The sequence below is a fragment of the Rutidosis leptorrhynchoides genome, chromosome 6 (genome assembly GCF_046630445.1).
Source record: "Rutidosis leptorrhynchoides isolate AG116_Rl617_1_P2 chromosome 6, CSIRO_AGI_Rlap_v1, whole genome shotgun sequence".
Lineage (NCBI taxonomy): Eukaryota > Viridiplantae > Streptophyta > Magnoliopsida > Asterales > Asteraceae > Rutidosis > Rutidosis leptorrhynchoides.
Genome location: NC_092338.1, coordinates 290,018,444 through 290,090,532, shown reverse-complemented (window position 1 = coordinate 290,090,532; position 72,089 = coordinate 290,018,444). Strand labels below are relative to the sequence as shown.

General features: G+C 33.6%; 1 protein-coding gene across 11 annotated transcripts; it reads right to left on the bottom strand.

The window, feature by feature from the left end:
• Positions 1 to 38,768: 38,768 nt before the first annotated feature.
• On the bottom strand, positions 38,769 to 41,770 carry LOC139852974 (ATP-citrate synthase beta chain protein 2-like). 11 transcript variants are annotated; one of them, XM_071842330.1, is made up of 7 exons: positions 41,303 to 41,770; positions 40,267 to 40,531; positions 39,906 to 40,002; positions 39,706 to 39,783; positions 39,485 to 39,623; positions 39,145 to 39,296; positions 38,772 to 39,005 (listed from the first exon to the last, which is right to left on the bottom strand). In XM_071842330.1, exons 5-7 carry the CDS (start codon positions 39,575 to 39,577, stop codon positions 38,951 to 38,953), a joined length of 300 nt encoding a protein of 99 aa, XP_071698431.1. In that variant the 5' UTR covers positions 39,578 to 39,623; positions 39,706 to 39,783; positions 39,906 to 40,002; positions 40,267 to 40,531; positions 41,303 to 41,770; the 3' UTR covers positions 38,772 to 38,950. The 11 variants fall into 11 exon arrangements, with proteins under 11 accessions (XP_071698433.1, XP_071698434.1, XP_071698432.1 ...); XM_071842329.1 differs by having other exon boundaries at positions 39,706 to 40,002; positions 40,267 to 40,344; positions 40,477 to 40,531; XM_071842332.1 differs by having other exon boundaries at positions 38,769 to 39,005; positions 39,485 to 39,582; positions 39,906 to 40,531.
• Positions 41,771 to 72,089: the final 30,319 nt, after the last annotated feature.

The window sequence follows — 72,089 nt, the reverse complement described above, 5'->3', positions numbered from 1 at the left end:
TGTACAAGTAATTCCCTAATTGGCCCGGCCAATTCTACAGCTTCTAAGGGTCCCCATTCTATGACCCTCGATACCTCAACAACCTTAGAATGAAGAGTATGCAAACCCCTTTGATATTTTGGATAATCTATCCAAAGTCTGTCAAATCTCGGGTTCGGGTGCAACTCTTCCAAGTGCATATCAGAAAAGGTCATGACTGGATGAGGTATATCCTGCTTGTAGTAGTTATCCACCTCCTGTTGTTCCGCATTCTCAGCAGGAGCATTGCGAGCTTGGGATGAAGATTCACCCCTTTCAGTCTGCAAAACACATCAAACACAATTTTTGTGCATCCAAATATGCATTAGTGTCAGCAAAATCATCAATCAAAAAAATTACAATGACATAATCAATTTATATCAAACTTACGCTTATTTTCATATTTTCATCAAATCTATACTTTTTCAAATAAGCATATACGAAAATGTTCGCCAAGTTCATAAGCATTCAACTCAAATAACATGTCAAAATAATCATTACTAGCAATTAAACAAGTTTCAAATGGCATTGTCTTTCAAAAATCAAGTTCATGAATTTTAGACTTGAAAAAGTCCACTTTAATTCTCAAAATCATGTTTAGGCTCAAAGTTTGGATCATTTAACTACCTAGACATGTTACACTACTTAATTTAGCAACAATTCATGACAAAAATCGGCCATAACCTGTTTATATCAAAAATCCCCAAATTTGCTCAAGAACACAAACCCTATATTACTCAAAATTTTAAGTTTAAGGCTTCTAATCATGTTAAATAGCATCAATCTAGGTTATACAAGCATAATACATAAACAATTTAAGCCTAATTACACTAAAAAGCATCAAAATCAAATTGGGGAGAAAAATTGCTCAAGAACACCAAATTTTCGGATTAAATGGTGTTTAGGTGTAGAAATTTACCGTTTTTCTTGAGTAATTCCTTGATAGCATCCTTCTCAACATGATTTTAATAAAAGATTTGATGATTAACGGTTAAAAATTGTGATTTTGGGGGTTTTTTTCGTGTATTTTCGGGTTTTTTCGCTGTTCTTCGCAGTATTTTTGGGTGGGGGAGTGAACTGATCTGTTTTTTACGTTTTATTTTTTTCTGGGTTTTGGTCCCTCAGCGACTCGCGGTGTTTGGACCCTTCAAACTCCGCGAGTCGCGGAGTTTGGTTTTTTTTTTTTTTTTTATAATCTTTAACTTATAAAACAATTAAGTAATTAATTTTAAAATTTTGTTTCCCTTGTTATTTAGGACGAGGTCGTTTCGGATCGATGTCCTAGTCCGTCCCTCGATAAAATTTTAAAATTTGTCTTTTTGTAGCGATTGTTTTAAAAGCTAAGATTTTTGGGTTTTTTAATGTTTTTGGCATACTTTAAATCAATAAGATTAAAAATAATGATAATAAAAGTTCTCGTCCCTCCCTCGGGTAAAGCAATTTCAGTTCAAAGACCTAGTCTTCAACTTACGACGAATTTTAAAAATCATATTTTTAACTTAATGAGATAAAGTAAATTTTTATTTTTAAATTCACACAATTTAAATATAAAATTCAAAATTAATATTAAAAATTCACACTAAACTTAAAATTTGAAATGCATAAAATTAAAAATTCATATTTTTTTTTAAATAAAAAAATTCACATCAAACTTAATTTAAAAATTCATATTATAAATTCACACCAAACTTATATTAATTTTTCAAATATTTACAATTTTAAAAATATTGTTTTTACAAAGTTTACAATATTAATTTAAGATTTAAATATTAATTTTAAAAACATGGTAAAAATAAAATTAAAAATCTTTTTGGCTTTTTATCCCACTTTAATCAATCAAATATTATCAAAAATATGCGCCCCTCTTTTCGGTAAAGTAATTTCGGTTCCAAGACCTAATTTAACTCATGACGAATTTTTGAAATATTTTGTGTTGATTGATTAAAGATATTTATACCTTAAGAATAAACGTTAAATTTCGCAGTGATGTAATAAATTTTTGAATGATATCAATAATTTCGGTCGCCAAACCTAATTTTATTCAATACCAATTTAATACTTTATAGCGAACAAATTAGCGTTTTTTATCAAAAGGTTAAAAATAAAATAAAAATAAAATAAAAACTGTACAGACTTACCTGTGAAATAGATTTCTTAGTTATATGATCTATCCCATTCATAAGATAGTCGGTTTAATTGGTTTTCCATGGCTACATAGGCGTAACCTCGAGCATTCAGTGTCTTTTCTTCTAAACATATGAACGGTCCGTCTCTACATAAAGTAACAAATTCGGTATTTGAATAGGTTTGATTATTTGAACATTTACCTCCATGTGACCATTTTCCGCATTTGTGACATCTTTCTAGGTGTCGTGCTCTTCTTTTCGCTGCGGATTTTGATTTTCCTTTACCAAATTGTAACTTATTATCTTCGCATCTGGATTCTTTTCTAACTCCGTCCATTCTTTCTCTGATTACTGATACTAGTTCACTCGGTAGTATGTCATTATTACGTTTAGTGATCAAAGCGTGTAGCATTAGACCATGGTTTAGTTCACAGGCAGTCTTCATTTTGTAAAAACCTAAAAAAAAATAAAAATTCAGAATGGGGGGAGAAGACTAGTTCTTTAGGGTCTGCTAGGGAAAGACCATTCGGGTTCCATTTTCGAGAACTACACGAAAACAGACAATCTAACTCTAACAGAAATACATAAACCCCTTGATTTTCCCCACACTTAGTCAGCTGTGGTGTCGAAATTGTGATTAACATTATTTTCAATTGAATCATCAACAACTTGTATATCTTTGACTTTTACTTCAATCCATTTGTTGATTTCCTCCGTAACTTTCACAAATTCAACTAACATTGCCTTTTCTTTTGGCGATAAATTGGATATTAATCAGTTATATAACTTAAAGTTTCCTTTAATCTTAGCATCGTGAATTCGTTTATAAAGTTTCTTCGTTGAACTGTTAAAAATGGATTCATCTAATTTCGTATCATCAACGGCATTCTTTGTGATTGGATCATCATTAAGTGTTTCTTCATCTTCCCCACACTTATGCGTTTTTATTGGTCTTACAGTTTTAGTTTGTGGAGATCTAAACTTTCGGTTCACAAAGGTGATCGATGTATCACCATCCCTAAGTGTTATTCTACATTCTCTTACATCAATGAATGCCTCGGTAGTTGCTAAAAATGGGCGACCTAGAATTAGAGGAATATCAAGGTTTTCCTCCATATTAATCACTATGAAGTTTGCAACAAAGGTCAAACTTCCCACGTTAACAAGTAAATTATTTGCTATTCCAACCGGGTGTTTAATGGTTTGGTCAAATGATTGAACACCTATTTTGGTTGGTTTTAATTTACCCATGCCTAATCTTTTGTATAAGGAAAGAGGCATAATATTTGCACTTGCTCCTAAATCTGCGAGTCCATTATATACAGCACCATCATTAAGTAAGCAAGAAATGATAAATTCACCCGGGTCTCCTGCTTTAGTAAGTCGAGTTGGTTTGTAAACCTTTTTCGGGTGTTCTTTCCTTGGTTCTTTCATTTCTATTTGAATTTCTTGTTCACATTTTTCTTCGTTTCTTGGAATGGGAGGTTTGTATAGGAATTCTTCTTCATCACTCAAATTTGAATCCTCCCTATATTCCAGTTTTGATTTTTCATATGTTGTTGATAACATATTTATGTTTTCATTTTGAAGGTTTTCTTGGGTGGTGAAATTATGATTAACTTCATTGTCAACTTCCATCGGACCATGTATGTAATGTTTAACTCTGTGACCATTAACTTTAAATTCAATCCCATTTAAATTTATCAATTCTATCATTCTGTATGGGAAAACTCTTTTGACTATGAATGGTCCAGACCATCTTGATTTCAATTTTCCAGGAAATAGCTTGAATCGTGAATTGAAAAGAAGAACTCTGTCTCCTTCTTTAAATTCTTTTGAACTTCTGATTCTTTTATCATGCCATTTCTTCGTTCTTTCTTTATAGATTAACGTATTTTCGTATGCTTCATGTCTTAATTCTTCTAATTCGTTTAGTTGACTTAATCGTAGACGTCTAGCTTCATGTAAATCAAGATTACATGTTTTCAAAGCCCAAAATGCTTTGTGTTCAATTTCTACTGGAAGATGACATGCTTTTCCATAAACAAGTCTAAAAGGTGTGGTTCCAATTGGAGTTTTGTAGGCTGTTCTAAAAGCCCAGAGTGCATCCTCCAATTTAATGGACCATTCCTTCGGATTTGATCCTACGGTTTTCTCTAGAATACGTTTTAAAGCTCGGTTGGTATTTTCAACTTGTCCACTTGTTTGTGGATGATATGCGGTGGAGATTTTATGAGTTACTCCATATCATTTAAGAACTTTCTCAAGTTGATTATTACAGAAATGAGTACCCCGATCACTTATTAAAGCTTTCGGTGTTCCAAACCTTGCAAAAAGATGTTTTAAAAAGTTGACTACAACTCGTGCATCGTTAGTTGGGAGAGCTTGTGCTTCCGCCCATTTAGATACATAATCAATGGCTACGAGTATATATAGATTATTATGAGATTTTGGAAATGGACCCATAAAGTCAATACCCCAAATGTCAAATACTTCACATACTTGGATGACATTTTGTGGCATTTCATCATGTTGACTTATTTTTCCGGCCCTTTGACAAGCATCACAGGATTTGCAAAGAAGGTGTGCGTCTTTGTAAATTATAGGCCAATAGAATCCAGCATCATAAACTTTTCTTGCTGTTAGTTGAGGCCCATAATGCCCTCCTGTTGGTCCTGTGTGACAATGGTTTAATATTTTACTGGCTTCATCTCCAAATACACATCGGCGTATTATTCCATCTGGACAACTTTTAAACAGATGTGGATCTTCCCAAAAATAGTGTTTTATATTACTGAAGAATTTCTTTCGTCTTTGGTACGATAATCCTTTTTCAAGGAATCCACAAACTAGGTAGTTTGCATAGTCTGCAAACCATGGGATTTCTTTATAATCTATCTTCAATAGATATTCATCAGGAAAGTTGTCTTGTATGGCCGATTCATTTAAAACTTCTAACTCAGGATTTTCAAGACGAGAAAGATGATCAGCGGCGAGATTTTCTGCTCCTCTTTTATCTCGGATTTCAATATCAAACTCTTGTAAGAGTAAGATCCAACGGATTAATCTTGGTTTAGCATCTTGTTTTGAAAATAAGTATCTAAGAGCAGAATGGTCGGTATAGACCACCGTTTTTGCTAGAACGAGATATGATCGAAATTTGTCAAAAGCAAAGACAATAGCAAGGAGTTCTTTTTCAGTAGTTGTATAGTTCGTTTTTGCTCCTTGTAACGTCTTACTAGCATAATATATAGGTTGAAATCGTTTTTCAATCCTTTGTCCTAAAACGGCTCCCATTGCAAAATCACTTGCATCGCACATTAGTTCAAATGGTAGATTCCAATTTGGTGTTATCATGATCGGCGCATTAGTAAGTTTTTCTTTAAGAATATTAAAAGATTTGATACACTCATCTGAAAAGATGAATGGAGCATCCTTTTCTAGGAGTTTATTCATAGGAGTGGCAATTTTAGAAAAATCTTTTATGAAACGTCGGTAAAAACCGGCATGCCCTAGAAAACTCCTAACTCCTCTAACATTGGTGGGATGTGGAAGTTTAGCAATTACATCTACTTTAGCTCTATCCACTTCAATTCCTTCTTTTGAAATTTTATGTCCAAGAACGATGCCTTCTTTAACCATGAAATGGCATTTCTCCCAATTAAGTACTAGATTTGATTGTTCGCATCTAATAAGCATTCGTTCAAGATTAACTAGACATGATTCAAATGTATCACCGAAGACTGAAAAGTCATCCATGAAAACTTCCATGCATTCTTCTATCATGTCATGAAAAATCGCCATCATACACCTTTGAAAGGTTGCAGGGGCGTTACAAAGTCCAAATGGCATGCGTTTGTAAGTAAAAGTACCATAAGGGCACGTGAATGTGGTTTTCTCTTGATCTTCGGGTGCTATTGGAATTTGAAAATATCCGGAAAATCCATCTAGAAAACAATAATAACTATTTTCAGTTAATCTTTCCAATATTTGATCTATGAAAGGTAAGGGAAAGTGATCTTTTCTGGTGGCGTCATTTAATTTTCTATAATCAATACACACACGCCATCCTGTTACAGTCCTAGTAGGAATAAGCTCATTTTTCTCATTTGTAATGACAGTCATGCCACCCTTCTTAGGCACGCATTGAACTGGGCTTACCCATGGACTATCAGAGATTGGATAAATTAGACCTGCGTCTAGCAGTTTAATAATCTCTTTCTTAACTACATCTTGCATATTAGGATTTAGTCTTCGTTGGCGTTGCACATACGTTTTATGACCTTCTTCCATAAGGATTTTATGTGTGCAATACGAAGGACTTATTCCTTTAATATCATGAATCTTCCATGCAATGGCTGGTTTATGAGCTTTCAACACAGAAATGAGTTGTGATTTCTCATTTTCAGTAAGAGAAGACGATATTATTACAGGTAATTCAGATTCACCATGTAAATAAGCGTATTCCAAATATTTTGGAAGTGGCTTTAACTCTAATTTCGGAGGTTCTTCTATCGATGATTTGTATCGATATCTGTCTTCTTCTTTTAGCATTTGGATTTCTTCTGTTGTTGGTTCATATCCATTAGCTATAAGTGTAGCTAACATTTCAGCTTCATCAATTGGTTCATTACCTTCTCCTAAAGAACATTCTCCTGTTCCTTGTAATTCTGGAAATTCTTCTAATAATTCTGCATGTGCATCTATAGTTTGAATATAATAACATGTATCATCTGCAGATTGTGGTTGTTGCATTGCTCTATCAACTGAAAAGGTAACACTCTCATCCTCTATACTTAGGGTCAATTTCTTACCGAACACGTCTATCATTGCTTTAGCCGTGTTTAAGAATGGTCTTCCTAATATGAGAGGAACTTGAGAATCTTCTTCCATGTCCAGAACAACAAAATCTACTGGAAATACTAAAGTACCAACTTTAACTAGCATGTTCTCCATTATCCCTCTAGGATATTTTATTGATCTATCGGCTAGTTGTATGCTTATTCTGGTTGGTTTCAATTCTCCAAGGTCTAGTTTAGTGTATAGTGAATACGGCATTAGATTTATACTAGCACCTAAGTCTGCCAATGCTTCTATTCAACTAAGACTACCCAGAAAACATGGAATTGTGAAACTTCCTGGATCAGATAGTTTTTCTGGTATCTTATTCAACAGTACTGCTGAACAATTAGCATTCATAGTAACAGCCGAGAGTTCTTCCATTTTCTTTCTATTTGAAATTAGATCTTTCAAGAATTTAGCATATCTAGGCATTCCTGAAATCACATCAATGAAAGGAAGATTTACATTTATCTGTTTAAACATATCCAAGAATTTGGATTGCTCGGCTTCAAGTTTCTCTTTCTTCATTTTACTCGGGTAAGGAAGTGGTGGTTGGTATGGTTTAACATAAGGTTTATCCTTAACTGTGTTATCTTCATTAACCTTTTCAACTACCGGTTCTTTTTCCTTATCTTGATCAGGTTGTGGTTCTTGTGGAGTAGGAATAGCTTCATCAGAAGTTACAGGTATTTTCGGTGGTTTAAGTGTTGTACCACTTCTTGTGGTAATAGCTTTAGCTGTTTCATTCCGGGGGTTAGCATTTGTATCACTAGGTAGACTTCCCGGTTTTCTTTCACCTATTAACCTTGCTAGGTTACTTAATTCTTGTTCTAGATTTTGAATAGAAGCTTGTTGATTTCTAAATGCTTGAGCATTTTGTTCATTGGTTTGTTTCTGAGATGTGAAAAACTGCGTTTGAGTTTCAACTAGCTTCGTCATCATATCTTCTAAATTCGGCTTTTTATCATCGGTTTGTTGTGGTGGCTTGTTTTGAAAATTAGGTCTTTGCTGATTGTAAGTATTATTGGATACTTGTTGATTGCTAGGACCTTGTTGGTTGTTGTATGGAATATTTCGGTTATAATTCTGGTTTTGATTGTAAATTGGTCTTGGCGGTTGATAATTATTCTGATAATTATTTCCAGGCCTTTGGTTTATGTATGAAATATTCTCTCTTTGTTCCATTGTTAATTCAATACTGAGACAATCTTTTGTCAAATGTGGTCCTCCACACTGCTCACAACTAATTCGTATTGAGTGAATATCTTTAGTCATCTTTTCCATTCGTCTCTCCACAGCATCTATCTTTGCGGAAATGGAATCTAAGTCATGGCTAGAATCGGCTCTAGCTGCTTTAGATGATCTAACGATATCTTTTTCTTGGTGCCACTCATATGAGTGGGAAGCAGTGTTATCAATAATTTTGTAAGCATCAGTTTCGGTTTTCTTCATAATAGAACCACCAGCTGCTATATCTATGTCTTTCCTTGTAGTGATGTCGCATCCTTGGTAGAATATTTGTACTATTTGACAGGTGTCTAAACCATGTTGTGGACATCCTCTTAATAACTTTCCATATCTTGTCCACGCCTCATATAGAGTTTCATTCGGTTTCTGTGTGAACGTAACAATTTCTGCTTAAAGTCTTACGGCTTTAGATGCCGGAAAGAATTGTTTAAGAAATTTGTCAACTAAAACATCCCATGTATCAATCGCCCCTTCAGGTAACGATTCCAACCAATCTTTGGCTTCTCCCTTTAAAGTCCAGGGAAATAACATGAGATATATCTGTTCATCCTCCACTTCTCGGATTTTAAATAGTGTGCAGATTCTATTAAAGGTACGTAGATGTTCATTTGGATCTTCCTTCGGCGCACCACTAAATTGGCATTGATTAGTCACCATGTGTAGAATTTGTCCTTTGATTTCATAATCTGGCGCATTAATGTCCGGATGAGTAATTGCGTGACCTTGGCTAGTGCGTTTAGCTCTCATTCGGTCTTCCATACTTAAAGGTTCCAGATTCTTCATAATTGAATTTGTTGAATCGGAATCACTAGAGGATTCTGATTTAATGGTTCGTTCCTCAACAATCTCTATTTGAATGATTAGTGGTTCCGGAGGAAAGTTTAATGGTTCAGGATCTACGAACCGTTCCTGAATATTCTCCGGATTCTCAATTGTAAGGTCGGGTTCAAAAAATGGATTATCAGAAATTTGAACTGAAGTACTTGGTCGACTGGATGACGATTCTAAAGAAAAATCAACGGCGGTTATATTTGCTAAATATCTTGATCTAGTTACAGGTGGTGATCGTCTTGCTCGGTGCATTCACTGAATATCCTATTAGTTTTAAAAGGAAAGAAAAATTATAATAAGTTATCCAATTAATAGACTTTTCTGATTTTGCCCACGTTTCGAATAGCCAAAAGATGCAGCAGAGGGGCAGGATTCGTTTGGTCTCAATATAATTGAGGACTGTTTGGCTCTAATAACCCGGTCCACGTACAAATCCAACTATTACTACGAACCAGAAAATTTTGATGTCTATCAATTTAACCACTTAAAATAAATTTTCGTAATTTTAAGAAATTAAGATAAGAAGTAGAATAAAAATCTATGTCCTAAAACTAGAATAGCGAGAAATAAGAAAGAAAAAGAGTTCGTCGGAAAAGGTCGAAAAAGAAAAATGGTTGAAAAATAAAAGGTGACGGAAAAATAAAAGAAACTTATAAAACTTAAAAATACTTGACTAACCTAACCTTATTACTACAACTAACTTAAAATTATAATCGCTAATTGAGATTATTAATTGGAATGATAATTGATACATAGGTAAAAGTCGTCTAAAAATATTAAAGCTTACAAGTAAAACTATATCCCAAATGGAAATAACTTAAAAAGAAACTAAAACTTAAAAAGGCGTCGCAAAATTCTAAAGTACCTAAATCTTAGTCTAAAGAAAAAGCACTTAAGGAATTCTACGGCAAAGCCTAAAAATCTAGAAGTAGAAATAACTATGGCAAAAACTAAGTTTAAAACTAAATATGAGCTAACAATACAAATATTACGCTAAAACAATTAAAAAGGGATAAAATATAAAAATATACAAAAAGTTGTAAAAATTACAATTTTTATAAAAATATTATTTTTATATTATTTATTTTATAAAACTATTAATTTTATAATTTAATTAAACTAATTTACTAAATAAAACAAATTAAATAAAAAGTAAAACTTAAAATAAAACTAATTATAATAATAATAATAATTAGGGTTAAATAATAATAATAATAATTAATTACCCGTAATTAATGCAGAATTAGGGTTCTGTCGCGTGTCAGGTACCCTCCGCGAGTTGCGGTATTCAAGGCATCAAACCCCGCGAGTCGCGGGGTTCCAGTTTTCAACTGACAGGTTATTTAAATTCAACGCGTTTTTCTTTATTTATTTTTTTTTTATTTTCTGTTTTTAATTTTTCTGTTTAAAAAAAAAATATGTGTATAATAAAAACTTATATTTAAAACTTAAATAAATAGAATTACTTTATAATTTTATAAATAAAAATCTTAAAACTAGATTTATATATATATTTTTTTTGTTTATATGTTTTTAAATAAAAACAAAATACTTAAATAAAACTTATATAAAAATAAAGAAACTTTATAAAACTTAAATATTTAACAAAATCTTAAAAATACATAATTTTTTTTTTATATTAGCGTTGTGCTTCCGGCTTTTAAGAGACTCCCCGGCAGCGGCGCCAAAAATAACTTGATGTGCAGCGGGGTAGTATATAAAATAGCTATTAAATTTTTGAGGAAAATACTATTAAATACGATACAATTTTACACAAGATATTTATTTATTTATAGAATGGATATACTTAAACCTTGCTACAACACTTATAGGCAGTGTACCTAATCGTACAGTAGTGTAGTTTTTAGTAAGTCCGGTTCGTTCCACAGGGAATCTTTTTTAAACAAAGCTCAACGCTATATTGGTTTACTTTTATAAAAGTACAAATATATATATAAATAATATTATTATTATAAAGGGGGTTTTTATCGTTTAATGACCGGTTTGTCGATTTTAAAACTTTAGTCGCAGTTAAAACCAAATAAATACAAGACTTTAAATTAAAGCATAAAGTAAATAACGATAATGAAATTGCGAATAATAAAATAAACTTGCGATAATTAAAAAGTACGATAATTAAAAGTGCAATTAAATACAATAACAATAAAAATGCGATAATTAGAAGTGCAATTAAATATAAAATAAAGAAAATTAAATATGAAATAAAATAATTATGCTTAATTAAACTTCCGTAATCATGATGTTTGACGTGTTGATTTTAGTTTTATGCCCATGGGTTAATTGTCCTTTGTCCTGGATTATTTAATATGTCCATACGGATTTGTCCATAATATTCCATCAGTCATAAATATAAAGAGCGAAAGCCTTCGTCAAATTATTCTTATTCCCGAAGTCAAATATTCCAACTAATTGGGGATTCGAATAGTAACAAGGTTTTAATACTTTGTTTAATGAATAGACCAGGTTATCGACTGCGTGTAAACCAAGGTTTTACTACTTTGTTAACAATTACACCAATTACCCTTGAATGTAATTCACCCCTGTTTCAACAAGTCTATTAACTATTAATCCAGTTTCGTATCCGGTAAAATGAATAATTATTGGTATTTATAGATATCCCGCCCACCGTACCCAGTCAAGCGTATGTGGTTATATATAAATACGTCGAATTATAAGTTTATATATTAAATTAACAAGGTATTGTTTAGTTAATATAAAACCCATTAATAGCCCATAGTCTAATTTCCACAAGTGTCGTTCTTTTGTCCAAACCCCAATTATGGTACAAAGCCCAATTACCCAATTTTAGTAATTAACCCAACATCATGATTACTTCGGATTAAATAAGCATAATAATAACTTAGCTACGAGACATTAATGTAAAAAGGTTGAACATAACTTACAATGATTAAAAATAGCGTAGCATTACACGGACAGAATTTCGACTTACACCCTTACAACATTCGCTAACATACCCTTATTATTAGGATTAAAATTAAAATTAAAATTAAAATTAAAATATAAATATAAATATATACGATATAGATAGAGAGATGGATATATTTGGTGATTTTTGCGATCAGAATTCGTTTGCTTTTATAGGGATTTTCGACTTTTGGGGCTCCGCGACTCGCGGCATTTTTGCCTTCAAACTCCGCAAGTCGCGGAGTTTGAAATTACAGCTCAGTCCCTTTTGGAGTCTTTCTTGCCGACGGTTTATAATATATATATAATATATATATAATTAATATAATTAATTATATATTATATTATATTTATATACATAGTTAACTTGTAATTTTTAGTCTGTTGCGTCGAGCGTTGAGAGTTGACTCTGGTCCCGGTTCCGGATTTTCGAACGTCCTTGCGTACAATTTTATATTTTGTACTTTGCGTTTTGAATCTTGTACTCTTGTAATTTCGAGACATTTCTTATCAATAATTGGAACCTCTTTGATTGTCTTTTGTACTTTTGAGCTTTTTGGTCGTTTGCGTCTTCAATTCGTCGAATCTGTCTTTTGTCTTCACCTTTTATTATTTAAACGAATATCACTTTTAAATAGAACAATTGCAACTAAAAGCTTGTCTTTCTTGAGGAATAATGCTATGAAATATATGTTCGTTTTTAGCATTATCAGACTCTTAGACGGCAGAAGACTATTAGATAATGATACTGTTGCTACCGATGTGATGGAAGGATGGTTTTGTTGATTGAACAATTCTTTTGCTTAGCGAGATGTATGATACTGCAAGTTGAGCGTATTTTGACATTGAGGAACATATGTTGCGATTTCCTATGCTTGCTAGATATGGGGTAATGTTAGTAGATTATATTTGAATATTTGATGGACAATGTTTAAATAACTATGATTGGACATATGGTGTGATTGATTAATTATTAAGTAGCTTATTTGCCGAAGCGTTTGAGGAGACTCGTTGGACTTAAGTTAGTGGATGGAACAAGTAATATTTTTTTCCATTTCGAGTGACTCAGAATGAATGTGTGATTTAGGATAATATACTTGTGTCTGGCCAACAGAACTGTATTATGGTGAGTCATACAAAATTTCTGGGAAGCTGAAGGAAAAATTTGGTGACCTATGCTATATTGGATTGTGATATGATTGGACAAAAGACGAATAATCTGAAATATTGACTTGAATTATGGACAATTTTGTGGACATAGACACATGATTTAGACTGATAACTAATTCTATTGCCTGAGCATGGAATAATTGTGAAATGTTGACTGTGTTAGAAGTTGAATTTGATGACAGATTGTGAAAATTCGATACAGAATGACTTAGAAACTTGAAATTTAACTTGGATAATTGGATTGACAGCGAAGATTTGTGGATTCAAGTTGTTGACCAGTGGATATGGTGGTAATTTGTATTGTATCGGACGTGAGTAAAAGTTAGAAATTTCATATGCGTGCAATTGTTTGAAGAATGACGATGGGTATTGGAAGGATGATTTTCTATTTTACGTTGATTATTGTGAAAGACTTAGTTGAGTTTACGGTTTTTGTTGACCGTAGTTGACCCGATTCCGAGGATGGAATCTCTTTAAGGGGGTAGATTTGTACCATCTTGTTACCGGGCCTAGTTGAAATGACCCTTTTGACCTTGGGTGTGTTTGTATGTTAATATAATAATTATATATTTATAATTATTTGGTTGTTTAGTTGAGACCAATTTCTGACAAGGGTCACAGAACATGTTCGTTTGTTTAATTTAGACTCCATTAGGGTAGTCAAATTAAGCACGAAAGATATCAGATAACTGGTAAATACTCGTGTGTGATGGGGTATGTTATTTAAGCCACATATATAAGCTTGTGACCAGCTCACTTTTTCCATTTTCTGGAAATTTCTCAAACACTCCGTACCTAAACTCACTCTCACACTTGAAACCCTAATTGTCTTAATCTTGTTTTTGGATTTGAAATTGTGTTACAAAGCTTGTTCTTACTGTTTTTGTGACTATCTCAAGGTAACAATCAATGATTTCAGTCTCAAATTGATGGATTTGTATGGTTTTAAGTTAGGTTTTTGTCAAAGTGGGTTTTATGTCAAATTGGTTGATTTTAATGTTGTTTGATGTGTAAGATTTGTGGGTTTAAGTCCCTAAATGTTTTCCTAACATGTTGTGTGTAGATTTTCGGTCAAAAACATGTCTGGAAACGAGATTGAGCGATTTTGGTTCGAAAACCCATCATTTATGCTGCTGCTGCTCGATGAACACAACCGTACGGTTGCAGCTTGCAATCGCACGAGTACATTGTGCAACCGTATGGGTGCATGTACAATCGTACGGATCAAGTGGTGTTGGTGCAACCGGGCAGGGAGTGTGCAACCGTACGGATGCAAGTGCAACCGTACGGATGGACTTGCAATCGTACGGATGCATGTGTAACCGTACGGATGCAGATCAGTGTTACATTGTTGTGTAATTTGGCTGTTTTCTAGCCGTTATGCTACCCGCGTGACTTATGATAATCAGGATGTAAATTCTGAAAATGCATAAGTGTTAGGTGGACTTTTAGTGACACTTTTGTTACTAATTTGCTGTATTGTGCTGTTTTGTGCTAACGGACAGAAACTAACTTGATTTGCCTTATGTTCAGGTGATAAGGATTAGGAAGAAGCTCAGTGATAGATTATCTGAGCTAGTTGCTGGTATTTGGTGAGTGGAATTATCTCATGGTGTAGTATTGTGATGACCCGGAAATTTCTGACCAAATTTAAACTTAATCTTTAACGTTTCCGACACGATAAGCAAAGTCTGTAAAACTGAATCTCAAAATTCTTGAACTATTCAAATGCCCTTCGATTGTTCCCAACGATTCACGAACAACTATGTGTAAATAGAAATGTATATATATATATACATATTAAACTAAAAACGTTAACGATATGTTAAATGTATAAATGTCTCACGTTAATCTTATTTGTTTCAAACATACGAAAACGTTGCTCGATATTAAAGAATTTGATTATTAAAATAACCTTGATTGAACAACTTGCAACGTATATTTAGAACGTGTTTAAGTATATTGAATATACATTTATGAATATATAGCTTCAGGTTATTTGAAAACAATAATAACATTCGGTTATTGATTCAATTGATATTTAGTTATGTTAATTAGAACGTTTGAGAAATAAACGATGACACATAAATGAATTACATAAATTTAAGTTTAAATGTGTAAACAATATGCGATATAACAATTTCAAATGATTTTAAAATGTATTTTAATAAATAGCGAGACAATGATTTATAGAAGTAAATGACCAAAATACTCGAAAGTTTAAGATACACTTTGAGTGATATAATTTAGGGATAATTTAAGGCTATATTTTGACAAAGGTATGTGTCCCAAAATGTAAATTACAAGTTTTCTCAGCGTGCGAAGGGACACTCGAAAAACCGGAACCGGGACATAAGTCGCGTAATGACGTACGACTTATCGGAACAAAAATTACAAATTAACTATGCACGAGAATATAATATAATATATAATTAATTAATTTAAATTATATATTATATATATTATATTATAATATGTCGACAAACTAGAAGTTAAAAGGTTTGTGGGCTGGATCTTCAGGCCATGCGATCGCATGGCCATTCCTCTTCAGACCCATGCGATCGCATGGGATGGCTGGACAGGAATGCCTATAAAGCTCGATCAGTTTTTCGGATGAATTCAATCATAAATCTATCTCTCAATCTCTCTGTCTCTTTATTATTATTGTAAACTATTATTTACGGTGATTGTCTATATGTAGAAATCATCAGATGTCGAAAACCTTTGATTTAAATATTCATTTATGGTGTGCCTTTTCAAAAGAATGCAATGTTTACAAAACATATCATATAGAGGTCAAATACCTCGCAATGAAATCAATGAATAACGTGTTCGTCCATATGGATTTGGAGCGATCGTCACAGTTTGTGATGACCCGGAAAATTTTGACTTATTCTGAACCAAATTCTCGATATGGTTTAATATTTCTGACACGATAAGCAAAGTCTGTTAAGCTGAATCTCAAAACTTTTGAACTATTCAATTACCCTTCGATTGTTCTCAACGATTCGCGAACAATTATATGTAAATAGATACATATACTATAACTTGAAAACGTAACAAAGTGTTGAGTATACGGTACTGTGCATTAAACTTGTTGGTTTGAATATCTGATTGATTTATTTAACTACTGAGTTAAAAGATTATGCCAATCGATTGAATTAAAAGATATTTATTGAGTCCCTTAAGAATTATAATATTATTACGAGTTTCTGTTGTGAGTTCCACGTTGATTTGGGAAATCATTCATGTTTAACGGTATTCGGAATAAATGGTAAAGTGTTTGTTTAAATAACGTAATTTGAACACATACAATAATAAGGAATATTAACTGTTAGAATTAGATATATGAATAAATTGCGATATGTATTTTAAAACGTGTTTATAAATATTAAGAATAGATATTAACTTGGTTATGAAACGTTTCATAAATACTATTATATTAATAAATAACGAGACAATGATTTATAGAAGTAAATGACCAAAACACTCGAAAGATTAAGATATACTTTGAGTGGTATAGTTTATTGATAATTTAAGACTATATTTTGACAAAGGTACGAGTCACGAAACGTAAAGTGATAGTTTTCTAAGCATATGAAAATGCGTTCGAGAAACCGGAACCGGGGCATAAGTTGAGTGACAACGTACGAGACATCGGAACGAAAATTTCAAGTCAACTATGCACGAGAATATAATATAATATATAATTAATTAATTTAAATTATATATATTATATTTAATTATGTCGACAAGCAAAACAACAAAAAATTATGAGCTGGATTTTGGGGTCATGCGATCGCATGAGAAATAGGCATAAAACCCATGCGATCGCATGGGGTGCTTTTTCAGAAAAGGTTCTATAAATTGCACGATTTCAATGTTGTTTTTCTCACACTCTTAAAATTACTCTTTAAGTATTTATTTATATTATTTATATTATTATTATTATTATTATTATTATTATTATTATTATTAAGATTAAAATTATTATTAATCTTATTATTATTAGTATTATTAATTAGTATTATACATAAAATACTACGACGAGGTTATGAGTGTGTCACCTTCAAAATGGGTTTTCAAGCGAGATAGAGCTAAGAAAATTATGGGTAATGTTTGGGGGTATATTTATGAATCAAACCTAATGTTTATCATCTCCGTTACGTCTACGTACTTTTCTGAAATATTGAATCACAATATTGATACGTAAGCATTTATATTTTATCTTTTATATACTAATAGTGTATCCATGTCTAGTGCTCGAGTATATATATTTATACAAGCTTGTATGCTAAATTTCGTCGTTAAACAGTTTATATTGAATCACGAATTAAATACATATATTACTGGTAAAAGGTATATGATATACATGTTTTTGGAAAGCTGGCGAAAAATCAATAACTTTTCATTTAGATATCGCGTAATTTCGATGAACGAGTCAAAAGTTATGGTCAACTGAATTATAATTGACGTTAATTGGAATTGCTTTTGAATCTGCAATTAGTATTTAAACAACTTGTTTGTAAGATTGATAAATTGGATTTTTGAATATTATCAACCGAGTAAATGAATCCTTAAATAAGGTACGTCTCGTTTTGTTGAACTATTGTCAAAATTGACTTTTTGAAACGACTTTGGATAACTTTTGTATGTCGATCTCGAGCATTAGGATTGTGATACACTATGACCTGACCTAGCTTGATAAACATTTATTTACCAACATATGTTCTCTAGGTTGAGATCTACGGTTATTTGGTAATCCGAGTTTCGGTCACATTTTGGTGAGCGACTTTATATGCTAATAAAGTGAGTTTCATTTGCTACCTTTTTAAATGCTTTTGCACTATATATTTTTGGGCTGAGAATACATGCACTTTATTTTAAACGCAATGGATACAAGTACATACAAAATTCTACACTGAGTTTGAACCGAAAATCCCTTAGCTTTGGTAACTAGTAACTGCCGGTTATAAGAACTGGTGGGCGTGAATAGTTGTATATGGATCCATAAGGCTTGACATTCCCGTCTGTTCCAGGTATAGAAACCCTAGCCTGAACTATAAAATAGACGTATGCTATTTGAGTTTAATACACGTTGGTTTACGTGTATTGTACATGTTGGTTGCATGTATGTTAAAACAGGGGTACTTATTATATATACGTTAAAGTTTAGTTACCAGGGTGCTCAATCTTGTAGAATATTTTGATAAACGTTTCTGGATGAAACAACTGAAATCTTGTGTTCCACCTTTATATACAGATTATGCGCAACATTAAAACTATGAACTCACCAACCTTTGTGTTGACACTTGTTAGCATGTTTATTCTCAGGTTCCCTAGAAGTCTTCCGCTGTTTGCTTATATATTAGACAAGCTATGTGCATGGAGTCTTACATGGCATATTTTTCAAAGAAACGTTGCATTCACCAAATCATCACCATGTATCTTATTTTGACTGCATTGTCAACGGAAGTACTATTGTAAACTATTATTTACGGTGATTGTCTATATGTAGAAATCATCAAATGTCGAAAACCTTTGATTTAAATATTCATTTATGTTGTGCCTTTTCAAAAGAATGCAATGTTTACAAAACGTATCATATAGAGGTCAAATACCTCGCAATGAAATTGATGAATGATGTGTTCGTCCATATGAATTTGGAGCGATCGTCACAGTTAGTATCAGAGCGTTGGTCCTAGCGAACCTGGTCTTGCATGAATGTGTCTAACTGATAGTTGTTAAGATGCATTAGTAAGTCTGGACTTCGACCGTGTCTGCATGTTAAAAGTTTTACTTATCATTTCTTGTCGAAAATTACATGCTTATCATTCTTAAGTCTAGACACGTTTTACTGCATTGATTGCATGAATAGTGTATAGACAAAATTCATATCTTAGCGTATCTGTTACTGTAAACTTTTCCTGACATCTTCCAAAAATTTCTCCGTGATTTATGGAATTTGGTATTATATATACATATGTAAATTATGTATTGAAGAATACCAAACTAAATTCTATAATTTAATTCATATCAAAAATCATCTCCCTAATTATACAAGATGGATCCCGTATCTAGTTCAAATTCCTTAAACTCTGACAGCTATTCCGATATGGATATTCACCTGAATTCCGAAGACAGTGTAACCGGAATAGATCAACCAATTAGCCATCATCTATTCTAGATGAATTGGGGATGGGTTCGTAGCCTACTTAATTATTGGAGACAAGAAAAAGTCGATCCCTTTCATCCACCACATTGCCCTCTTGGCGAAGAACCTGAAGCACTTACCGGCGAACCTGTTCGTAATACCATTTTCTCTCTCATCTCCAGAATATCTCATCATGATCATATACTCTCTTAAATTCTGGATCTTATTCATCCGCTCGTCCGAACCGCCAATCATCCCGGTGTAGTAGAAGAAGTCAACGAGCTTCGCGCTCGGGTAGTGGCTTTGGAGAATATGGTGCAAAGGTTACAAGCACCAGCAGAATCTCTGGCATCAACAGTACCACCGACAACAACACCAACAGTACCATTACCACCACCAACAACATCCGCACCGCAAGCCTCAACATCACAATATGTACCTTGAACATCAACGTCATACGCATCGTAGTTACCAAGAAATACCAAGAACAATAATCGATGAAGTATTAACTTATTTCCCCTGAAGAAATTTTATTTATATTTAATAAATATGAATTTTGAAATCAAAATAAATCTTTTCGTACTAAGCTATTACGTGTAAATCTTAACTGGTAGGTACTACTCGGTTAGTTCATATTACTAATATGCAATGATGTACATCCTTCCTTAACAACTTAACCATTGTTAACTACAATCTCTATTTCAAGTTAATGAATTCCATTTCATAATAAACCAAGTGTATTATTCAATTACATAATTGATTTTACATTTTCATTTTCGATGTACTCGAAACTTTCCAGAAAACATCATCTGTGCCTTGTAAGGTTCACAAAGATTCCACAAGCATCAACATCCTTCACCGAGAAATAAGAATAAATAATGAAGTATCGATTACAATAGCGAAATACTCCGCAAAGATTATGTAATCTTTAATGTTTTAGAGATTAATCATTTCTAAGTCAAGTCGAAAATCAAATGAGCTTAATATGATATTAACTCATTAAATCTGTATTAGATTTGAAAAAAAATATACATACATATATTTTCATAAAGACGGTAATAAAAATTCTTTTGTACAAAGTATTAATTGTGAAATCTTTAACGGGTAGGTACTACTCGAGAAATATTTAAGTTCACAATTAATATGTTACACTGTACATTCTTCAATTTTGATTCAAAAATCATTAACTATACTCACTATCTTCACAATGATACACAATAATTTCATACAAATTCAATCACATATTCTGATATCGACGGATCAGAATCCAAGCCATAACTCTGAACCGGTGACATCATTCTTAGATCTCTACATCCTTCAAAGCTATACTTTGACTTCAAAACTATGCAAGATCCTTTAGCATTGTTTTTACCAAAAATAACCTTGCAATTCCTTTTCAAAGTATCCAGTATTATCAACCATTCAACCAATCAACGACGACCTTTCAGACTTGTAATTTTGGCATATATGTTTTCGTTACTGGGGAACCTTTCATGTTCCACCACATTAGCAGTAAATCTACCAACAACTTCATTGATCTTTGACCTTCTGAAAAATCCTTATACTCATAGAAACCCTATCATGTACTCATCCACGTCTTGAAACAGTAATTGCCATACCAACTACCGGGAATTAGCAATCAGTATTTCGAATTTCGCAGCAATTCTACGTCAATAGTTATATATACATATAATTTCTATCTTCTAGACTTACATACTTTGAATGTGAAGTTTCTGAAAAACATCCCAAACTATGAACTAGTTCTCTGAAATTGGAACAATGCTGATGAAGCAGCAAAAACTGTAAACGACCTTAACAGTCAAAAGTTTAATGATAAAGAATAGTATGGTGGTAAAGATGAGAAAAAGAGAAGGTTTGGAACTGGAAAACGGATTGAGCAAAGTATGAAGGAGGCTGTGGATAAATCACAAAGACTGAACCTGCCTTCAAAGAATCCAAATGATTCGGTGTCTGCTGAAATCCTTAGTAATTACCTTGCTCTTTACTCTAAAACCTTTGCGGACAATATTCTTCATCATCATCATTATCTTAAATATTCTAAGATATAATCATATCTTTCATTATAAATATCCTCGATATTTCTGAAGATATTTTCATAACCATTCTTATTTGAAATCATTCATCTCTTCGCGCTATCTGTGTTATAACATAAAAGAAACTATTTTAGTTTCTAACATCTGAAAAATTTGAAAAAAATTAATGTTTTGAAGTAGTGTTGGGAACTGAAGCATGAATTAGTATAATATAATGACACTTGATCAACGTGATTATATTACAGTAAGTCATGCTGAGTTTTTAATGGAACGTGATAAGGGTTCACAGATTCCACCCTCTTCATGTGCCATGTTACACGACTCTTACATTCTAATCTCTAAACATATCAAGAAAATATTTTTCTTGATGATTTGGTCTTTTCCAGATATTCTGGTAATTTGACAAATCAAGATCGTGCCATTACAATTTCTTTCTTAGAATGTTAGTATTGTTTATCTAAAATTTCATACCTACTAATTCTGAACCATTATTCGCTTGACTTAAAGTCGGGAAGAGAAAACGAAAGCATGAAGCTCCGAAATATAAAGGAGAATATAAGCCTGATAACAACCCCGAAATTTACAAACCGTGTATATCAATGTGTATAGCAATATAAAGACACGGGAGAATGAAAAACACTATAACCCTAAGGTAATGGTAGAAGAAAATAACTTCCTCTGGTGGTAGATGAAAAAGAAGAATGACAAATATGAAAGTTAGGAGTATATCAAGAATCAGAACTGGATGAAGCATTTCACAATTTGTTAGAAGTATGAAATAAGGAAGAAGATTATAGAAGTGGTGAAAATAAATGAAACAGAAGTGGTCAATTTATAGCGAAATATCAGACATAGCAACCGAGATAGATTACGCATTCAATCAAAGGAAATCTTAATTTCCTTAATTACCGAAGAATCAAATTTTATTACGAAGATTTCTCCAAATTCCTTGAATTCCGGAAATCAACCGTGACTATGTCACCAGTTAAGGTGAACATGTATTTACTCATCTTCAATCTTTTATGACAACTTCTCTCATACGCTTCGAGTAATTGTATTGTTCTATCTATATTATTCAACGGTGATAAAACTTTATTTATCGACTCATATTCATCATGAAAACATTTATATTGTTAGCCATGACGACCTCACTCAAATTTCAGGACGAAATTTCTTTAACGGGTAGGTACTGTGATGACCCGGAAAATTTCGACTTATTCTGAACCAAATTCTCGATATGGTTTAATATTTCTGACACGATAAGTAAAGTCTGTTAAGCTGAATCTCAAAACTTTTGAACTATTCAATTAACCTTCGATTGTTCTCAACGATTCGCGAACAATTATATGTAAATAGATACATATACTATAACTTGAAAACGTAACAAAGTGTTGAGTATACGGTACTGTGCATTAAACTTGTTGGTTTGAATATCTGATTGATTTATTTAACTACTGAATTAAAAGATTATGCCAATCGATTGAATTAAAAGATATTTATTGAGTCCCTTAAGAATTATAATATTATTACGAGTTTCTGTTGTGAGTTCCACGTTGATTTGGGAAATCATTCATGTTTAACGGTATTCGGAATAAATGGTAAAGTGTTTGTTTAAATAACGTAATTTGAACACATACAATAATAAGGAATATTAACTGTTAGAATTAGATATATGAATAAATTGCAATATGTATTTTAAAACGTGTTTATAAATATTAAGAATAGATATTAACTTGGTTATGAAACGTTTGATAAATACTATTATATTAATAAATAACGAGACAATGATTTATAGAAGTAATTGACCAAAACACTCGAAAGATTAAGATATACTTTGAGTGGTATAGTTTATTGATAATTTAAGACTATATTTTGACAAAGGTACGAGTCACGAAACGTAAAGTGATAGTTTTCTAAGCATATGAAAATGCGTTCGAGAAACCGGAACCGGGGCATAAGTCGAGTGACAACGTACGAGACATCGGAATGAAAATTTCAAGTCAACTATGCACGAGAATATAATATAATATATAATTAATTAATTTAAATTATATATATTTTATATATTATATTTAATTATGTCGACAAGCAAAACAACAAAAAATTGTGAGCTGGATTTTGGGGTCATGCGATCGCATGAGAAATAGGCATAAAACCCATGCGATCGCATGGGGTGCTTTTTCAGAAAAGGTTCTATAAATTGCACGATTTCAATGTTGTTTTTCTCACACTCTTAAAATTACTCTGTAAGTATTTATTTATATTATTTATATTATTATTATTATTATTATTATTATTATTAAGATTAAAATTATTATTAATCTTATTATTATTAGTATTATTAATTAGTATTATACATAAAATACTACGACGAGGTTATGAGCGTGTCACCTTCAAAATGGGTTTTCGAGCGGGATAGAGCTAAGGAAATTATGGGTAATGTTCGGGGGTATATTTATGAATCAAACCTAATGTTTATCATCTCCGTTACGTCTACATACTTTTCTAAAATATTGAATTACAATATCGATACGTAAGCATTTATATTTTATCTTTTATATACTAATAGTGTATTCATGTCTAGTGCTCGAGTATATATATTTATACAAGCTTGTATGCTAAATTTCGTCATTAAATAGTTTATAATGAATCAGGAATTAAATACATATATTACCGGTAAAAGGTATATGATATACATGTTTTTGGAAAGCTGGCGAAAAATCAATAACTTTTCATTTAGAAATCGCGTAATTTCGATGAACGAGTCAAAAGTTATGGTCAACTGAATTATAATTGACGTTAATTGGAATTGCTTTTGAATCTGCAATTAGTATTTAAACAACTTGTTTATAAGATTGATAAATTGGATTTTTGAATATTATCAACCGAGTAAATGAATCCTTAAATAAGGTACGTCTCGTTTTGTTGAACTATTGTCAAAATTGACTTTTTGAAACGACTTTGGATAACTTTTGTATGTCGATCTCGAGCATTAGGATTGTTATACACTATGACCTAACCTAGCTTGATAAACAATTATTGACCAACATATGTTCTCTAGGTTGAGATCTACGATTATTTGGTAATCCGAGTTTCGGTCACATTTTGGTGAGCGACTTATATGCTGATAAAGTGAGTTTCATTTGCTCCCTTTTTAAATGCTTTTGCACTATATATTTTTGGGCTGAGAATACATGCACTTTATTTTAAACGCAATGGATACAAGTACATACAAAATTCTACACTGAGTTTGAACCGAAAATCCCTTAGCTTTGGTAACTAGTAACTGCCGGTTATAAGAACTGGTGGGCGCGAATAGTTGTATATGGATCCATAGGGCTTGACATTCCCGTCTGTTCCAGGTATAGAAACCCTAGCCTGAACTATAAAACAGACGTATGCTATTTGAGTTTAATACACGTTGGTTTGCATGTATTGTACATGTTGGTTGCATGTATGTTAAAACAGGGGTACTTATTATATATACGTTAAAGTTTAGTTACCAGGGTGCTCAATCTTGTAGAATATTTTGATAAACGTTTCTGGATGAAACAACTGAAATCTTGTGTTCCACCTTTATATACAGATTATGCGCAAGATTAAAACTATGAACTCACCAACCTTTGTGTTGACACCTGTTAGCATGTTTATTCTCAGGTTCCCTAGAAGTCTTCCGCTGTTTGCTTATATGTTAGACAAGCTATGTGCATGGAGTCTTACATGGCATATTTTTCAAAGAAACGTTGCATTCACCAAATCATCACCATGTATCTTATTTTGACTGCATTGTCAACGGAAGTACTATTGTAAAATATTATTTACGGTGATTGTCTATATATAGAAATCATCAAATGTCGAAAACCTTTGATTTAAATATTCATTTATGGTGTGCCTTTTCAAAAGAATGCAATGTTTACAAAACGTATCATATAGAGGTCAAATACCTCGCAATGAAATAGATGAATGATGTGTTCGTCCGTATGAATTTGGAGCGATCGTCACACAGTTGGTATCAGAGCGTTGGTCCTAGTGAACCACGTCTTGCATTAGTGTGTCTAACTGATAGTTGTTAGGATGCATTCGTAAGTTTGGACTTCGACTGTGTCTGCATGTCAAAAGTTTTGCTTATCATTTCTTGTCGGAAATTACATGCTTATCATTCTTGGTCTAGACATGTTTTACTGCATTGATTGCATGAATAGTGTATAGACAAAATTCATATCTTAGCGTATCTGTTACTGTAAACTTTACCTGACAGTTTTCGAAAGATCCTCCGTAATTTGCGAATCCCTTATACTATATATAGGTATTCTATGTAATTAGAATATCGTCCGATATCCAAAAATCATTTCATATCCAAAAATCCTTTATTCAAACCGTGTAAGATGAATTCTGCATCTAGTTCAAATTCCTCAGATTCTGACAGCTATTTTGATATGGATTTCCACTCGAGCTCCGAAAGCAGTGTGACCAGAATGGATCAACCAATTAGCCATCATCTATTCTGGATGAATTGGGGATGGGTTCGTAATCTACTTAATCATTGGAGATAAGAAGAAGGTGATCCCTTCCATCCATCACATTTACCTCTTGGCGAAGAACCTGAAGCACTTACCGGCGAACCTGTTCGTAATACCATTTTCTCTCTCATTTCTAGAGTGTCTCGTCACGATTACATACTATCCCATATTCTAAATCTTATTTATCCGATCGTCCGAACTGTGATGACCCGGGAATTTCTGACCAAATTTAAACTTAATCTTTATTTAATTTTGACACAATAAGCAAAATCTGTAAAGACGAAGTCTCAAAAACTTTGAACAGTGTTCATATATACATTTGACCCTTGACTATTCCCGAAGATTCACGAACATTGGTTTGTAGACAAAAATGTATATATATGTATTTTGTAAATATAAATATATGTATATATGTATAATATGTTGAATTAACAAGATACACTATAATCAACTGGAATTAAGAATGTAAAATAATAAATAAAAATAATTAAGTTACTATTAAAATGAAAATATATAAATATATATAATTTATAATTATTTACAATATATAAATATTAAATAAATGTTATCACATAATATAATATTGTATATTAAATGTAATCACAAGTATAGTTGTTATATTATTACATTCAATATTTATAATATTATTAAAACTTATTACATTTGAGTTGTTATATTTACTAATAAAATTGTTAACATTGTTAACATCATCATTATTATTATAACTAGAAATAAAATTTCAATTTTTAAATATTATGATTAACATTAGTAATATTATTAGATATAAATATTATATTGAATACTAAAAATAATTAATATTATCATTAATGAGATTACTATTATCATTGTTATAATTACTATTATAGTTTTTATTATTTATTATTAATATTAATATTATTATTATTATTAATATAATTATTGTTAATATTATTAATATTGTCATTAGTATTTTTTAATATTATTATTACTAGTATTCTTATTAAAAATTAATAATATTAATAGAGGTTATTAATAGATTTACATTATAAATTTATATTACAGGATTTAATATAATAGATAAATAAATAAATGATATATATACGTAAGCATTACTACATATATATATAAAAACTGATTTTATAACGCGTGTAAATTAATCCCTATCACTATCTGAGCAATTCCTTTAAGCAGTCAAATTTCAAATTCAGTTTAGGGTCGTTCTCCACCTGTTTATGATTGAGTAATTCGTACAAATTAGAAACTTTATCAAATGAATGGATCCAAAATTAGTTTGAAGTCATTATCATTATTATTATTTTTATTCGTTAGTTAGTATAACCGGTTGAAATCATCCAGCTGTAAAAGGAGTACTTGAGCTCACATCATGCGTAATTCATCTAAATCTATATCTTCACTCTCAATTATTATCCCCACAATATTTATCAGATTGAATTAATCAAAATAAAATAGAAACAGACCCGCGTTTATTCTCTGTTCTATAAAATTTTGATCATATTTCAATTTAGAACCAAATTTCAAAATTTAGTAATGCAGAATCGTTAGAAATTATTCATGAAAACTATCTGCAAATCTTGAGTCTCCAATTCTTTTTCTTGATGTCAAATTTTGGAGTCAATGTTTTAAAAGAAAAAGTCAAACGAAGCTTCAAAGATCAAATTGAAGATTTATGGAGCGTTTCTGTTGAAATTAATAAATCATAAAGTTTATAGGTATGATTTATAACACATTTCATTTTATAGTCATCACCTAAATATGTCTAAAAATCAAATTCAAGGTTTGAGTTTTTCTTCATGTGTTCATCGACTGATATGGAATTTTTCTGTCTGTAATTCAAAATTATTCTTCAAAATCTAAAAGTGTAGTCGTATTAGGAATCTGTTGGGTGAACTTTCTACAAAATTTCAAGTTCTGAATTCTCATACCAATTACGAATTCAAGGGTCAATGTTTAAAAAAAAGTCAACTGATTCTTATTAATTCGAATTCATAATGTAAATAATATTTATGTTGTAATTGATGAACCCTGAAGGTTTTAGAAACGATTTGGTACATAATTCATGTAGTAAATATCATCTAAAACATTCTAAATTTTAAAATCAATTTTTCAAATTCATCTCCTTCAATTTAAAGTTGTTACTGTTTAAAATTCTGTTTCAGTTGGTTCCATTAATTATCAACCGTTCGTTTATGAGTCAAATGAACTAATTAAACCCAAACAAAAAGTTGTTGTTCTGTTATGGTGAGGTTTCAGTCGATTAAAATTAAAAGAAGATGAAAGAACAGATAATATATACGGGTTATATGCATAAGGTTTAGAGTTTAATCAGATAAATTGGCTAGCTCAGCTGGTCTGGAGTGTTTCGGGCTTACGGGAGGTCACGGGTTCGAGTCCCGGCTGTGACATATTTTTTTAATCCAATTATTTGAGGTAGTTTTCCAGTTTGTTATTATTATTATTATTATTAATGTTATTAGTATTATTATTGTTGTTATTGTTATGATTATTATTAATAATTATAATTGTTATTAAATACATTAAGATTAATACTATAATTGTTATTATTATCACTAATATTATTATTATTATTATCATTAATAGAATTAGTAACATTATTATCTTATTAGTAATATTAAATATTATAATTATTATCATTTTTACCACTATTAATAATATTTTAACTACTATTATTATTAATATACAAATGATATATATATACTAAAAATATATTTATTACATATAACATAGTGAAGATTAATATTTTTTATATAATAAAAAGAATATAAGAAACATACATATATTATTAATATTAAAAAGGACGTAATTAATAAATTTATAAATATTTGTTCGATTACAATTATGTATATTAATAAATATACAAATGATATAGGTTCGTGAATCCGAGGCCAACCCTGCATTGTTCAATATAGTCATATGTATTTTTACTACAAAATACATTATGTGAGTTTCATTACTCCCTTTTTTGCAATATATATTTTTGGGACTGAGAATACATGCACTATTTTTATAAATGTTTGATGAAATAGGCACAAGTAATTGAAACTACATTCTATGGTTGAATGATCGAAGCCGAATATGCCCCTTTTTGCTTGGTAGCCTAAGAATTAGTAAACCAATCTACTAATTGACGCGAATCCTAAAGATAGATCTATTGGGCCTAACGAACCCCATCCAAAGTACCGGATTCTTTAGTACTTCGATGTTGTTTTTATCATGTCTGAAGGATTTTCCGGAATGAAAGGGGATATTCTTATATGCATCTTGTTAATGTCGGTTACCAGGTGTTCAATCCATATGAATGATATTTTTGTCTCTATGCATGGGACATGTATTTATGAGAACTGGAAATGAAATTCTTGTGGTCTATTAAAATGATGATAATGATTGTTTATGATAAAATAATGAGCTCACCAACCTTTTGGTTGACACTTTAAAGCATGTTTATTCTCAGGTACGAAAGAAATCTTTCGTTGTGCATTTGCTCATTTTAGAGATATTACTTGAAGTCATTCATAACATATTTCAAAAGACGTTGCATTCGAGTCGTTGAGTTCATCAAGATTATTATTAAGTCGTTGATAGTTTGATATATTATGAAATGGGATGCATGCCTGTCAACTTTCGATGAAATGAAAGTTTGTCTTTTAAAAACGAATGCAATGTTTGTAAAATGTATCATATAGAGGTCAAGTACCTCGCGATGTAATCAACTATTGTGATTCGTTTATAATCGATATGGACTTCGTTCAGATGGATTAGGACGGGTCATGAAACGAACCACCGATCATCCCAGTATAATAGAAGAAGTCAACGAGCTTCGTGCTCGAGTAGTGACTTTGGAGAACATGATGCGCAACTTGCAGGCATCACAGGCACCACCAGCATCGGCGGCAACAGTACCACCGATAAAAACACCAACAGTACCATTACCACCACCAACAACAACATCCCCATCACACATTTCAACATCACAATCTGTACCTCGGATATCAACATCATACGCACCATAGGTACCAAGGAGTACCAACAACAATAAACGATGAAGTATTGATTCATAACTTCATCGGAAAAATATTCTACGGCGATTAGGTAATCTCTAAAATCTTAAAGATTATTTATCCCAGTTCTAACCGTAAATCAGATGAATAGAGATGATAGAAGGAAGAATAGAAACCCTGACAAGAATGGTGCGTAAGGTACAAGCTAGACTTATTTTACCAACAACATCAATAGTACCCTTAGCCTCACTAGCACAGTCAGTGCTGTCAACATCGCCTCTAACATCACAAGCTCTGCCAGTTCAAGAAAGCACTGTGGATATTATTACGAGTCAACAACGAGTATATTGTATCAATGAGTTATGAAGTAATAACTCAATACCTCTAAAGAATTTATATGTATATCTTATATATATAAATTTTAAAACCATCATAAATCTTTTCGTACTAAGCTATTATGTAAGAATTGAAAAGGGGTAAATACTACTCGGTTAATTCATATTACTAATATGCTATAATGTACATCTTTCGTTAACAACTTAACCTTCGTTAACTACAATCTCTGTTTCAACTCAATGAATTCCATTTCCTAATAAACCAAGTGTATTATTCAATTACATAATTGATTTTACATTTTCATTTTCGATGTACTCGAAACTTTCCAGAAAACATCATCTGTGCCTTATAAGGTTCACAAAAAATCCACGAGTACCAACATCATTCACCAAGGAATATCAATAAGAATAAATAATGAAGTATTGATTTCATTAGCGAAATACTCCGCAAAGATTATGTAATCTTTAATATTTTAAAGATTAATCATTTCTAAGTCAAGCCGAAAATCAAATGAGCTTAATATGATATTAACTCATTAAATCTGTATTACATCTGAAGAAAATATACATACATATATTTTCATAAAGACGGTAATAAAAATTCTTTTGTACAAAATATTAATTGTGAAATCTTTAACGAGTAGGTAATACTCGGGAAATATATAAGTTCACAATTAATATGTTATACTGTATATTCTTCAACTTTGATTCAAAAAAAATTATTAACAATACTCACAACGATATACAATCGTTTTCATACAAATTCAATTACATATTCTGATATTGACGGATCAGAATCCAAGTCATAACTCTGAACCGGTGACATCATTCTTAGATCTCTACATCTTTCAAAGCTATACTTTGACTTCAAAACTGTGCAAGATCCTTTAGCGTTGTTTTTACCGAAAATAATCTTGCAATCCCTTTTCAAAGTATCCAGTATTATCAACCAGTCAACTTCGAGTTTTCAGATTAGCCTTATTATAACCTTGACATATACGTTCTTATTACCGGGGAACCTTTCATGTTCCACCACATTAGCAGTAAATTTACCAACAACCTCATTGATCCTTGATCTTTCGAAAAATCCTTATACTCATTGAAACCCTATCATGTACTCATCTACATCTTGTAACGGTAATTGCCATACCAACTACAGGGAATTAGCAATCAGTATTTCAAATTTCGCAGCAATTCTACGCCAACAGTTATATATATACATATAATGTCTATCTTCTAGACTTACATACTTCGAATGTGAAGTTTCTGAAAAACATCCCAAACTATGAACTAGTTCTCTGAAATTGGAACAATGCTGATGAAGCAGCAAAAACTGTAAATGACCTTAACAGTCAAAAGTTTGATGATAAAGAATAGTATGGTGGTAAAGCTGAGAAAAAGTGAAGGTTTGGAACTGGAAAACGGATTGAGCAAAGTATGAAGGAGGCTGTGGATAAATCAAAAAGACTGAACATGCCTTCAAAGAATTCAAATGATTCAGTGTCTACTGAAGTCATTAGCAAATACCTTACTCCTTACTCTAAAACCTTTGCGGATAATATTCTTCATCATCATCTTATCTTAAATATTCTAAGATATCATCGTATCTTCCATTATAAATATCCTCCATATTTCTGAAGATATTTTTTTTTTCATACCCATTCTTATCTGAAATCATTCATCTCTTCGCGCTATCTGTGTTACATCATAAAAGAAACTATTTTAGTTTCTAAAATCTGAAAAATTCAAAAAAATAGATGTTTTGAAGTAATGTTGGGAACTGAAGCATGAGTTAGTATAATATAATGACACTTGATCAACGTGATTATATTACAGTAAGCCATGCTGAGTTTCTAATGGAACGTGATAAAGGTTCACAGATCCCACCCTTATCATGAACCATGTTACACGACTCTTTCATTCTATTTAACCTCTAAACATATCAAGAAAATATTTTTCTTGATGATTCGGGCTTTTCCAGATATTCTGGTAATTTGACAAATTAAATCATGCTATTACCTTTCCTTTCTACTTTGTATATTATGATCATTCGAAACTCCATATCTACGAATTCCAGACCATTATTCGCTTGACTTGAAGTCGGGAAGGAAAAACGAAAGCATGGAACTCCTAAATATAAGGGAAAATATAAAGCCTGACGACAACACATATATCACAAATCGTGTATATCAATGCATATAGCAATATAAAGACACGTGAGAATGAAAAATACTATAACCCCAAGGTAGTGGTAGAAGAAAATAACTATCTCTGGTGGTAGATGAAAAAGGAGAATGACAGATATGAAAGTTAGGAGTATATCAAGAATCAGAACTGGATGAAGCATTTTTACAATCTATTAAGGAGTATGAAATAAAGAAGAAGATGTAGGAGTGGTGAAAATAATGAAACGGAAGTGGTTAATTTATAGCAAAATATCAGACATAGCAATAGAGGCAGATTACGCATATAATCAAAGGAAATCTTAATTTCATTAAATTTCGAAGAATCAAATCTTATTTTGATTATGAAGATTTTCTATTCCTTAAATTCCGAAAATCAATCGTTACTACATCAAGAGATAAAACGCATCTCTATTCTCCATTTCACTCTATTACGATAACTTTTCTTATACGCTTCAAGTAATTGGATTGTTTAATCCATATTATTCAACGGTGATAAAACTCTATTTATCGACTCATATACGCCATGAAAACATTTTTATTGTTAGCCATAACGACCTCACTCAAATTTCGGGACGAAATTTCTTTAACGGGGAGGTACTGTGATACCCAGAAATTTCTGACCAAATTTAAACTTAATCTTTAACGTTTCCGACACGATAAGCAAAGTCTGTAAAACTGAATCTCAAAATTCTTGAACTATTCAAATACCCTTCGATTGTTCCCAACGATTCCCGAAAAACTATGTGTAAATAGAAATGTATATATATATATATATATATATATACATATTAAACTGAAAACGTTAACGAGATGTTAAATGTATAAATATCTCACGTTAAACTTATTTGTTTCAAACATACGAAAATGTTGCTCGATATTAAAGAATTTGATTATTAAAATAACCTTGATTGAACAACTTGCAATGTATATTTAGAACGTGTTTAAGTATATTGAATATATATTTATGAATATATAGCTTCAGGTTATTTGAAAACAATAATAACATTCGGTTATTGATTCAATTGATATTTAGTTATGTTAATTAGAACGTTTGAGAAATAAACGATGACACATAAATGAATTACATGAATTTAAGTTTAAATGTGTAAACAATATGCGATATAACAATTTTAAATGATTTTAAAATGTATTTTAATAAATAGCGAGACAATGATTTATAGAAGTAAATGACCAAAATACTCGAAAGTTTAAGATACACTTTGAGTGATATAATTTAGGGATAATTTAAGGCTATATTTTGACAAAGGTACGTGTCCCAAAATGTAAATTACAAGTTTTCTTAGCGTACGAAGGGACACTCGAAAAACCGGAACCGGGACATAAGTCGCGTAATGATGTACGACTTATCGGAACAAAAATTACAAATTAACTATGCACGAGAATATAATATAATATATAATTAATTAATTTAAATTATATATTATATATATTATATTATAATATGTCGACAAACTAGAAGTTAAAAGGTTTGTGAGCTGGATCTTCAGGTCATACGATCGCATGGCCATTCCTCTTCAGACCCATGCGATCGCATGGGATGGCTGGACAGGAATGCCTATAAAGCTCGATCAGTTTTTCGGACGAATTCAATCATAAATCTATCTCTCAATCTCTCTATCTCTTTAATATATATATATATATATATATATATATATATATATATATATATATATATATATATATATATATTATTATTATTATTAAGATTAATATTATTAATCTTATTATTATTATTATTATTATTATTATTATTATTAGTAATATTACATAAAATACTACGACGAGATTATGAGCGTGTCACTTTTAAAATGGGTTTTCGAGCGGGATAGAGCTAAGGAAATTATGGGTTATAGCTATGGAGGTTATGGGTAATGTACGTGGGTATTATTGGCAAATCAAACCTAGTATTTATCATCTCTGTTGCGTCTACGTACTTCCCTGCAATATTGAATCACAATATTGATACGTGAGCATTCATATCTTATCATTTATATATTAATTGTGTATCCATGTCTAGTGCTCGAGTATATATGTTTATGCATGCTTGTATGCTAAATTTCTTCGTTAAACAGTTTATAATGAATTACGAATTAAATGCATATATTACTGGTAAAAGGTATATGATATACATGTTTTTGGAAAGCTGACGAAAAATCAATAAATTTTTATTTAGATATCGAATAGTTTCGATGAACGGATTAAAAGATATGATCAACTGAATTATGATTGACGTTAATTGAAATTGCTTTTGAATCTGCAATTAAGATTTAAACAACTTGTTTACGAGATTGATAAATTGGATTTTTGAATATTACCAACCGAGTAAATGAATCCTTATATAAGGTACGTCTCGTTTTGTTGAACTTTTGTCAAAATTCATTTTTTTGAAACGACTTTGGATAACTTTTGTATGTCGATCTCGAGCATTAGGATTATGATACATTATGACCTGACCTAGCTTGATAGACATTTATTGACCAACATATGTTCTCTAGGTTGAGATCTACGATTAATTGGTAATCCGAGTTTCGGTCACATTTTGGTGAACGACTTTATATGCTGCTAAGGTGAGTTTCATTGCTCCCTTTTTAATTGCTTTTGCAATCTATATTTTTGGGCTGAGAATACATGCAAATTATTTAAACGCAATGGATACAAGTACATACTTAATTCTACACTGAGTTTAAACCGAAAATCCCTTAGCTTTGGTAACTAGTAACTGCCAGTACATAGGATATGGACTGGTGGGCGCGAATAACAGTATATGGATCCATAGGGCTTGACATCCCCGTCCGAGCTAGAGCGCTAGCCTTTTAACGGACGTGTGTTATTTGAGTTTAGGACACGTTGGTTTGCGTGTATTAAAACGAATGGGGTATTTATCATTATAACGTTAAAGTTTAGTTACCAGGGTGCTCTGTTATGTAGAATCTATTGATAAACGTTTCTGGATGAAACAACTGAAATCTTGTGATCCACTTTTATATACAGATTATGCGAAACACTAAAACTATGAACTCACCAACCTTTGTGTTGACACTTGTTAGCATGTTTATTCTCAGGTTCCTAGAAGTCTTCCGCTGTTTGCTTACATGTTAGACAAGCTATGTGCATCGAGTCTTACATGACATATTTTCAAGGAAACGTTGCATTCACCAAATCATCACCATGTATCTTATTTTGACTGCATTGTCAACGGAAGTATTATTGTAAACTATTATTTACGGTGATTGTCTATATGTAGAAATCATCAGATGTCGAAAACCTTTGATTTAAATATTCATTTATGGTGTGCCTTTTTAAAGAATGCAATGTTTACAAAACGTATCATATAGAGGTCAAATACCTCGCAATGAAATCAATGAATGACGTGTTCGTCCATATGGATTTGGAGCGATCGTCATAAGTATAGAGTAGCAAGTCGCGCTACTATGTTTATATTGTTGATAATTTCCATGATTAGTAGTTATGCTGCATAGTTGATCGCAGTTAAGGTTGTCATGCTTTTAGTAGTATTAGTTGCCTGTAGTAAGAGGTCTTATACCTTAATTGATTATAAGATTCTCTATGTGAGATTGACATGTTTGTTATCTTCGCCAAGTTAAGCATTATACTTTATTGTTATTATTAATATGCGCAGAAAAAAGTATATTTATACTTCTTCTTTTTTTGCCCCAATATGCAAAGTGGTAATGTGGTACACACTGCCAAGTCATTGTTTTTAGGGTTAAAGTCAGAAATAGGCTATAAACTTACACAAATGTACCGATGTCGCCCACAAACTCATTTTCGTCCTACTGTCGCCTACAAACTTTCAAAAAATGTGCTAATATCAACATTTTATAGTTTTGACATGTTACATACTAATTTTGACCTGATAAATTTTTTTTTTTATTTTTTTTTTTTTAAGAATTAAGATCCAATTTACGAACGACGCGAGTTGATTTTAACCAGTTTAGCCGGTAGCAAGTCATTTTTGTTTACATTGATACACTTTTTAAAAGTTTTTGTTTACATTGGTACACTTTTTGAAAGTTTGTAGGCGACAGTAGGACGGAAATGAGTTTGTGGGCGACATCAGTACATTTGTGTAAGTTTGTAGCCTATTTTTGACTTTAACCCTTGTTTTTACCTGAGTTGCAAGGTTGATCACATATGTTATACCATTTTCTCACACATACAATTATGTTGCATTTTTGTAAACCCAATCTTATTACCTGTATTAGATGATACATAACCTTAATGGAAACTAATACTCTAAAAACGAGTACAGTTGGTTTAAAGTATACATATTACCGCACTCGACATATATCCTTATGACCCGTGTGGGTCATAATTTCTCGTTTTAACCAAAATACACCTAAAACTCATTTTGAAGACATCAAAACTTCTAAACACACTTAAATCGACATATGAGACGTCTCCAAATTTACTGTTACCCATTTTGACACTTATTGGCTACATGGACCAAGTGTTCAAATAGTCGAAACCAAGATACTAAATCCCTGTAATTTACTATCAATTTGTTATATGGATTATATAGATCGGCTCAAGTTTAATATGTAGGCTTGGGGAACTTGCGGGCATAGCTCAACGGTTCTCCCCATGTACTTTGTGTCATGGGATATGGAGAGATCATAGGTTCGATCCTTAGGGATGACATGATTTTCTTTAAACCAATTAAACACCAATAATGTTGGTATATATTGACCCTATAGGGAGGTTTTACCGGATTCGTTCACCGACCCCTACCCGGAACCACTGCCTGAATGGATGTCTTCCCGAGTACCGTCGATCGGGTTCGGGTTTCCGTTCGAACGTGTGTTTTACGTGCAAATGATGAGGGTCGTTGAAAGAAATGTCCTATTGATGCCAAAAAAATCGCCGTTCAAAAAAAATATGTGAGCTTGGGTCTATTAGGTTTTAGATGTAGTTTAGGGTTCTTGTACTCTATAAATACCGTCTACTATTATCAATAATATTCACGGGTTTCATTATTTAACATGGTAATCAGAGCTTATGTTTGATCCCGAGACCTAGTCGGTACCACCCCGTCAAGTCTTTATCCCTCTATCCACCTTCTCATCTCGTATCTCATACTTCAAAAAAAAAACAAAAAAACAAAAAAAAAAACCCTTGAATCAACTATTGCCGTCAGATGCTATGCACATAATCTGTCACATGCATCAACACCAACATCCATATCTATCTTTTGAATAATAATCCACAACAGCCTTTATTTTATTTTATCTTTCCACTGCACCCCTTCTCTAAAGAATAACGGAGTCGTATTGGTTTTAATACTGTCCATATAACCAGTCATGGTGTTCGCCCATCATTTGACTTCGTTTCTATCATTTATTTATATTTATATATTCAAAATAGTATAAACGAGACTATTACTATATAATTTCTTTCTTTTTTTTTCTGTGTAACTATAAACGGCGTGGGGATGAGCCGCCTAGCTTGACTAGGCTCCAAATCCCTGAAAAAAAGAAGAATATATATATAAAAAAAATCTCTTGTTTTGCAGCGTTGAAGAAGATTGTATCGGCGATAAAAGTTCAAAGTCCAACTCCTGCTCAATCCTTAGGCAAGCAAGCCACGACGTAAAAAAAAAGATGTTACGGAAAAGGAAACGCAGTCAAGCAATGCAACCAATCAATTCGATACAACAAATTAGAGAGAAAATTGTGTTTTTCTTTATTCTTTTTATGTTTATTGTTTCCTTTCCAGTCCGAACTTTCGCGATTTCGCCGTTCGGACTGCGGGGGAGTGTTATATGGATTATATAGATCGGCCCAAGTTTAATATGTGTGCTTGGCTCACTACAAGAAAAATCACCTTTAGTGACGAGAGGTATTTGGTCACTAAATATACAAAAATGGTCACTAATTCAAATTAGTGACCAGAATAAATTGGTCACTTCTCGTCACTATAGGTCCGTCACAAAACTTTATTAGAGACCAAAATAATAAAATGGTCACTATAGTGACCAACATATAGTGGTCACTTTTTATGGTCACTACTACTAGTGACGAAAAAATGGTCACTCGCTTTGCTCATTAGTGACCAAAAAGTGGTCACTCGCATTGACCATCTGTGACCGTGGTCACTCACATTGACAGTTAGTGACCAAAAAGTGGTCACTCTCATTGATCATTAACGACCAAAAAGTGGTCACTCTTTTGCCAAAACATGATTACAATTGTTAAAATTTGCTTCCTCTATAACAATTATGGTCAACAATATTAATAAGATGTATTCTCAGCCATCATTGAACATAAAATTTCGTCTTCTAATTAACAAGAATGAACATGCAAATAACCTCTTAAACAACAATTACCAGCACTATATATACATAACAATAGTAATAATAATATGAATATATGAATCACAAGAAGTTTATACATCATGTCCTGTTAATGCTCATACAATTATCAAAATGCCTCATACAATGTGAGGACAATGGCTCCAAATATCCTATAGTGCTTGTTTTTTAGCTTCTACAGTCCATTTCACCATCACTCCTGATCCCCTGAAACATAAAGTCGGGGTTAATTACAATTACAATTATATAATATAGTTATAATTATAATATAATACATTAGATAAACAAAGGAAATTGACAGTCTATGCTTCCAACAAGGGTAAAAGAAAAACAATTCATCACTCACCGTAAATCCGAATTAAATTCAGACATAAAGAGACGAGCACAAGTTCCGCTGACCCAAGCGCATACTGATTTATCAATTTTTCCGGATTTAAGGGCTTCAACTAAGGAGTACTTATCTTGACCACATAGTTCCCCTAGAACAATCATTTTCAACTGGCATGGACCATGAAGAATGTTAAGTGTTTACATATAATAAATTTGAATTTGGTACGATCAAAGGTGAAGAGATACTCAGCCAAAATGCAGAACAAATTCTTATGTTTTGAAAATCAAGTGAATGTTTTGAACCTGATGTCAGCATTACGAGTAAAGAAACAGTTCATGGCCAAACATACACTTACATATGATTGAAGATGTGTGAAAGCCGCCAATGCTTCCTCATGTAATCTCATTGAAACAAACACTAAACCTCTGTTTTTGGTTATGTTATACATCAAATCTTCATTGAGAACAAATAAAATAATTAGTCAACATAACAACCTGTAACAAAAGAGAAAATTGTCAAAGAGTAATTTATACATAAACGATCGTCATGAATAAAAAAGGATCTAAAGCTTTTTACCTTTTAAAGAGTCGTCACACCAAAATCGTGGATCAAATGTGTTTTAACCAACCTGGTAGCTACCAATCAGCTAACAATCTAATACCGACTCGCAAACATTAAAAAAAGTACTCATCATAATGTCACCCCTAATATATATATAGTATATATTTATATATTATTACATAGTATTATATAATACATAAAAAAATGTAGCATGCCTAAGAGTATTGATTGTAGAAATTGAGAACCCCACTTCAATTTCCCACCACGAGACACAAGTAATATATGATCAAAGTTCTCAGGGAAGAATAGTACCTGCACTTTTGTTAAATAATTACAGATGTTACTAAGTTATAGCACATGTGTTACCGGTTCAAATATATCAACATAAATCATTGTAATACCATATCATGGCAGAGTACTTATTGCTTCTCGTCAGTTAAATTTAAAAACAATATAGAAATAATAGTTAATTTTAAGGAGGTATCAAGTATATAAATAAAAACATTATTATGACTATAAAGTTTTATCAAGGATTAGTTAAGAGCTGATACACATTTATAAGGAGAACATACGTACCAGCACTACAACATTATTATGACTATAAAGTTTTATAGTCCAAGGATCAGCCATAGATGCGAGATTACTTCAGTTAAACTGATAACACATGTGCTATAACTTAGAAACCTTAACAAATCATCCAAGAATCGCATATCAAAGCCTCAACTATATAGGGTATCAAGATCATTGAAATTTTAAACTTTATATATGAAGTTCCACATTTCTAACCTTTTCCATGAACTCCAAACAAATTGCAAGTTTCCAGCAGGCAACATGTATAGGCCTATAACAACAATAAAAAATAAGATCCAATGAGTTCTGTAAGGCATCAAGACGCTGGAACATTTAATGAATGAGTAACAGACAAGTATTTTATAGAAAAAATTCATTATCTAGTTCAAGCATAGTTAGATCAGCGTCTGTAACCTATCACCAAGTTTCAAGCATTTTATGTCTCAAGTTAAACAATAGGAATCGTACAGATTGTAAGGTCAAGACATTAAGGTACATAAAATAGATACTGCTAAAGGCAATGTGATAAGAAGAATACAAGTAATTAACTTAAAAAATAACTATCTTTAACTAACAAACCAACTTGAGTAACACAACGACCATTTAATAATCTAATTTGTCCCTTATATGTCTACTAGTATGCCTAAATTAACATTAAAATCCAATTTAACAAGTAGCTACAAACTGAGACATGTATTGAACACATATAATACATGTTAAACAGCCCCATAATCTATGTACACGAGGAGTAACATCTACATTATCATAAATACCTAATAAATGGTTTATGTACGAGTAACTAACTTACTGAATATACTATATTCACTAAACTAATCAAATTAACACCAAATTTCATCGAGACATTTTATCGAACACCTGGAGTGCATATTAAATACTGTAGTACGTAGTAATAAAAAATCACAAGCAAGCAGGTGCATATTACGAAAATTATACTTCAAACTGCAAAACATGTACATACAATTATATCAAAAGCTATAGAATTGATGCAAAATATGATACGCCAATTGATAATAATATATACCTCATATCAAACGTGCAGTCGGATCAATTAGTTATTTTCGTTGTTATATATTGATTTACTGCAATCGGAGAATTTCATCGGCGGTAAATTGATCGAAGAACACTCTACACTCGATCCGTAACCTAATTTATTGCTAAATAGATCTTCAGTTTGAATTGATTTGATTTTATGAAATTAGGTTACATGTGAGATTGTAGAGATGAATGAGTCCAATGAATCCAGCTATTTATTATCCCCGACAAGAGCTTCTTTTCACATCAAAGTCGATGTCTCCGTGTACAGCGGAGTAACAATTAGCAAAATGGCCGACGCTAGTGTATGAAACAGCGGAGCTAGTGTAGCAGAGCGGTGAATACAGCGGGTGAGTGTGGTGGCAACAATGACGGTGAGGGTGAGGTTAATGTTGATTTACCGGAGATGATGGAGACGATTGCGGTTTGTACGTGAGGAGCTGTGATGTTATTACTATAATTGATTAATTTCGGGAATGGAATGATTTATATTTTACATAGTAGTGTTTATTTTTTTATTTTTTTCCAGAAACTTAAAAATTGCGAAATGACCCATATACCTTTAGACACCAAATCAGTTGGTGGTATCTATTTTTCTTCAAATTAGTGACCACTTTTTGATCTCTATATATAAAATTTTGGTGACAAGTATTTGTTTATCACTAATAACATATAGTGACTAAAATTTAATGACTAACTTTTTAAGGTCACTAAATTAAATTATTATTGACCAAATAATAATTGGTCACTAAAAAATTAGTCATTAATAAGCATTTTTTTTGTAGTGGCTCCATTAGGTTTTAGATGTAGTTTAGGGTTCTTATACTTTATAAATACCGTCTATTATTATCAATATTATTCACGGGTTTCAATATTTAACACAATTCACTTCCAAAGGTCTTACAAATCAACAAAACACTTATATAACTGAGCATACTCAATCAAATACATAAATTTAAACAAAAACTAAATCCAAATCACAACTAAATAACAAAAAAAAAGTAAAAAAAAATCAACTAAAGATAAAACAGACAATAACAAATGCACTCACCATGAAAAGCAGATTCATTACACTCCAGATGGTAGAAACTTACATGAACTCTGTTGTAGTGCTCATTAAATGTTTCTTCAGATTGTGAACCACTATATTTGAAGGTGTGGTTGTATAATTCAAAACCTGGGCTTGAAATAAAATACAAACATGTATACATGTATGAGCCAACGAAGCATTGCTTCAACGGCATCCCCTTCACATTGTGTGTTGGGGCTGAGGATTAAGTCATGGGTTCGAGCCTCGCTATGCTCATCCTATTAATTAATCTGCCTGAAATATGGATATCCAGATTGACCTCAGGGGGGTTTTCTCCCGGATCCATTCAGGATTCAAACTCGGTCCGCCTGCCCCTAGGGATGGTTAAAGGATCGGGTTCTTATAATGCGATTCGGGTTTCCTCCCGAACGCGTGTGTGTGTGCAAATGATGAGTGTCGTTGAAATAAATGATACGCTGATGCAAGCTTGCCGTTTAAAAAAAAAAAAACATGTATGAGTGTACAGAGCCGGCATCATAAAACTATGTCTAACTTTTATTTTAAACACCTTTTTGATCGAAAGATACAATGTGATACGAATTAGAAAAAAAAAAACAGTTACCCACCCACCAGTATATTCAATAATAAGTTCATGTAAAATGGGTTAAAAAGTTAACCATTCTCCAATGCAAAACCACAATAGGTAATGATATGCGTACCTTTGCGCATGGCGCTCGTGCGTATTACATGTTGGGCGCACGTCCTTCATAAGTAATCCGAAAATAAATGGCGCGTTAACACAACTTTGCTTAGCGCGCACGCAAACGATCTCAGATGATCTTATCCTTAAATAAATGCAATCCTCTCCTAACTATAATTCCGTTATTTAAATAAATGCACCCAAATCTTGTTACAATTGCAAAATGAAAAGAATAGTAACAATAGTTTAAGTTTTAGCATACGCGGATAATAAGAAAGTGAAATGACAATATATTGCTAAATGAAATGAATAGTGAGTTAAGTTTATGTAGTCTTAAAAAACATTGTATTTGTATTAAAGAGAAAAAGAAAAAAATAAGATGATAAAACAAAACAAAAACACTCCTACAATCATTATAAAAAAAAAAGTGAAATGATACTAATATATCATAAAATGAAATGAACACTAACAACAATTTAAGTGACCACGCCTAAATCTAAATTGGTGGTTTTAGAATTAGACTTGAGTGCTTAATTTGGGAAAAATGTGTTGATCGATTGTTTTAACTTCAATAACTGTGCAAACCCCGTTTTAAATCTGGATTCCAATTTCGTAAAACAAACGATTAGATTAATCTCACTTAATTAGATCGAATGAGTTAATATCTTAAGTATTGATGAACTCTGATATCGACCGGAATCTCGATTGGAGTTGTATTTTCGACTGAACAATGTTACAGTATGATTTCAGCAGAGTAACAGTATGTGTCCAGTGTTTTATAATGAATAACCCATGGTGCGTATTTATAGATGTTTTCAAATAGTTTGTTAGAAGGAATGATGACGTGGCATATGTCCCTTTCATAATCGTAACAAACTTTACCGGATTCGTGGGCTGACGCGACACATGTCCCTTTCATTGGCATAACAAAAAAAACCTAACAAACTTTCCTATATTCGTAGGCTGACGTGGCATATGATCTATTCGTGTGTTTGTTCTGGGACCATGTGTTTGTTTCGGGACCAAATGCCTGTTCCGAGATCATGCTTTATTTCGAGACTGTGTGATTATTTCGGAATGGTATGGTTATTCCAGAATGGTGTGATTTTTTTTGGAAAAGTGTGGTTATTCTAAAATGGTGGAATTGTTCTGGAATGGTGTGCGGGATCCGTCTATGATGTGACGGATGGGTGGCACACCTTTGGTTAGGTGGGAGGACTTACATATGAGCATTGCCTAACATTTATCCAAATGTTACTTCGCAGTACTCTCTTGACCGGGTAAGGTTATAGCCGGCTTATATGTTCGTTCGTAACATTCTTGTAGAAGTTACCGGGCGGCCAGCGTATTTGGCTAAGTATACCTTGATATGGAAATAGGATTCGTAACCTCTCGGTGCTTCGTATCCGGGTGAGTGGTGCCGGTATCTGGCATACTTGTCCGGGTAGGATGGGCTTATGTGAAGTCACGTCCGACTTCTATCCGGGATATTTCTTTCCGGAAGCATATTCGGTTAATTTCTGGCCGGTTTGTTTAGGTGGGTCCGGGAGAACGTACCTTATCCCGGACCGTTATGCCGATTTTGATTCCGGATGGAACTTTGACAAATGGTAAGTCGTATTGAAAATATGACATTTTTGATACGGATTTAGTATGTGTATCATCAAGTCCCCCACTTTGGTGATGCCAGCCGGAGCGGCTGCGTTACCAAACTAAATATGTGTCCAAATAGCTTATTAGACGTACATTAAATGCATCTTGGATTCTGTCTAATCAAAGTAAAACTCTTTTTTAAATTTTGAGGTACTTTTTAAGTTTGTTGATGGGGTCCATTGGTAACACCCTCCTTTAAAAACAATATTTGAGATTGTTTCAAATTTTTGCTTTCATAATTTCATCTTTCTGATATCACAAAAATAAAACGACTTTTCCATTCTTACTATATTATCTTCGATCAATCAATCATCATGCCACCTAGACCTGCTAATGCTTCAGCGCCGTGTCACGATGTGTTACGTGCTTCTAGTATCGTAGATGATGCACATCTTGACAGGGTTTATTACCTTTGTCCTCAGTTACGAGAGTTGTAGCTTGTTATACCTAGGCCCCACCAACACGCTTGTGGTCCTCCTGATAATCAATGCGCGATTTATTTGAGACCTTTTGAGGTTTCAAATCTTTGTTATCCTTTTACATAGTTCTTTATGGATGTCCTTAACTTCTATGGTCTTAATGTTGGGCGTTTGCATTCAAATGCAATTCGATCCATCGTGCTTTTTGAGATGTATTTCAATAGTTTAAGGATGGCATTAGATCTAAAGATATTTAGAAGTATCTTTCGGTTAACAACGTATCGCACGGTTTGGTATACGCTTACAGACAAAGTTGAGTTTCTTGGTCAGCCATCTGTTATTGCTGACGATTGGGTGCAGAAGTTTGTTTTTTCCAACCATTCTGATCTTCCGAAGAGGGATTATCGTTCATATATATTTAAACTGTTGCTGTTCAGTGTCCACAGAAGTTGACGGGCTTGGCCAGTGAGATTTTTGACCAGCTGAGGGGGTTGAAGATTCCTTAGAGGACATACAATGAGCATATGCTTGTAATGGCAAATGTTAGTAAAAGCTGTAGTTGAGCTGACCGGATACTCGTTGCTCGACGAGGCAGGAGAGGTAGTGTATGTATATTTCTCACGTGGTTTGTTGTACTTTTGATTATTAGTAGTAGAAATTGACACACTTTTGTTTTACAGAATTTTCCGTGTCAGAAGTTCTCCAATCATAGAGTTTGGACGGGATGGTGTTCACGGATAAGGTGATAGAGGGAGTGGCTCTGGCATCTGTCACCCGTCGGTCGTTTGCTTCTCCTTATGATTTTGAGTCATCGAATAGTGGTTTAGTTCGCCGGACGAGGCGTCGGATTAAGTCTTCAGCCGCTGGCGAAGGTAGACCATCTTATATATTTACTTTATTCATGTATGTTTTTATTCCGTGTATTGATTGTTGGTTTTCATTTAGGGCTGTTGGGGGGAGAACGTGGGTTATAATGGGATTATGCTTAGTGACTATACTAATCTTAACCCATAACAATAAGTGTTTTGATGATGACATATGCACATAGCTAAAGATGATGGTAGACATCTTGATATAAATATACAAGTCACTAATCCACATTTACTCTAGCGAAAGACCAAAACCCAAATAAAGCTTAAAACGGAAAACGTAAACCACACGGTTAGGACTACGGTCGACCGCAGGTCAGACCGTGGAGACTTGCACTCAGATTTACGAAATCTGAGTTGAACGGTCGACTCCACTGATGACCGTGGATCGACCACAGAAATCTACTCTCCGGATTTTGATCGAAAAATGTTTGACCACTTTCAGGCATCTATAATTCACGAAACCTGTTCAAACATGCTTAGGATTGTTGCCTCCTTCATTTCCAAATGAGCTTTGGTCACTAGAACACTAATCTTGGTTAATCACGCCTAATGTGTAGTGACCCGAACTTTTCCATGTTTATATATATTAATTGAGATTGATATTTACATGATTAAATGTTTCCAACATGTTAAGCAATCAAACTTGTTAAGACTTGATTAATTGAAATATGTTTCATATAGACAATTGACCACCCAAGTTGACCGGTGATTCACGAACGTTTAAACTTGTAAAAACTATATGATGACATATATATGGATATATATATAGTTAACATGATACTATGATAAGTAAATATATCATTAAGTATATTAACAATGAACTACATATGTAAAAACAAGACTACTAACTTAATGATTTTTAAACGAGACATATATGTAACGATTATCGTTGTAAAGACATTTAATGTATATATATCATATTAAGAGATATTCATACATGATAATATCATGATAATATAATAATTTAAAATCTCATTTGATATTATAAACATTGGGTTAACAACATTTAACAAGATCGTTAACCTAAAGGTTTCAAAACAACACTTACATGTAACGACTAACGATGACTTAACGACTCAGTTAAAATGTATATACATGTAGTGTTTTAATATGTATTTATACACTTTTGAAAGACTTCAATACACTTATCAAAATACTTCTACTTAACAAAAATGCTTACAATTACATCCTCGTTCAGTTTCATCAACAATTCTACTAGTATGCACCCGTATTCGTACTCATACAATACACAGCTTTTAGATGTATGTACTATTGGTATATACACTCCAATGATCAGCTCTTAGCAGCCCATGTGAGTCACCTAACACATGTGGGAACCATCATTTGGCAACTAGCATGAAATATCTCATAAAATTACAAAAATATGAGTAATCATTCATGACTTATTTACATGAAAACAAAATTACATATCCTTTATATCTAATCCATACACCAACGACCAAAAACACCTAAAAACACTTTCATTCTTCAATTTTCTTCATCTAATTGATCTCTCTCAAGTTCTATCTTCAAGTTCTAAGTGTTCTTCATAAATTTCAAAAGTTCTAGTTTCATAAAATCAAGAATACTTTCAAGTTTGCTAGCTCACTTCCAATCTTGTAAGGTGATCATCCAACCTCAAGAAATCATTGTTTCTTACAGTAGGTTATCATTCTAATACAAGGTAATAATCATATTCAAACTTTGGTTCAATTTCTATAGCTATAACAATCTTATTTCAAGTGATGATCTTACTTGAACTTGTTTTCGTGTCATGATTCTGCTTCAAGAACTTCGAGCCATCCAAGGATCCATTGAAGCTAGATCCATTTTTCTCTTTTCCAGTAGGTTTATCCAAGGAACTTAAGGTAGTAATGATGTTCATAACATCATTCGATTCATACATATAAAGCTATCTTATTCGAAGGTTTAAACTTGTAATCACTAGAACATAGTTTAGTTAATTCTAAACTTGTTCGCAAACAAAAGTTAATCCTTCTAACTTGACTTTTAAAATCAACTAAGCACATGTTCTATATCTATATGATATGCTAACTTAATGATTTAAAACCTGGAGACACGAAAAACACCGTAAAACCGGATTTACGCCGTCGTAGTAACACCGCGGGCTGTTTTGGGTTAGTTAATTAAAAACTATGATAAACTTTGATTTAAAAGTTGTTATTCTGAGAAAATGATTTTTATTATGAACATGAAACTATATCCAAAAATTATGGTTAAACTCAAAGTGGAAGTATGTTTTCTAAAATGGTCATCTAGACGTCGTTCTTTCGACTGAAATGACTACCTTTACAAAAACGACTTGTAACTTATTTTTTCGACTATAAACCTGTACTTTTTATGTTTATATTCATAAAATAGAGTTCAATATGAAACCATAGCAATTTGATTCACTCAAAACGGATTTAAAATGAAGAAGTTATGGGTAAAACAAGATTGGATAATTTTTCTCATTTTAGCTACGTGAAAATTGGTAACAAATCTATTCCAACCATAACTTAATCAACTTGTATTGTATATTATGTAATCTTGAAATACCATAGACACGTATACAATGTTTCGACCTATCATGTCGACACATCTATATATATTTCGGAACAACCATAGACACTCTATATGTGAATGTTGGAGTTAGCTATACAGGGTTGAGGTTGATTCCAAAATATATATAGTTTGAGTTGTGATCAATACTGAGATACGTATACACTGGGTTGTGGATTGATTCAAGATAATATTTATCAATTTATTTCTGTACATCTAACTGTGGACAACTAGTTGTAGGTTACTAACGAGGACAGCTGACTTAATAAACTTAAAACATCAAAATATATTAAAAGTGTTGTAAATATATTTTGAACATACTTTGATATATATGTATATATTGTTATAGGTTCGTGAATCAACCAGTGACCAAGTCTTACTTCCCGACGAAGTAAAAATCTGTGAAAGTGAGTTATAGTCCCACTTTTAAAATCTAATATTTTTGGGATGAGAATACATGCAGGTTTTATAAATGATTTACAAAATAGACACAAGTACGTGAAACTACATTCTATGGTTGAATTATCGAAATCGAATATGCCCCTTTTTATTAAGTCTGGTAATCTAAGAATTAGGGAACAGACACCCTAATTGACGCGAATCCTAAAGATAGATCTATTGGGCCTAACAAACCCCATCCAAAGTACCGGATGCTTTAGTACTTCGAAATTTATATCATATCCGAAGGGTGTCCCGGAATGATGGGGATATTCTTATATATGCATCTTGTTAATGTCGGTTACCAGGTGTTCATCATATGAATGATTTTTATCTCTATGTATGGGATGTGTATTGAAATATGAAATCTTGTGGTCTATTATTATGATTTGATATATATAGGTTAAACCTATAACTCACCAACATTTTTGTTGACGTTTTAAGCATGTTTATTCTCAGGTGATTATTAAGAGCTTCCGCTGTCGCATACTTAAATAAGGACGAGATTTGGAGTCCATGCTTGTATGATATTGTGTAAAAACTGCATTCAAGAAACTTATTTTGTTGTAACATATTTGTATTGTAAACCATTATGTAATGGTCGTGTGTAAACAGGATATTTTAGATTATCATTATTTGATAATCTACGTAAAGCTTTTTAAAACCTTTATCTATGAAATAAAGGTTATGGTTTGTTTTAAAAATGAATGCAGTCTTTGAAAAATGTCTCATATAGAGGTCAAAACCTCGCAACGAAATCAATTAATATGGAACGTTTTTAATCAATAAGAACGGGACATTTCAGTTGGTATCCGAGCGTTGGTCTTAGAGAACCAGAATTTTGCATTAGTGTTTCTTATCGAGTTTGTTAGGATGCATTAGTGAGTCTGGACTTCGACCGTGTTTACTTGAAAAATGATTGCTTAACAAATTTTGTTGGAAACTATATATTTTTAACATGTGAATATTATGTGATATATTAATCTCTTAACGCGTTTGATATTATGTGATAGATGTCTACCTCTAGAACAAGTCCCATTGACTCACCTAATAATAATGAAGAGTCAAATGTAAATTGGAATGATTCGTGGACTGATTCACAAGTTCCCGAAGAGGAACCGGAAGAAGAGTCGGAACCGGAAGAAGAATCGGAACCGGAAGAAGAATCGGAACCGGATGAAGAAATAGAACCGGTGGGGGAAATAATAAAACGGTTAAGTAAAAGAAAATCCTCAACCAACCGACCAAGGTTAATTATGGTCAATGGTGTTTCCGCCAAGGAAGCAAAATATTGGGAGGATTACCAATTCTCCGATGAATCGGATTTCGACGAGAATTCCGATGATGTTATAGAAATTACCCCAACTGAATTTAAAAAGGCAAAAGAAAATAATAAGGGAAAGGGCATAAAAATAGAGAAATCTAATTCCAACCCCGATGAACTTTATATGTATCGTCAACCCCCGAAGTCCTTAAGTTGTAACAATGACCCGGGAACCTCTAAACCACCAGGTTTTTCTAAACCAATGTGGATTACGACGGCTCGTATTAGGGGAACATCATATATCCCTAGAAACTTGGCAAAACGAACCAAAACCAAAGAAGAAGAAACAAGCTAGTCGGAATAAGATAGTTGTATTCGTGTGGTGTAATATATGTAATATAGTGTGCTTATGCTTTATGATATATGTAAAAATTGCTTGTATTAATAAGTATTTTTTTTTATGAATCTAACTCTTGTCTATTTTACAGTATAAAAACACAAAATGGATAGACAACCCAATATTTTAAGAGACCTACCCGGAGACATGATTGATGAAATCTTGTCTAGAGTCGGTCAGAATTCTTCGGCACAACTATTTAAGGCGAGATCAGTTTGTAAGACATTCGAAGAACGTTCCAAGAATGCCTTGGTTTATAAAAGGCTTTCGTTCGAAAGATGGGGGATATCACATTGGGAAATCCATAAGTTACGATGTGTTTACTTTGACGCATATATTGCGGGGAACCCAAATGCTATTTTACGCAATGGGTTAAGAAATTATTTTGACTCAATATATCCGAATATTGGACTTCGTGATTTAGAAAAAGCGGCTAACATGCAACATAAAGAAGCATGTTATGCTTACGGATTAGTAATGTTCGCTTCTCACCAAAGTGAGAACAAGAACATCGGGCTACAACTATTAAACAAAACGTTCCCACAAGTGACGGAGTCGGTAATTGGGGTAAGAAATGAGGTTTTTAGATTGTTACGGGACTGTTGGACATTACGTAACCCTCGCCCCTTTGACGACGTTACAACACGCTGTCTTATCAACGGCCATAACGGTTATGTTCCACAAGACCAAGGATGGGAAGTAATCCTAGTAAATCCAGAATGCATGACTTGTTTCTGGACGTATGAATTACGTGTCTTTATTGCCTTTGCTGAACGACTTGTGTACTAGCTAGAATTATCTTCACAACCATCTTGTATCAAATTTATTGTGTGCTATATTTCATGCTATATGTAAAATAAGCGGTATTGTAAGTTTGTAAAATATTGTGTAAAAGTTTGAAAGCGAAATATTATTATAATAAGTTTTTCATATAGAATTGTAGTAGTTGAATTGTATATTAGCTACTAAGTATGAACTTAACGGGTAGGTACTACCCGAATTTAAACTTATAAAACGCTAATATGAAGAAAAAGCTTTTATAAATGAGTTCATATTATGCTACGAAATACTATTAACTACTCTTAATATTCTGTATGATTAACTTGTTCCATTTGACTATTTTGAAGGAAATGGCACCGACTACTCGACACACCGTGAATATGAATGAAGAGGAATTCCGTACTTTTCTAGCTTCAAACATAGCCGCAGTACAGGCTGCGCTACATACCAACAATAACCTTGGATCTAGCAGTACAGGAAATCGTGTAGGATGCACCTACAAAGAATTTACTGCCTGCAAACCTTTGGAATTTGATGGAACCGAAGGACCGATCGGATTGAAACGGTGGACCGAGAAGGTCGAATCGGTGTTTGCCATAAGTAAGTGTACTGAAGAGGACAAAGTGAAGTACGCTACACATACCTTCACAGGTTCTGCGTTAACATGGTGGAATACCTATCTAGAGCAAGTGGGACAAGACGATGCGTACGCACTACCGTGGTCAGCATTCAAGCACTTGATGAACGAGAAGTACCGTCCCAGAACCGAGGTCAATAAGCTCAAGACAGAACTTAGAGGGTTACGAACCCAAGGATTTGATATTACCACGTACGAAAGACGATTCACAGAATTGTGCCTATTGTGTCCGGGAGCATTCGAAGATGAGGAAGAGAAGATCGACGCGTTTGTGAAAGGATTACCGGAAAGAATCCAAGAAGATATAAGTTCACACGAGCCCGCCTCCATACAACAGGCATGTAGAATGGCTCACAAATTAGTGAACTAGATTGAAGAAAGAATTAAAGAATAGACTGCTGAAGAGGCCAATGTGAAGCAAGTCAAAAGAAAGTGGGAGGAAAACGGTGATAAGAATCACCAATACAACAACAATAGCAATTATAACAATAATCGCAACAACTATCCTAACAATCGCAACATCAATCGCAACTACAACAAACGGCCCAACAACAACAACAACAACAACAACAACAACAACAACCACAACAATCATCTTAACAACAATAATAACCGCAACAACAACAACAATCAGAAACAGCTATGCCAAAGGTGTGAAAAGTATCACTCGGGGTTCTGCACCAAATTTTGCAACAAGTGTAAAAGAAATGGTCATAGCGCGGCGAAGTGTGATGTCTACGGACCAGGGGTTAACAGAACGAAAGGAACAAATGGTGTCGGAACGAGTAATGGCGGAGCAAGTAGTGTCGGAGCAAGTTATGCCAATGTAGTTTGTTATAAATGTGGAAAACCGGGCCACATTATTAGAAATTGCCCGAACCAGGAGAACAAGAATGGACAAGGCCGCGGAAGAGTTTTCAATATTAATGCGGCAGAGGCACAGGAAGACCCGGAGCTTGTTACGGGTACGTTTCTTATTGACAATAAATCTGCTTAAGTTTTATTTGATTCGGGTGCGGATAGAAGCTATATGAGTAGAGATTTTTGTGCTAAATTAAGTTGTCCATTGACGCCTTTGGATAGTAAATTTTTACTCGAATTAGCAAATGGTAAATTAATTTCAACAGATAATATATGTCGGAATCGAGAAATTAAACTGGTTAGCGAAACATTTAAGATTGATTTGATACCAGTAGAGTTAGGGAGTTTTGATGTGATAATCGGTATGGACTGGTTGAAAGAAGTGAAAGCAGAGATCGTTTGTTACAAAAATGCAATTCGCATTATACGAGAAAAAGGAAAACCCTTAATGGTGTACGGAGAAAAGGGCAACACGAAGCTACATCTTATTAGTAATTTGAAGGCACAAAAACTAATAAGAAAAGGTTGTTATGCTATTCTAGCACACGTCGAGAAAGTACAAACTGAAGAAAAGAGCATCAATGATGTTCCCATTGCAAAAGAATTTCCCGATGTATTTCCGAAAGAATTACCGGGATTACCCCCACATCGATCCGTTGAATTTCAAATAGATCTTGTACCAGGAGCTGCACCAATAGCTCGTGCTCCTTACAGACTCGCACCCAGCGAGATGAAAGAACTACAAAGCCAATTACAAGAACTTTTAGAGCGTGGTTTCATTCGACCAAGCACATCACCGTGGGGAGCTCCTGTTTTGTTTGTCAAGAAGAAAGATGGTACATTCAGGTTGTGTATCGACTACCGAGAGTTGAACAAACTTACCATCAAGAACCGCTACCCACTACCGAGAATCGATGACTTATTTGATCAACTACAAGGCTCGTCTGTTTATTCAAAGATTGACTTACATTCCGGGTGTAGCGACCCCGACAAATCGTCAAGTGACGGCGTCGACTACGTAGGTCCCATTACCTGGTCATAAGTCTTTAAAACAGACGTTTGACCCAAAATATGTCGCATCCATTCAAGTGTAAAGATTATTTCAAAGTTTACAAAGATAATTGACCACAAGTTAAGTTACAACGTTATAAGTACAAATGAAAACTATGCGACACAGTTTAAATAAGTTCAAAAGATGCTCCAAAATGCATGTATACTCGACATCCAAGCAAGTATCAAAAGAGTGCGGAAGCATGTATCACTAAGCATTCAAAACCTGAGAAAACATAGAAGAATCTGTCAACGAAAACGTTGGTGAAATCATAGGTTTAGTAAGTATTAAACGTTGTTTTTGAACCACAAGATTTTGTATTTCCATAACGTAGATTATCCAAATCATTTGCATTCCAAAAGTGTTGTTATACGCGAGCACTCAATTATCAAAACTTAACCAACGTTACCCCATCACACAGTGCTAGAACCCGCACTAAAACACAAAAATATATTTCATCCGCATAACGGTAGCGAACCGTTCGAATGAGGGTTTGTTAAACCCGTATGGCCACACAATATAAGTTCTCGCTTACACCCTGCAAGTGTAACTAATGATAATCGAATTGAGGCATTTTTGTTCTAACTCGCACGTGGAATGTTTGTTTTCACACTTGTGTTCAAAACATAAAAGTAAGTAGTACAAGATGTAACAAAGTATATGTTTTCTCAGCCCACGATTTAAAAGTATAAAAGTTGTTGAAAAGGTGGGACTATGATCTCACCTTGAGCGCGAGAGTTAATAAAGTACTTCAACAAGTAAACGCGTGCAAAGACAAAGCTAGTCTTGACCTAAACATATAGGTTATATCAATATCGGTAAGCACAAACGGTCAAAGATGTTCAATTAGTCCTATGGCTCGTTACGACTCGATTATATTAACATGTGAATCAACTAGTCAAGTTTCATGCAAGTTACAAGTAAATAATCATGTTAGAAAGGTTGCATAAGTATTTGGTTAAGTTTGACAAAAAGTCAAACTTGGTCGGGTCAAAGTCAACGGAAAAGTCAACGGGGTCGGGTTGGGTATCCGACAATTTTTCTAAGTTATATAATCATATATGAGCATGTTGGCCAAGTTTCATGTTAATCGGAGGTCCGTAGCATAGCAAACATTTTACGTCAAAAGATCAAAGCAAACAGCCCATTTTAGTGTATCAGGACGGTGTCCCAAAAATCAGGACGGGGTCCTGATATGAAGAGTGGGACGGCGTCCCAATTGTCAGGATGGCGTCCCAATATGAAGGGTGGGACGGCGTCTAGGTGGTTGGGACGGCGTCCCAAAAGGCTTACAGGTCCTGTTTGCAGAAAACACAAGGCACGAGCCAAACTTCAATCAATCCTAGTTTATGATCCGCAAACAATCAAGACATGTATTTTATATCACCGAAAAGCTCTTTTGACAAGGAACACAACTAGATACATTTCCTAAATCAAATTTATCATTTTAGACAACAAAAATCTCGTCGAAAGTTCGTTAAACGTTCCAAAACAAGGTTTCAAGTTCATCAATTGTAATTCAAGTTTCGGGAATCCAATTTATACATATGATATGCCGTTTTGAAGGTAATGAAACGTTTAATACAACTAAACACTTATCAATAACATTAATAAGCATTCAACGCATCAAAAGTTCGTTTTAAGAGTTGTCAAACCCTAACCAAACCTCAAAATCACTAATCATGTTAATGTAAGGTTTTCATGTCAATCAACACACCAAAACGAAGCTATTGAAGTAACTAACACTTTGAACACACAAACATTAACATCTAAACATATTTCATCATCCAAAATCAAAGATTAAGCATACACTTTTCATTTTCAAGCTAGTTACACCAAAACATCAAGATCGAGCATACAAATCATATATTCATGTTATACACGAGCCATAGACACTAACTAACAACATATCAAGTCAAAAACACGAATTTGAGAAATCTAGAGTTTTAGAAATGTTACCCAAAATCGATGAAGTTAGTATCAAATCGTAGAGAATGACGAGAGGATTAAGAATATGTAGTCGGATTTGTTGTGAGCTTCCAAGATTGAATTTAGATGATGAATGAATGGAATGGATTTGTGTGTGTGTTCTTGCTAGAGAGAAAGAGAGAGAGATGGAGATGGTTGAATGGTGGTGATTGGGGTGGACTAGGTGACCTAGTCAACTAGTTTGCCCCGTGTCAATTTTAGTCCCTCGAGTTTGTAGTCGGGTGCAAAAATTAACCCAACGAATAATTTAAAAACGTTCGAGTAACGGATGACGTTATAATTAGATAACGAGAATATTATGAACGTTAGTTAACGAAAGATACAAATTTGAATAACGAAAGATATTATAAAAAAAAAAGACGGTGTTAAAATAAATTTAACGGAAAATCACGGGATGTTACATTATCCACACCTCAAAAGAAATTTCGTCCCGAAATTTAGTTGGAAGTAGTAGTCGATGTCTCTTACTCGAGACCTAGCGTTGTTCAATCTACGGAGCAGTGAAGATACATCCTTAGGCATTTCCACGAATCTGAATAGTCGGGGTGTTACGTAGTAGTAAGGTTTGGTTTTACGATCCACAAGTTCAGCCGGTTTTCCTATGAAGAGTAGTTTGTCATCAATAGTTGGTGCATCTAGAAGGATTGCAAGTTCCTGTTCCGCAGGACACGTTTCTAAGTTTGTTACACGAAATGTAAGGTAAACGGAAACTTAATTGAGTCGGCAGTTCTAAATGGTAGGGAGCGGTTCCAATACGCCCCAAGATTTCAAAAGGATCAATATTGCAGATATAAATTTCCTCGATTTCCCGAAACGGATTACACCTTTCCAAGGTGTGGTTTTCAATATTACACGGTTACTGACTTTAAATTTGAGAGATTTTCATCTCACATTAGTATAACTCCTTTGGCGACCACGGGCCGTCTTGAGCCCTTCTCGGACTTGAACTATCTCAAAGGTTATTTCTTGAATGAGTTCGGATCCGGTGATTTGCTTGCCACATGCTTTGGTCCAACGAATAGGGGTATGACATTTGCGGTCATATAGGGTTTCGGAAGTGCGGCGTTAATACACGAATGGTAACTGTTGTGTGAGAGGAGACAACTAAAGGCAACAATACATGTATGTAACATGTCTTTCCAAGATGTGAAACGTACGTTTGTTTGGTCCGTTGGTTGTGGATGATACATGGTACTCATGTTTAAACGTGTCTCTAAGGCTTCTTGTAACACTAGAAGTGAAAAGAGTATTGTGATCCGAGATAGTCGACAATGGTACACCGTGTTGGAATAGAATTAAGATATGTTTGAACAAGCTAGTTAGGGTTTGAAAATGTTCGTTGGAAGAAGTTCCTTACCGGCTACAGAGAACATTTTTTTTTTTTTCAGGGTTATTCACCCTCGTGGTGAATACTAGTAATACATGATGAGTCTCTCTCTCCATTGAGAAAGTATATAAAAGGTTTCCTTATACAAAAGTACATGCAAAAGGACAGGAGTGGAATGAGAACTTAGAATAGGATGAGCTCACATCCTGAGGTAGCCATATCGCACATCTAGTGGTCAAATGTTGAGACCTGGTGGGAAAACGAGATAGAACACATAGTTGTATAGTTCGGGGTTGAGTAGTAGTTGTCCGTATCAGGAGCATGAGGACGATAAGTCAAAGAGGAAGGAAGTATCCTTGGATTGTGTGTTATCTTGGGTCCCAGTAATATCAGACGGTCATAGTGAAATAACAGTGTTATGTAACGTGGTACGTGGTGATGAGAAGATTGATCAGATCCATAATTAAGTATTCCAATCGTTCGTGCAAAAATAACGAATTTCAGTTACGTCGATTTTTGAGTCGAGAGAGTATGCCTTTCGGCGTTCAAGTAGAAATATTTCCATATTTAAGTTCCATCTGGCGTTATACGAATTTAGCTAGTAATGTTGGTGTGAAAAATCACGCTTAAGGTTTGAACACGGAGAGGTTTAAAGTTTTCCCTTAGTGAGTTAACGAGTTTAAAAGTCGGGTAACACGAGAAAAGTCAAAAATGAATCTTCGGTGATAACAGGCGAGATCTAAGATTTTACGAATACAAGTCTGAGTTGAGAGAGTTTCATGATTACGTGTGGCTTGATTTCGAGATTGATTGTAATGCCTTGACCATTAACATCATGGTCTAGAAAATTTGACTTCGTTTAACAGAAATTCTCACTCGGAGAATTTGGTATAGAGTTGCTCTTTTCTCAAAGTTCGAGCGTAAGATGATGATGTTGTTCGTTTGCCTTCTTTACTTGAATAAGTTAAGATGTCATCTATAAATATGATAACAGATTTGTCTAGATAAGTTGCATACGTGGTTTAGGAGGTTCATGAATACGGACGGAGTCCTAAATAAATCAAACGGTACTAAGAGGGATTTACAACTAACGTTGCGAGCTCGGAAAATGGCTTAGGAGACATCGTCTCCCTTAACCCCCAATTGATGATAACCAGAACGGAGGTCGATTTGGAATACACGGGATCCACGCAAATAATCATGAGGTAATGGATACGAGGAAGAGAGTATTGGTTTCCAACCGAAAGTTACTTAGTTCACAATAATCTATACATAAATGTAGGGCAACAATTTCTCCTTAATGAATAGGTTTTGAGTTCCTTAGTTCTATAGGTGTCGAGTCCCATTTCTTAACGCATATCCTCCGATAAAATTTATAGGCACACAATATTTTCCGTCGGTCACTTAAATCGTCTAAGTAGTATCTGGGGGAAAGAGGTGGAATATAAAGAGCACGAGTCAAATCCTTGGTTATAAAACGTCTAACGGTACTCGAATCGAATAAGTATGAAATATACGGTTTGTTGTGAAGAAACGTACCCGTGACTAGTCCATCATCGTCTCGGGCATCCTAGGTGTCGATGTTGTAAGTTCAACGGCGCGCGTTAGTTTTTGCTTTATTCTTTGGGCATTCATTCCTAAAATGACCCGATTGGCCACATTTGTAGCAAATACTCGGCTTTGGTGCGTCGGGCCCCTTTTGAGTGACGGGGGCGGTACTTCCACAATACTTGGCAATATGACCGCTACCTTGGCACCGATGGCAAATTAGCTTGCCACATTCACCAAAATGATGCTTGTGGCATTTGTTGCAAAAAGGTCGTGTCCCGGCATAACTTTTCTTGCCGACGGGGGTGAGAGGTTCCTTGGCAAAGTTGTTGTTGTAGTTGCTCGATTGGGGGGCTTCCCATTTTCTTTTGTTGTCACCCGACTCATCCTCGGCTTTAGGTGCCGGCACTTCAATCTCGTCTACCGTTTCTATCAATTGACGGGCCATATTCAGGGCCTCTTGGTGATTACTGGGTTTGGATGACATTACTCCTTGTTTGATGCTCTTGGGAAGACCATCCATGTAAAGTTCAACCCTTAGAGGTTCGGGGGTCACGAGATTTGGGCACATCAAGGATAGCTCAGAAAATCGTTGATTATATGCCTTTAGGTCACTCCCGACCGCTTTTAAAGTTCTTAGTTCGTGTTCGAGCTTACGGGTCTCTTCGCGCGAGAAGTATTCGGTGATCATCTTTTTCTTTAAGTCGGCCCATGAGAGAGTGTGAGCTTCATCGATACCCACCGACAGCACATACGTATTCCACCATGTGAGGGCGATACCGGCGAAAGTGTGGGTGGAATATTTGACTTTGTCTTGGTCCCGACAACCGCTTATGCTAAAAACGGCTTCTGTTTGCTCAAACCATCGGGTGAGCACAACCGGTCCTCCGGTCCCATCGAAGGTGTGAGGTTTGCACCCCATGAAAGTTTTGTAGGAGCAACCCTCGTCTGAATTACCGACTCCATGGTTGTTGTGGTTGTGGTTGTTATTGATGTCGGAGGAGATACTAGCCATAGCCGCACCTATGGCGGTGGCTATCATGCGTTGAAAAGCTTGTTCGGAAGTTTCATTACGTGGCCCGCGACGGGGAGGCATTGTTCCTTCAAGACACAAGAATATCGTTGATTAGTATTCTCAATAATACTAATCATGATAGGGAATGATGATGTAGAGAAAATTTTCCTTGACTCGCCTTAAATTCTTTATGTCATAATGTCGGAATGTCCATATGAATCACCGTAATATAATCCCGGAAATTATATTACCCTGATTCTCATGTGCATTTAACATTACCTCATAAAGTCAAGGTGGCGCGTCAACAAAATTTATCAACGTAAGATCAAGATCGAATACGAGTTAGATATGATTGAAGAGTTCGAGTATAAATGCACAATTAGTCAAGTAATTCCTACTTCAGTCTATATGCCGGTTGTAGTCTAGATTCACCTATGTACCCTATGACTCGGGGTGGACACAAATGAACTCTAAATCCCTACAACCAAAGCTCTGATACCACTTGTAGCGACCCCGACAAATCGTCAAGTGACGGCGTCGACTACGTAGGTCCCATTACCTGGTCATAAGTCTTTAAAACAGACGTTTGACCCAAAATATGTCGCATCCATTCAAGTGTAAAGATTATTTCAAAGTTTACAAAGATAATTGACCACAAGTTAAGTTACAACGTTATAAGTACAAATGAAAACTATGCGACACAGTTTAAATAAGTTCAAAAGATGCTCCAAAATGCATGTATACTCGACATCTAAGCAAGTATCAAAAGAGTGCGGAAGCATGTATCACTAAGCATTCAAAACCTGAGAAAACATAGAAGAATCTGTCAACGAAAACGTTGGTGAAATCATAGGTTTAGTAAGTATTAAACGTTGTTTTTGAACCACAAGATTTTGTATTTCCATAACGTAGATTATCCAAATCATTTGCATTCCAAAAGTGTTGTTATACGCGAGCACTCAATTATCAAAACTTAACCAACGTTACCCCATCACACAGTGCTAGAACCCGCACTAAAACACAAAAATATATTTCATCCGCATAACGGTAGCGAACCGTCCGAATGAGGGTTTGTTAAACCCGTATGGCCACACAATATAAGTTCTCGCTTACACCCTGCAAGTGTAACTAATGATAATCGAATTGAGGCATTTTTGTTCTAACTCGCACGTGGAATGTTTGTTTTCACACTTGTGTTCAAAACATAAAAGTAAGTAGTACAAGATGTAACAAAGTATATGTTTTCTCAGCCCACGATTTAAAAGTATAAAAGTTGTTGAAAAGGTGGGACTATGATCTCACCTTGAGCGCGAGAGTTAATAAAGTACTTCAACAAGTAAACGCGTGCAAAGACAAAGCTAGTCTTGACCTAAACATATAGGTTATATCAATATCGGTAAGCACAAACGGTCAAAGATGTTCAATTAGTCCTATGGCTCGTTACGACTCGATTATATTAACATGTGAATCAACTAGTCAAGTTTCATGCAAGTTACAAGTAAATAATCATGTTAGAAAGGTTGCATAAGTATTTGGTTAAGTTTGACAAAAAGTCAAACTTGGTCGGGTCAAAGTCAACGGAAAAGTCAACGGGGTCGGGTTGGGTATCCGACAATTTTTCTAAGTTATATAATCATATATGAGCATGTTGGCCAAGTTTCATGTTAATCGGAGGTCCGTAGCATAGCAAACATTTTACGTCAAAAGATCAAAGCAAACAGCCCATTTTAGTGTATCAGGACGGTGTCCCAAAAATCAGGACGGGGTCCTGATATGAAGAGTGGGACGGCGTCCCAATTGTCAGGACGGCGTCCCAATATGAAGGGTGGGACGGCGTCTAGGTGGTTGGGACGGCGTCCCAAAAGGCTTACAGGTCCTGTTTGCAGAAAACACAAGGCACGAGCCAAACTTCAATCAATCCTAGTTTATGATCCGCAAACAATCAAGACATGTATTTTATATCACCGGAAAGCTCTTTCGACAAGGAACACAACTAGATACATTTCCTAAATCAAATTTATCATTTTAGACAACAAAAATCTCGTCGAAAGTTCGTTAAACGTTCCAAAACAAGGTTTCAAGTTCATCAATTGTAATTCAAGTTTCGGGAATCCAATTTATACATATGATATGCCATTTTGAAGGTAATGAAACGTGTAATACAACTAAACACTTATCAATAACATTAATAAGCATTCAACGCATCAAAAGTTCGTTTTAAGAGTTGTCAAACCCTAACCAAACCTCAAAATCACTAATCATGTTAATGTAAGGTTTTCATGTCAATCAACACACCAAAACGAAGCTATTGAAGTAACTAACACTTTGAACACACAAACATTAACATCTAAACATATTTCATCATCCAAAATCAAAGATTAAGCATACACTTTTCATTTTCAAGCTAGTTACACCAAAACATCAAGATCGAGCATACAAATCATATATTCATGTTATACACGAGCCATAGACACTAACTAACAACATATCAAGTCAAAAACACGAATTTGAGAAATCTAGAGTTTTAGAAATGTTACCCAAAATCGATGAAGTTAGTATCAAATCGTAGAGAATGACGAGAGGATTAAGAATATGTAGTCGGATTTGTTGTGAGCTTCCAAGATTGAATTTAGATGATGAATGAATGGAATGGATTTGTGTGTGTGTTCTTGCTAGATAGAAAGAGAGAGAGAGATGGAGATGGTTGAATGGTGGTGATTGGGGTGGACTAGGTGACCTAGTCAACTAGTTTGCCCCGTGTCAATTTTAGTCCCTCGAGTTTGTAGTCGGGTGCGAAAATTAACCCAACGAATAATTTAAAAACGTTCGAGTAACGGATGACGTTATAATTAGATAACGAGAATATTATGAACGTTAGTTAACGAAAGATACAAATTTGAATAACGAAAGATATTATAAAAAAAAGACGGTGTTAAAATAAATTTAACGGAAAATCACGGGATGTTACACCGGGTATCATCAAATGCGGGTGAAAGAAGATGATATTCCAAAGACTGCTTTCAGAACACGTTACGGTCATTACGAGTTTATGGTCATGCCGTTTGGTTTAACTAATGCACCAGCTGTGTTCATGGACCTTATGAACCTAGTGTGTGGACCATACCTTGACAAGTTTGTCATTGTTTTCATTGATGACATACTTATTTACTCAAAGAATGACCAAGAACACGGTGAACATTTGAGAAAGGTGTTAGAAGTATTGAGGAAGGAAGAATTGTACGCTAAGTTTTCAAAGTGTGCATTTTGGTTGGAAGAAGTTCAATTCCTCGGTCACATAGTGAACAAAGAAGGTATTAAGGTGGATCCGAAAAAGATAGAAACTGTTGAAAAGTGGGAAATCCCGAAAACTCCGAAACACATACGCCAGTTTTTAGGACTATCTGGTTACTACAGAAGGTTCATCCAAGACTTTTCCAGAATAGCAAAACCCTTGACTGCATTAACGCATAAAGGGAAGAAATTTGAATGGAATGATGAACAAGAGAAAGCGTTTCAGTTATTGAAGAAAAAGCTAACTACGGCACCTATATTGTCATTGCCTGAAGGGAATGATGATTTTGTGATTTATTGTGATGCATCAAAGCAAGGTCTTGGTTGTGTATTAATGCAACGAACGAAGGTGATTGCTTATGCGTCTAGACAATTGAAGATTCACGAACAAAATTATACGACGCATGATTTGGAATTAGGCGCGGTTGATTTTGCATTAAAGACTTGGAGGCACTACTTATATGGGGTCAAAAGTATTATATATACCGACCACAAAAGTCTTCAACACATATTTAATCAGAAACAACTGAATATGAGGCAGCGTAGGTGGATTGAATTATTGAATGATTACGACTTTGAGATTCGTTACCACCCGGGGAAGGCAAATGTGGTAGCCGATGCCTTGAGCAGGAAGGACAGAGAACCCATTCGAGTAAAATCTATGAACATAATGATTCATAATAACATTACTACTCAAATAAAGGAGGCGCAACAAGGAGTTTTAAAAGAGGGAAATTTAAAGGATGAAATACCCAAAGGATCGGAGAAGCATCTTAATATTCGGGAAGACGGAACCCGGTATAGGGCTGAAAGGATTTGGGTACCAAAATTTGGAGATATGAGAGAAATGGTACTTAGAGAAGCTCATAAAACCAGATACTCAATACATCCTGGAACGGGGAAGATGTACAAGGATCTCAAGAAACATTTTTGGTGGCCGGGTATGAAAGCCGATGTTGCTAAATACGTAGGAGAATGTTTGACGTGTTCTAAGGTCAAAGCTGAGCATCAGAAACCATCAGGTCTACTTCAACAACCCGAAATCCCGGAATGGAAATGGGAAAAAATTACCATGGATTTCATCACTAAATTGCCAAGGACTGCAAGTGGTTTTGATACTATTTGGGTAATAGTTGATCGTCTCACCAAATCAGCACACTTCCTACCAATAAGAGAAGATGACAAGATGGAGAAGTTAGCACGACTGTATTTGAAGGAAGTCGTCTCCAGACATGGAATACCAATCTCTATTATCTCTGATAGGGATGGCAGATTTATTTCAAGATTCTGGCAGACATTACAGCAAGCATTAGGAACTCGTCTAGACATGAGTACTGCCTATCATCCACAAACTGATGGGCAGAGCGAAAGGACGATACAAACGCTTGAAGACATGCTACTAGCATGTGTTATTGATTTCGGAAACAGTTGGGATCGACATCTACCGTTAGCAGAATTTTCCTACAACAACAGCTACCATTCAAGCATTGAGATGGCGCCGTTTGAAGCACTTTATGGTAGAAAGTGCAGGTCTCCGATTTGTTGGAGTGAAGTGGGGGATAGACAGATTACGGGTCCGGAGATTATACAAGAAACTACCGAGAAGATCATCCAAATTCAACAACGGTTGAAAACCGCCCAAAGTCGACAAAAGAGCTACGCTGACATTAAAAGAAAAGATATAGAATTTGAAATTGGAGAGATGGTCATGCTTAAAGTTGCACCTTGGAAAGGCGTTGTTCGATTTGGTAAACGAGGGAAATTAAATCCAAGGTATATTGGACCATTCAAGATTATTGATCGTGTCGGACCAGTAGCTTACCGACTAGAGTTACCTCAACAACTCGCGGCTGTACATAACACTTTCCACGTCTCGAATTTGAAGAAATGTTTTGCTAAAGAAGATCTCACTATTCTGTTAGATGAAATCCAAATCAACGAAAAACTTCAATTCATCGAAGAACCCGTCGAAATAATGGATCGTGAGGTTAAAAGACTTAAGCAAAACAAGATACCAATTGTTAAGGTTCGATGGAATGCTCGTAGAGGACCCGAGTTCACCTGGGAGCGTGAAGATCAGATGAAGAAGAAATACCCGCATCTATTTCCAGAAGATTCGTCAACACCTTCAACAGCTTAAAATTTCGGGACGAAATTTATTTAACGGGTAGGTACTGTAGTGACCCGAACTTTTCCATGTTTATATATATTAATTGAGATTGATATTTACATGATTAAATGTTTCCAACATGTTAAGCAATCAAACTTGTTAAGACTTGATTAATTGAAATATGTTTCATATAGACAATTGACCACCCAAGTTGACCGGTGATTCACGAACGTTAAAACTTGTAAAAACTATATGATGACATATATATGGATATATATATAGTTAACATGATACTATGATGAGTAAATATATCATTAAGTATATTAACAATGAACTACATATGTAAAAACAAGACTACTAACTTAATGATTTTTAAACGAGACATATATGTAACGATTATCGTTGTAAAGACATTTAATGTATATATATCATATTAAGAGATATTCATACATGATAATATCATGATAATATAATAATTTAAAATCTCATTTGATATTATAAACATTGGGTTAACAACATTTAACAAGATCGTTAACCTAAAGGTTTCAAAACAACACTTACATGTAACGACTAACGATGACTTAACGACTCAGTTAAAATGTATATACATGTAGTGTTTTAATATGTATTTATACACTTTTGAAAGACTTCAATACACTTATCAAAATACTTCTACTTAACAAAAATGCTTACAATTACATCCTCGTTCAGTTTCATCAACAATTCTACTAGTATGCACCCGTATTCGTACTCGTACAATACACAGCTTTTAGATGTATGTACTATTGGTATATACACTCCAATGATCAGCTCTTAGCAGCCCATGTGAGTCACCTAACACATGTGGGAACCATCATTTGGCAACTAGCATGAAATATCTCATAAAATTACAAAAATATGAGTAATCATTCATGACTTATTTACATGAAAACAAAATTACATATCCTTTATATCTAATCCATACACCAACGACCAAAAACACCTAAAAACACTTTCATTCTTCAATTTTCTTCATCTAATTGATCTCTCTCAAGTTCTATCTTCAAGTTCTAAGTGTTCTTCATAAATTTCAAAAGTTCTAGTTTCATAAAATCAAGAATACTTTCAAGTTTGCTAGCTCACTTCCAATCTTGTAAGGTGATCATCCAACCTCAAGAAATCATTGTTTCTTACAGTAGGTTATCATTCTAATACAAGGTAATAATCATATTCAAACTTTGGTTCAATTTCTATAGCTATAACAATCTTATTTCAAGTGATGATCTTACTTGAACTTGTTTTCGTGTCATGATTCTGCTTCAAGAACTTCGAGCCATCCAAGGATCCATTGAAGCTAGATCCATTTTTCTCTTTTCCTGTAGGTTTATCCAAGGAACTTAAGGTATTAATGATTTTCATAACATCATTCGATTCATACATATAAAGCTATCTTATTCGAAGGTTTAAACTTGTAATCACTAGAACATAGTTTAGTTAATTCTAAACTTGTTCGCAAACAAAAGTTAATCCTTCTAACTTGACTTTTAAAATCAACTAAGCACATGTTCTATATCTATATGATATGCTAACTTAATGATTTAAAACCTGGAGACACGAAAAACACCGTAAAACCGGATTTACGCCGTCGTAGTAACACCGCGGGCTGTTTTGGGTTAGTTAATTAAAAACTATGATAAACTTTGATTTAAAAGTTGTTATTCTGAGAAAATGATTTTTATTATGAACATGAAACTATATCCAAAAATTATGGTTAAACTCAAAGTGGAAGTATGTTTTCTAAAATGGTCATCTAGACGTCGTTCTTTCGACTGAAATGACTACCTTTACAAAAACGACTTGTAACTTATTTTTTCGACTATAAACCTGTACTTTTTATGTTTATATTCATAAAATAGAGTTCAATATGAAACCATAGCAATTTGATTCACTCAAAACGGATTTAAAATGAAGAAGTTATGGGTAAAACAAGATTGGATAATTTTTCTCATTTTAGCTACGTGAAAATTGGTAACAAATCTATTCCAACCATAACTTAATCAACTTGTATTGTATATTATGTAATCTTGAAATACCATAGACACGTATACAATGTTTCGACCTATCATGTCGACACATCTATATATATTTCGGAACAACCATAGACACTCTATATGTGAATGTTGGAGTTAGCTATACAGGGTTGAGGTTGATTCCAAAATATATATAGTTTGAGTTGTGATCAATACTGAGATACATATACACTGGGTCGTGGATTGATTCAAGATAATATTTATCGATTTATTTCTGTACATCTAACTGTGGACAACTAGTTGTAGGTTACTAACGAGGACAGCTGACTTAATAAACTTAAAACATCAAAATATATTAAAAGTGTTGTAAATATATTTTGAACATACTTTGATATATATGTATATATTGTTATAGGTTCGTGAATCAACCAGTGGCCAAGTCTTACTTCCCGACGAAGTAAAAATCTGTGAAAGTGAGTTATAGTCCCACTTTTAAAATCTAATATTTTTGGGATGAGAATACATGCAGGTTTTATAAATGATTTACAAAATAGACACAAGTACGTGAAACTACATTCTATGGTTGAATTATCGAAATCGAATATGCCCCTTTTTATTAAGTCTGGTAATCTAAGAATTAGGGAACAGACACCCTAATTGACGCGAATCCTAAAGATAGATCTATTGGGCCTAACAAACCCCATCCAAAGTACCGGATGCTTTAGTACTTCGAAATTTATATCATATCCGAAGGGTGTCCCGGAATGATGGGGATATTCTTATATATGCATCTTGTTAATGTCGGTTACCAGGTGTTCACCATATGAATGATTTTTATCTCTATGTATGGGATGTGTATTGAAATATGAAATCTTGTGGTCTATTATTATGATTTGATATATATAGGTTAAACCTATAACTCACCAACATTTTTCTTGACGTTTTAAGCATGTTTATTCTCAGGTGATTATTAAGAGCTTCCGCTGTCGCATACTTAAATAAGGACGAGATTTGGAGTCCATGCTTGTATGATATTGTGTAAAAACTGCATTCAAGAAACTTATTTTGTTGTAACATATTTGTATTGTAAACCATTATGTAATGGTCGTGTGTAAACAGGATATTTTAGATTATCATTATTTGATAATCTACGTAAAGCTTTTTATGTAGTGACCCGAACTTTTCCATGTTTATATATATTAATTGAGATTGATATTTACATGATTAAATGTTTCCAACATATTAAGCAATCAAACTTGTTAAGACTTGATTAATTGAAATAGGTTTCATATACACAATTGACTACCCAAGTTGACCGGTGATTCACGAACGTTAAAACTTGTAAAAACTATATGATGACATATATATGGTTATATATATAGTTAACATGATATTATGATAAGTAAACATATCATTAAGTATATTAACATTGAACTAGATATGTAAAAACAAGACTACTAACTTAATGATTTTGAAACGAGACATATATGTAACGATTATCGTTGTAACGACATTTAATGTATATATATCATATTAAGAGATATTTGTACATCATAATATCATGATAATATAATAATTTAAAATCTCTTTTGATATTATAAACATTGGGTTAACAACATTTAACAAGATCGTTAACCTAAAGGTTTCAAAACAACATTTACATGTAACGACTAACGATGACTTAACGACTCAGTTAAAATGTATATACATGTAGTGTTTTAATATGTATTCATACACTTTTGAAAGACTTCAAGACACTTATCAAAATACTTCTACTTAACAAAAATACTTACAATTACATCCTCGTTCAGTTTCATCAACAATTCTACTCGTATGCACCCGTATTCGTACTCGTACAATACACAGCTTTTAGATGTATGTACTATTGGTATATACACTCCAATGATCAGCTCTTAGCAGCCCATGTGAGTCACCTAACATATTTGGGAACCATCATTTGGCAACTAGCATGAAATATCTCATAAAATTACAAAAATATGAGTAATCATTCATGACTTATTTACATGAAAACAAAATTACATATCCTTTATATCTAATCCATACACCAACGACCAAAAACACCTACAAACACTTTCATTCTTCAATTTTCTTCATCTAATTGATCTCTCTCAAGTTCTATCTTCAAGTTCTAAGTGTTCTTCATAAATTCCAAAAGTTCTAGTTTCATAAAATCAAGAATACTTTCAAGTTTGCTAGCTCACTTCCAATCTTGTAAGGTGATCATCCAACCTCAAGAAATCTTTGTTTCTTACAGTAGGTTATCATTCTAATACAAGGTAATAATCATATTCAAACTTTGGTTCAATTTCTATAACTATAACAATCTTATTTCAAGTGATGATCTTACTTGAACTTGTTTTCGTGTCATGATTCTGCTTCAAGAACTTCGAGCCATCCAAGGATCCGTTGAAGCTAGATCCATTTTTCTATTTTCCAGTAGGTTTATCCAAGGAACTTAAGGTAGTAATGATGTTCATAACATCATTCGATTCATACATATAAAGCTATCTTATTCGAAGGTTTAAACTTGTAATCACTAGAACATAGTTTAGTTAATTCTAAACTTGTTCGCAAACAAAAGTTAATCCTTCTAAATTGACTTTTAAAATCAACCAAACACATGTTCTATATCTATATGATATGCTAACTTAATGATTTAAAACCTGAAAACACGAAAAACACCGTAAAACCGGATTTACGCCGTCGTAGTAACACCGCGGGCTGTTTTGGGTTAGTTAATTAAAAACTATGATAAACTTTGATTTAAAAGTTGTTATTCTGAGAAAATGATTTTTATTATGAACATGAAACTATATCCAAAAATTATGGTTAAACTCAAAGTGGAAGTATGTTTTCTAAAATGGTCATCTAGACGTCGTTCTTTCGACTGAAATGACTACCTTTACAAAAATGACTTGTAACTTATTTCTCCGACTATAAACCTATACTTTTCTGTTTAGATTCATAAAATAGAGTTCAATATGAAACCATAGCAATTTGATTCACTCAAAACGGATTTAAAATGAAGAAGTTATGGGTAAAACAAGATTGGATAATTTTTCTCATTTTAGCTACGTGAAAATTGGTAACAAATCTATTCCAACCATAACTTAATCAACTTGTATTGTATATTATGTAATCTTGAGATACCATAGACACGTATACAATGTTTTGACCTATCATGTCGACACATCTATATATATTTCGGAACAACCATAGACACTCTATATGTGAATGTTGGAGTTAGCTATACAGGGTTGAGGTTGATTCCAAAATATATATAGTTTGAGTTGTGATCAATACTGAGATACGTATACACTGGGTCGTGGATTGATTCAAGATAATATTTATCGATTTATTTCTGTACATCTAACTGTGGACAACTAGTTGTAGGTTACTAACGAGGACAGCTGACTTAATAAACTTAAAACATCAAAATATATTAAAAGTGTTGTAAATATATTTTAAACATACTTTGATATATATGTATATATTGTTATAGGTTCGTGAATCAACCGGTGGTCAAGTCTTACTTCCCGACGAAGTAAAAATCTGTGAAAGTGAGTTATAGTCCCACTTTTTAAAATCTAATATTTTTGGGATGAGAATACATGCAGGTTTTATAAGTGATTTACAAAGTAGACACAAGTACGTGAAACTACATTCTATGGTTGAATTATCGAAATCGAATATGCCCCTTTTTATTAAGTCTGGTAATCTAAGAATTAGGGAACAGACACCCTAATTGACGCGAATCCTAAAGATAGATCTATTGGGCCTAACAAACCCCATCCAAAGAACCGGATGCTTTAGTACTTCGAAATTTATATCATATCCGAAGGGTGTCCCGGAATGATGGGGATATTCTTATATATGCATCTTGTTAATGTCGGTTACCAGGTGTTCACCATATGAATGATTTTTATCTCTATGTATGGGATGTGTATTGAAATATGAAATCTTGTGGTCTATTATTATGATTTGATATATATAGGTTAAACCTATAACTCGCCAACATTTTTGTTGACGTTTTAAGCATGTTTATTCTCAGGTGATTATTAAGAGCTTCCGTTGTCGCATACTTAAATAAGGACGAGATTTGGAGTCCATGCTTGTATGATATTGTGTAAAAACTGCATTCAAGAAACTTATTTTGTTGTAACATATTTGTACTGTAAACCATTATGTAATGGTCGTGTGTAAACAGGGTATTTTAGATTATCATTATTTGATAATCTACGTAAAGCTTTTTAAACCTTTATTGATGAAATAAAGGTTATGGTTTGTTTTAAAATGAATGCAGTCTTTGAAAAACGTCTCATATAGAGGTCAAAACCTCGCAACGAAATCAATTAATATGGAACGTTTTTAATCAATAAGAACTGGACATTTCAGTTGGTATCCGAGCGTTGGTCTTAGAGAACCAGAAAATTTGCATTAGTGTGTCTTATCGAGTTTGTTAGGATGCATTAGTGATTCTGGACTTCGACCGTGTTTTCTTTAAAAATGATTGCTTAACATTTTTGTTGGAAACTATATATTTTTAACATATGAATATTATGTGATATATTAATCTCTTAACGTGTTTGATATTATGTGATAGATGTCTACCTCTAGAACAAGTCCCATTGACTCACCTAAAAATAATGAAGAGTCAAATGTAAATTGGAATGATTCGTGGACTGATTCACAAGTTCCCGAAGAGGAACCGGAAGATGAGTCGGAACCGGAAGAAGAATCGGAATCGGAAGAAGAATCGGAACCGGAAGAAGAATCAGAACCGGTGGGGGAAATAATAAAAC

Bases quoted from the DNA above. Each gene is read 5' to 3' on its own strand.
- LOC139852974 (XM_071842331.1), bottom strand. From the start codon at position 39,577: ATGTATAACATAACCAAAAACAGAGGTTTAGTGTTTGTTTCAATGAGA. The intron at 39,297-39,484 runs GTAAGTGTATGT...GGTCCATGCCAG, and splicing joins TCACACATCTTCAATCATAT to TTGAAAATGATTGTTCTAGG. The intron at 39,006-39,144 runs GTGAGTGATGAA...TTTATGTTTCAG, and splicing joins GAATTTAATTCGGATTTACG to GGGATCAGGAGTGATGGTGA.